This window comes from Pseudophryne corroboree, chromosome 5 (assembly GCF_028390025.1).
Source record: "Pseudophryne corroboree isolate aPseCor3 chromosome 5, aPseCor3.hap2, whole genome shotgun sequence".
NCBI classification, from domain to species: Eukaryota; Metazoa; Chordata; class Amphibia; order Anura; family Myobatrachidae; genus Pseudophryne; species Pseudophryne corroboree.
In genome coordinates this window covers 119239307-119300254 of record NC_086448.1, presented here as the reverse complement: position 1 = coordinate 119300254, position 60948 = coordinate 119239307, and the positions used below count along the sequence as shown (strand labels likewise).

Sequence of the window (60948 nt, the reverse complement as noted above, 5' to 3'; positions counted from 1 at the left end):
AAAGGGGTATTAAATTAATAGACCCCCTAGTCTGGAGATGACCAGTGAGTGGATAATGGCACCTTAGACCGTTCACTTTACGCCCTATAAATAATAATAATAATAATAATAATAATAATAATAATAATAATAATATATTTATATAGCACTTTTCTTCCAATAGGACTCAAAGTGCTTTGCATTTACCTTTACAACACACAATGCAAATAAGCTTAACAAGGGACCGATAAATTATACATAGAAATTGATGGCAGATAAGAAGGGGATTAGGTTAAAACCTGAACGGTCTGCACCACAGAACGCTGGATCGGCGCCTTGCAGCAAACTCTGCCATTCTGGAACTTGTAGTGCTAGTCCCTGTCTGGGGGGTGCCCTGTCGAGGGTGCCTGTGACAGCTGGGTAGCGTCTAGATTCTCTTTGCGCTAAGGACCTTTCCCATAACCCCCTGGGACCATGTCACAATCTATTTGGAATAATAAAGTGTGGCGAGCGAAGCGGAGCGGAGCGAGACACCGAGCCCGATGCGTGGCGAGCGAAGCGAGCCCGCGAGGGTCCAATGCTGCATAGAGAAATACATTTGCCCCAAACGATTCGAGAACGAAGGAGACATTTAGATGCTGTAAGGGCGGAAGTGCTCTCCTGCCCTCTCGTTTTGTCACGTCCAGGTTCTTAGCACGAAGGCAACATAGACACAACCGTGACAGCTGTCACCACGAAGGAAGTGATTGCAGCCTCTCAGTTTGCTCTGTACTGTTATGGTTGCGTCTAGATCAGTGGTTCTCAAACTCGGTCCTCAGGACCCCACACAGTGCATGTTTTGCAGGTCACCCAGCAAGTGCACAGGTGTATTAATTACTCACTGACACATTGTAAAAGGTCCACAGGTGGAGCTAATTATTTCACTTGCGATTCTGTGAGGAGACCTGCAAAACATGCACTGTGTGGGGTCCTGAGGACCGAGTTTGAGAACCTGTGGTCTAGATCACAGGTTCTCAAACTCGGTCCTCAGGACCCCACACAGTGCATGTTTTGCAGGTCTCCTTGCAGAATCACAAGTTAAATAATTAGCTCCACATGTGGACCTTTTAAAATGTGTCAGTGAGTAATTAATACACCTGTGCACCTGCTGGGTTACCTGCAAAACATACACTGTGTGGGGTCCTGAGGACCGAGTTTGAGAACCTATGGTCTAGATCAGTGGTTCTCAAACTCGGTCCTCAGGACCCCACACAGTGCATGTTTTGCAGGTAACCCAGCAGGTGCACAGGTGTATTAATTACTCGCTGACACATTTTAAAAGGTCCACAGGTGGAGCAAATTATTTCACTTGTGATTCTGTGAGGAGACCTGCAAAACATGCACTGTGTGGGGTCCTGAGGACCGAGTTTGAGAACCTGTGGTCTAGATCATACTTGCCTACCTGACCCTCTCCATGAGGGAGAAAATGCTCTGTTCCTGGACTTTCCTGGTAATGTATGATTGCCATCACCTGTGGTGAAACACCTTTCTTATCAATTAACTAGCTCACCACAGGTGATGGCAATCATACATTACCAGGAAGGTCCAGGAACAGAGCATTTTCTCCCTCATGGAGAGGGTCAGGTAGGCAAGTATGGTCTAGATTCTCTTCGCGCTAAGGACCTTTCCCATAACCCCCTGGGTCCATGTCACAATCTATTTGGAATAGTAAAGTGTGGCGAGCGAAGCGACCCCGCGAGGGTCCAATGCTGCATAGAGAAATACATTTGCCCCAAACGATTCGAGAACGAATGAGACATTTAGATGCTGTAAGGGCGGAAGTGCTCTCCTGCCCTCTCGTTTTGTCACGTCCAGGTCCTTAGCACGAAGGCAACATAAACACAACCGTGACTGTACTGTTATGGTTGCGTCTAGATTCTCTTCGCGCTAAGGACCTTTCCCATAACCCCCTGGGTCCATGTCACAATCTATTTGGTATAGAAAAGTGTGACGAGCGAAGCGGAGCGAGACACGGAGCCCGATGCGTGGCGAGCGAAGCGAGCCCGCGAGGGGTCCAATGCTGCATAGAAAAAAAAATACCCTAAACGAACGGAGAACGAAGGAAACATTTAGGAGCTGTAAGGGCGGAAGTTGTCTCCTGCCCACTCGTTTTGTCACGTCCAGGTCCTTTGCACGAAGGCAACATAGACACAACCGTACTGTTATGGCTATTACACACCGGCTCCAGAAGTAGATAAACACGCTATAGGGAGACTACCATAGATATCAATGTTTTTTATTTGTTTTCAAAAACTGACAGTAAATGTATACTGTATGTATCTTCAGGGGACCTGCTGCTAATAATTATATGCTGAGAAGACGGCATAATATAGTGGGGGGACAGGACAGATTGACACATATAAGTACAGCAAGTGTGCTAATTCCATGCTGTAATAAAGCTAATCGATAAAAAAAAAAAAAAAAAAAAAAAAAAGCCAGGTAAACAACGCCGCGCTGAGTGGAGACGGTTGCCGGGTAACGGCAGGGACAACAGTAATGAGAGCAGTGTGCCTATAGGGAGACACTGACTTCCATTCCCGGGTTTCATACATAACGCAGCGAGCGGGGCCGGGACGCACGGGCATTCCTCTGCTTACACAGCTTCCCAACATGAAGGACATTCCTGATGAGAACGTTTATAACCTCATTCCCAAGGAAGAGGTGACAGTGGCCAAGGCGTCCAGGTGAGTGCCCGCAGTAAGGAGGGTTGCAGCATTTACTGTGTTGTATTTCTGATCGTTTCACTAGGGTAGAAATATACATACTTGCCTACCTGACCCTCTCCATGAGGGAGAAAATGCTCTGTTCCTGGACTTTCCTGGTAATGTATGATTGCCATCACCTGTGGTGAAACACCTTTCTTATCAATTAACTAGCTCACCACAGGTGATGGCAATCATACATTACCAGGAAAGTCCAGGAACAGAGCATTTTCTCCCTCATGGAGAGGGTCAGGTAGGCAAGTATGGAAATATATATATATATATATATATATAAATATATATATATATATATATATATATAAAATAAAAGTTCATTAAACATGACTTAAACCTCTCTACCCAACGTGCTTCATTTGCATTTTAATAGTAGATAGTAGTAGGTATATCGACCACCGGGATCCTGTGCATTGGGAAGGTAACTGCTATATTTTTAACAGGGTGCATTTTGATTGACTTTAGAGCCTTATTCAGGTTGGATTGCAAAATTAGAAAATTGCAATCCGTCCGATTATCGAACGACTGCGCATGTGCAGCGTTCGCATTGTGCGTGCGCACCCGCAAATTGCGTATTTTTTCCCCGCAAATGCATTGTGTCTCAACGCAACCGCATTTTGATTGACAGGAAGCCAGCTTTTAGGGGAGGAAACATGGCATTTTGTGGGTGAGTTTGCAAAAACACAGGCGTGGCAAGGCGTTTTTCGGGTGGGTCTCTAACGTCAGTGATGACCACTTCCAGTCTCTTGCGTCTGCAGAATTGTGGACGACCGTGCCTGGCACAGATGGAAGAAAGCTTCCATGTTAAGGTAATTGTGTATGGTTTTGCGATCAGACCGCATAGTGCGATGTATTCGCAATTTCTGCAATGGGCGTTTTTTCTCTATTTCTGTGCGGCGACTATTTGATCGCAGCAGCTGCTTTTTAGCAGAAATTGCAATCCTTACTGAATGAGGGCCTGAGGGCTTTTAGCAGAATCTGCATTCCTTTCAATCGCATGCTGGGGGCCACCCATCGCACTGCCCACCCACTGCGATCACGCTGTAATTGCTATTGTGCCGCAATTATAGCGTGCATGCAGAATCTGTGTATGCCTCCTATTGGAGCAGCCTGACTGCGACTGCAGGAGTCCCACCACCATTTTTTCGATTGGAGCGGCTGCACTTGACGACGGAAGCCGCCCCGAAAACGCTGCCCCAAAAACGCTCAATTGCCACATATCCCCCACCCCCTCGCCTGCCACGCGAACGCCTCTGCCTATCAATTAGGCAGAGGCGTTCGCAGTTAATGGCATCCAGTAGCATAGGTCCATCTCACAAATTGCGGTCGCATTGCGTTTTTGCAATGCGACGTGAATCGGCCCCTTAGTATGCAGTTTTTGCTATATTGCAGGAATCTCCAAAGCCCATGGTGGTTGGCATCAGTCCCTAAAGGTAATTTAGGAATCCCTAACATGTGGGCCAGCAGCTTAATGATAATTTCTTCTTATAATATTATGGAGTCAATTCAGTTAGAAGCAATCTTACATGACATGTTCCGGCACGATGTACGAACGGTAGGCTTGCATCGTACATTTTCCTGTGCACCCCTATGGGGCTGTGGCATAAAATTTATGATGTAGGGGCTATGTAGGGTGCTGTTGCCGGCATTTAGACACCGTCACAATGGCACGTTACCTGTACAGTGCTTTTAATTGCATTGCCCCCTATGGGCATCGGGCAGATGTACTAAGCCGGCTTAGAGAGTGATAAAGTGGAGAGAGATAAAGTACCGACCAATCAGGTACTAACTGACATTTTTCAAAGACAGGGGTAGATGTATGAAAGGTGGGTAAGGGAAGGGGAGGTACTGCTCCCGCAACCCCATGTATTAATGCGGCAGTGTGTGCTCAGTTACAGGGGTGCTATGCTCCCCTCTCATTATTGGCGCTGCTGTCTAAAAGATAGCATGCCAATGTGCACTGCATTGTAAGAACGGTCAATTTCTGTGCCTGGCTGCGGTGGTTGCCGGCTCCGCACTGCACATGAGATCTCACAATAGTACCAATATTTCATGCACGTGCCCTGTAGCCGGCCGGGGGGAGAGAGACAGCGTATCAGCACTAAGCTGATGCGCTGTGCTCTCTAGTGGGGATCGCTGGAGGGGGGAGGTTTCACTGCCCCACTCCGGCAAACAAGATGTTCTTACATCTCGTCAATGTTCCTTCCTGCTTCGTCTCAGTAATGAGGCAAAGCAGGAAGAGCTATAGCGGAACAATATGTGCTGCTATAGTAAATCTACCCCACAACCTGTAACACGGCAGTTAGGAGCTGATTGATTGATTATCTCTCTCTCCACTTTATCACTCTCTAAAGCATAGTACACCTGCGGCTACTGTATGTTTCTTATTTTCAGTAAGGCTCATACAGTAGGTCTCCCTATCCTAGTGGAAACAAGACTGTATGCTACTCTGGCTGCTGCAAGAATTTGGAGTGGTGGGAGGAACCACTCTGCCCAAAATGTAATTAATAGACGGTTTTACCATATGTTTTGGATTTTTTCAAGCCTCCACTCAACAGGTGCAATTTCACACAAACCGCAGTTTGATACATTTTCTCTGACGTCCTAGTGGATGCTGGGAACTCCGTAAGGACCATGGGGAATAGCGGCTCCGCAGGAGTCTGGGCACAACTAAAAGAAAGCTTTTAGACTACCTGGTGTGCACTGGCTCCTCCCACTATGACCCTCCTCCAAGCCTCAGTTAGATTTTTGTGCCCGGCCGAGCTGGATGCACACTAGGGGCTCTCCTGAGCTCTTAGAAAGAAAGTATCTCCTGAGCTCTTAGAAAGAAAGTATATTTTAGGTTTTTTATTTTTCAGTGAGACCTGCTGGCAACAGGCTCACTGCAACGAGGGACTAAGGGGAGAAGAAGCGAACCTACCTGCTTGCAGCTAGCTTGGGCTTCTTAGGCTACTGGACACCATTAGCTCCAGAGGGATCGACCGCATGGAACTGGCCTTGGTGTTCGGTCCCGGAGCCGCGCCGCCGTCCCCCTTACAGAGCCAGAAGCAAGAAGAAGTCCGGAAAATCGGCGGCATGAAGACTTCTGTCTTCACCAAGGTAGCGCACAGCACTGCAGCTGTGCGCCATTGCTCCTCATACACACTTCACACTCCGGTCACTGAGGGTGCAGGGCGCTGGGGGGGGCGCCCTGAGCAGCAATAAAAACACCTTGGCTGGCAAAACAATCACAATATATAGCCCCAGAGGCTATATATGTGATAATTACCCCTGCCAGAATCCTTAAAAAAGCGGGAGAAAAGTCAGCGAAAAAGGGGCGGAGCTATCTCCCTCAGCACACTGGCGCCATTTCTCCCTCACAGCTCCGCTGGAAGGAAGCTCCCTGTCTCTCCCCTGCAGTCTACACTACAGAAAAGGGTAAAAAAGAGAGGGGGGGCACTAAATTTAGGCGCAGTAAATATTATAGCAGCTATAGGGGACATAATTCAGTTAGTCCCTGCATTATATAGCGCTCTGGTGTGTGCTGGCATACTCTCTCTCTGTCTCCCCAAAGGGCTTCTGTGGGGTCCTGTCCTCTGTTAGAGCATTCCCGGTGTGTGTGCGGTGTGTCGGTACGGCTGTGTCGACATGTTTGATGAGGAAAATTATGTGGAGGCGGAGCAGATGCCTATAGAAGTGATGTCACCCCCTGCGGGGCAGACACCTGAGTGGATGGTTTTATGGAAGGAATTACGTGCAAGTGTCGACTCCTTACACAAAAAATTTGACGACATGCCAAATGAGGGACAGCCGGCTTCTCAGCTCGTGCCTGCCCAGGTGTCTCAAAGGCCATCAGGGGCTCTAAAACGCCCGCTACCTCAGATGGCAGACGCAGATGTCGACACGGATACTGATACCAGTGTCGACGACGATGAGTCTAATCTAATGTCCACTAGGGCCATTCATTGCATGATTGAGGCAATGAAAGAGGTGTTACACATTTCGGATATAAACCCAGGTACCACTAAAAAGTGTATTATGTTTGGGGAGAAAAAACTACCCGTAGTTTCTCTGACGTCCTAGTGGATGCTGGGAACTCCGTAAGGACCATGGGGAATAGACGGGCTCCGCAGGAGACTGGGCACTCTAAAAGAAAGATTAGGTACTATCTGGTGTGCACTGGCTCCTCCCACTATGACCCTCCTCCAGACCTCAGTTAGATTTCTGTGCCCGGCCGAGCTGGATGCACACTAGGGGCTCTCCTGAGCTCCTAGAAAGAAAGTTTATTTTAGGTTTTTTATTTTACAGTGAGACCTGCTGGCAACAGGCTCACTGCATCGAGGGACTAAGGGGAGAAGAAGCAAACCTACCTGCTTGCAGCTAGCTTGGGCTTCTTAGGCTACTGGACACCATTAGCTCCAGAGGGATCGACCGCATGGAACTGGCCTTGGTGTTCGTTCCCGGAGCCGCGCCGCCGTCCCCCTTACAGAGCCAGAAGCAAGAAGTGGTCCGGAAAATCGGCGGCAGAAGACTTCGGTCTTCACCAAGGTAGCGCACAGCACTGCAGCTGTGCGCCATTGCTCCTCATGCACACTTCACACTCCGGTCACTGAGGGTGCAGGGCGCTGGGGGGGGCGCCCTGAGGGCAATATATGACACCTTGGCTGGCAAATCTACATCATATATAGTCCTAGAGGCTATATAGATGTAAAATTACCCCTGCCAGTATTACAGAAAAAGCGGGAGAAAGTCAGTTGAAAAAGGGGCGGGGCTTCTCCCTCAGCACACTGGCGCCATTTTCTCTTCACAGTGCAGCTGGAAGACAGCTCCCCAGGCTCTCCCCTGTAGTTTTCAGGCTCAAAGGGTTAAAAAGAGAGGGGGGGGGCACAAAATTTAGGCGCAATATTGTATATACAAGCAGCTATTGGGAAAAATTCACTCAATATAGTGTTAATCCCAAAATTATATAGCGCTCTGGTGTGTGCTGGCATACTCTCTCTCTGTCTCCCCAAAGGGCTGTGTGGGGTCCTGTCCTCAGTCAGAGCATTCCCTGTGTGTGTGTGCGGTGTGTCGGTATGGCTGTGTCGACACGTTTGATGAGGAGGCTTATGTGATGGCAGAGCAGATGCCGATAAATGTGATGTCGCCCCCTGTGGGGCCGACACCAGAGTGGATGGATAGGTGGAAGGTATAAACCGACAGTGTCAACTCCTTACATAAAAGGCTGGATGACGTAACAGCTATGGGACAGCCGGCTTCTCAGCCCGCGCCTGCCCAGGCGTCTCAAAGGCCATCAGGGGCTCAAAAACGCATGCTCCCTCACATGGCAGACACAGATGTCGACACGGAGTCTGACTCCAGTGTCGACGAGGTTGAGACATATACACAATCCACTAGGAACATCCGTTACATGATCCCGGCAATAAAAAATGTGTTACACATTTCTGACATTAACCCAAGTACCACTAAAAAAGGGTTTTATGTTTGGGGAGAAAAAGCAGGCAGTGTTTTGTTCCCCCATCAATTGAGTGAATGAAGTGTGAAAAAGCGTGGGTTCCCCCGATAAGAAACTGGTAATTTCTAAAAAGTTACTGATGGCATACCCTTTTCCGCCAGAGGATAAGTTACGCTGGGAGATATCCCCTAGGGTGGATAAGGCGCTCACACGTATGTCAAAAAAGGTGGCACTGCCGTCTTAGGATACGGCCACTTTGAAGGTACCTGCTGATAAAAAGCAGGAGGCTATCCTGAAGTCTGTATTTACACACTCAGGTACTAGACTGAGACCTGCAGATAGTGCTGCTGCAGCGTGGTCTGTAACCCTGTCAAACAGGGATACTATTTTGCGAACATAAGACGTTGTCTTATATATGAGGGATGCACAGAGGGATATTTTGCCGGCTGGCATCCAGAATTAATGCAATGTCCATTCTGTCAGGAGGGTATTAGAGACCCGACACTGGACAGGTGATGCTGACTTTAAAAGGCACATAGAGCCTTATAAGGGTGAGGAATTGTTTGGGGATGGTCTCTGGGACCTCGTATCCACAGCAACAGCTGGGAAGAAATTTTTTTACCTCAGGTTTCCTCACAGCCTAAGAAAGCACTGTATTATCAGGTACAGTCCTTTCGGCTTCAGAAAAGCAAGCGGGTCAAAGGCGCTTCCTTTCTGCACAGAGACGAGGGAAGAGGGAAAAAGCTGCACCAGTCAGCCAGTTCCCAGAATCAAAATTCTTCCCCCCGCTTCCTCTGAGTCCACCGCATGACGCGGGGGCTCTACAGGCGTAGCCAGGTACGGTGGGGGGCCGCCTCAAAAATTTCAGCGATCAGTGGGCTTGCTCACAGGTGGATCCCTGGATCCTTCAAGTAGTATCTCAGGGGTACAAGCTGGAATTCGGGGCGTCTCCCCCCCGCCGTTTCCTCAAATCTGCCTTGCCGACAACTCCCTCAGGCAGGGAGGCTGTGCTAGAGGCAATTCACAAGCTGTATTCCCAGCAGGTGATAGTCAAGGTGCCCCTACTTCAACAAGGACGGGGTTACTATTCCACACTGTTTGTGGTACCGAAACCGGACGGTTCGGTGAGACCCATTTTAAATTTGAAATCCTTGAACACATACATAAAAAAATTCAAGTTCAAGATGGAATCGCTCAGGGCGGTTATTGCAAGCCTGGAGGAGGGGGATTACATGGTATCCCTGGACATCAAGGATGCTTACCTACATGTCCCCATTTACCATCCTCACCAGGAGTACCTCAGATTTGTGGTACAGGATTGCCATTACCAATTCCAAACACTGCCGTTTGGACTGTCCACGGCACCGAGGGTCTTTACCAAGGTAATGGCAGAAATGATGATACTCCTTCGAAAAAAGGGAGTTTTAATTATCCCGTACTTGGACGATCTCCTTATAAAGGCGAGGTCCAAGGAGCAGTTGTTGGTCGGAGTAGCACTATCTCGGGAAGTGCTACAACAGCACGGATGGATTCTATACATTCCAAAGTCACAGCTGGTTCCTACCACACGCCTACTGTTCCTGGGGATGGTTCTGGACACAGAACAGAAAAAAGTGTTTCTCCCGCAGGAGAAAGCCAAGGAGCCGTCATCTCTAGTCAGAGACCTCCTGAAACCAAAACAGGTATCGGTGCATCACTGCACACGAGTCCTGGGAAAAATGGTAGCTTCTTACGAAGCAAAATTCCATTCGGCAGGTTCCATGCAAGAACCTTTTCAGTGGGACCTCATGGACAAGTGGTCGGGATCGCATCTTCAGATGCATCGGCTGATAACCCTGTCTCCAAGGACCAGGGTATCTCTACTGTGGTGGCTGCAGAGTGCTCATCTTCAAGAGGGCCGCAGATTCGGCATACAGGACTGGGTCCTGGTAACCACGGATGCCAGCCTTCGAGGCTGGGGGGCAGTCACACAGGGAAGAAATTTCCAAGGACTTTGGTCAAGTCAGGAGTCGTCCCTACACATAAATATTCTGGAACTGAGGGCCATTTACAAAGCCCTAAGTCTGGCAAGGCCTCTGCTTCAAAACCAGCCGGTACTGATCCAATCAGACAACATCACGGCAGTCGCCCATGTAAACCGACAGGGCGGCACAAGAAGCAGGATGGCGATGGCAGAAGCCACAAGGATTCTCCGATGGGCGGAAAATCACGTCTTAGCACTGTCAGCAGTGTTCATTCCGGGAGTGGACAACTGGGAAGCAGACTTCCTCAGCAGACACGACCTACACCCGGGAGAGTGGGGACTTCATCCAGAAGTCTTCCAACTGTTGGTAAACCGTTGGGAAAGGCCACAGGTGGACATGATGGCGTCCCGCCTAAACAAAAAACTAGATATTGCGCCAGGTCAAGGGACCCTCAGGCAATAGCTGTGGACGCTCTAGTGACACCGTGGGTGTACCAGTCGGTTTATGTATTCCCTCCTCTGCCTCTCATACCAAAGGTACTGAGAATAATAAGAAAACGAGGAGTAAGAACGATACTCGTGGTTCCGGATGGGCCAAGAAGAGCTTGGTACCCAGAACTTCAAGAAATGATATCAGAGGACCCATGGCCTCTACCGCTCAGACAGGATCTGCTACAGCAGGGGCCCTGTCTGTTCCAAGACTTACCGTGGCTGCGTTTGACGGGATGGCGGTTGAATTCCGGATCCTAAAGGAAAAGGGCATTCCGGAAGAAGTCATTCCTACGCTGATAAAAGCCAGGAAAGAAGTAACCACAAACCATTATCACCATATTTGGCGAAAATATGTTGCGTGGTGTGAGGCCAGGAAGGCCCCAACAGAGGAATTTCAGCGGGGTCGTTTTCTGCACTTCCTACAGTCAGGGGTGACTATGGGCCTAAAATTGGGTTCCATTAAGGTCCAGATTTCGGCTCTGTCGATTTTCTTCCAGAAAGAACTGGCTTCACTGCCTGGAGTTCAGACATTTGTAAAGGGAGTGCTACATATTCAGCCCCCTTTTGTGCCTCCTGTGGCACCTTGGGATCTCAACGTGGTGTTGAGTTTCTTAAAATCACATTGGTTTGAGCCACTTAAAACTGTGGATTTGAAATATCTCACGTGGAAAGTGGTCATGTTATTGGCCTTGGCTTCGGCCAGGCGTGTGTCAGAATTGGCGGCTTTGTCATGTAAAAGCCCTTATCTGATTTTCCATATGGATAGGGCAGAATTGAGGACTCGTCCCCAGTTTCTCCCTAAGGTGGTATCAGCTTTTCACTTGAACCAACCTATTGTAGTGCCTGCGGCTACTAGGGACTTGGAAGATTCCAAGTTACTGGACGTAGTCAGGGCCTTAAAAATTTATATTTCCAGGACGGCTGGAGTCAGGAAAACGGACTCTCTTTTTATCCTGTAGGCACCCAACAAAATAGGTGCTCCTGCTTCTAGGCAGACTATTGCACGCTGAATTTGTAGCACAATTCAGCTGGAGCATTCTGCGGCTGGATTGCCGCATCCTAAATCAGTAAAAGCCCATTCCACGAGGAAAGTGGGCTCATCTTGGGCGGCTGCCCGAGGGGTCTCGGCTTTACAATTTTGCCGAGCTGCAACTTGGTCAGGGGCAAACACGTTTGCTAAATTCTACAAAATTGATACCCTGGCTGAGGAGGACCTTGAGTTCTCTCATTCGGTGCTGCAGAGTCATCCGCACTCTCCCGCCCGTTTGGGAGCTTTGGTATAATCCCCATGGTCCTTACGGAGTTCCCAGCATCCACTAGGACGTCAGAGAAAATAAGATTTTACTCACCGGTAAATCTATTTCTCGTAGTCCGTAGTGGATGCTGGGCGCCCATCCCAAGTGCGGATTGTCTGCAATACTTGTATGTAGTTATTGCCTAACTAAGGGTTATTGTTGAGCCATCTGTTGAGAGGCTCAGTTATATTTCATACTGTTAACTGGGTGTAGTATCACGAGTTATACGGTGTGATTGGTGTGGCTGGTATGAGTCTTACCCGGGATTCAAAATCCTTCCTTATTGTGTCAGCTCTTCCGGGCACAGTATCCTAACTGAGGTCTGGAGGAGGGTCATAGTGGGAGTAGCCAGTGCACACCAGATAGTACCTAATCTTTCTTTTAGAGTGCCCAGTCTCCTGCGGAGCCCGTCTATTCCCCATGGTCCTTACGGAGTTCCCAGCATCCACTACGGACTACGAGAAATAGATTTACCGGTGAGTAAAATCTTATTTTTTCCCCCATCTGAAGAATTAAATGAAGTGTGTGAAGAAGCGTGGGCTTTCCCCGATAAAAGATTGGTAATCTCTAAAAAATTACTAATGGCGTTCCCTTTCCCGCCAGAGGATAGGGCACGTTGGGAAACACCTTCTAGGGTGGATAAAGCGCTCACACGTTTGTCTAAAAAGGTGGCACTTCCGTCTCCGGATACGGCCGCCCTGAAGGAGCCTGCGGATAGAAAGCAGGAGGCGATCCTGAAGTCTGTATATACACACTCAGGCATTATACTTAGACCAGCTATTGCGTCAGCATGGATGTGCAGTGCTGCCGCTGCATGGTCAGATTCCCTGTCAGAAAATATTGACACCCTAGACAGGGACACTATTCTGCTAACCATAGAGCATATAAAAGACTCAGTCTTATACATGAGAGATGCACAGAGGGAGATCTGCCGGCTGGCATCTAAAATAAGTGCATTGTCCATTTCTGCTAAGAGAGGCTTATGGACTCGGCAGTGGACAGGGGATGCAGATTCCAAAAGGCACATGGAAGTTTTGCCTTATAAGGGTGAGGAGCTATTCGGGGATGGTCTCTCGGACCTAGTTTCCACAGCGACAGCTGGGAAGTCAGCATTTTTACCCCATGTTCCCTCACAGCCTAAAAAAGCGCCGTTTTATCAGGTACAGTCCTTTCAGACCCAGAAAAACAGGCGAGGAAAAGGCGGGTCCTTTCTGTCCAGAGGCAGAGGTAGGGGAAAAAGGCTGCAACAAACAGCAGGTTCCCAGGAGCAAAAGTCCTCCCCCGCTTCTTCCAAGTCCACCGCATGACAGTGGGGCTCCACAGGCGGAGCCAGGTACGGTGGGGGGCCGCCTCAAAAATTTCAGCGATCAGTGGGCTCGCTCACAGGTGGATCCCTGGATCTTGCAAGTAGTATCTCAGGGGTACAAGCTGGAATTCGAGGCGTCTCCCCCCCCCCCCCCCCCCCCCGCCGTTTCCTCAAATCTGCCTTGCCAACAACTCCCTCAGGCAGGGAGGCTGTGCTAGAGGCAATTCACAAGCTGTATTCCCAGCAGGTGATAGTCAAGGTGCCCCTACTTCAACAAGGACGGGGTTACTATTCCACACTGTTTGTGGTACCGAAACCGGACGGTTCGGTGAGACCCATTTTAAATTTGAAATCCTTGAACACATACATAAAAAAATTCAAGTTCAAGATGGAATCGCTCAGGGCGGTTATTGCAAGCCTGGACGAGGGGGATTACATGGTATCCCTGGACATCAAGGATGCTTACCTGCATGTCCCCATTTATCATCCTCACCAGGAGTACCTCAGATTTGCGGTACAAAATTGCCATTACCAATTCCAGACGCTGCCGTTTGGACTGTCCACGGCACCGAGGGTGTTTACCAAGGTAATGGCGGAAATGATGATACTCCTTCGAAAAAAGGGAGTTTTAATTATCCCGTACTTGGACGATCTCCTAATAAAGGCGAGATCCAGGGAACAGTTGTTGGTAGGAGTAGCACTATCTCAGGAGGTGCTACACCAGCACGGTTGGATTCTGAATATTCCAAAGTCTACTGTTCCTGGGAATGATTCTGGACACAGTCCAGGAAAAAGTGTTTCTCCCGGAGGAGAAAGCCAAGGAGCTGTCATCTCTAGTCAGAGACCTCCTGAAACCAAAACAGGTGTCTGTGCATCACTGCACGCGAGTCCTGGGAAAGATGGTGGCTTCTTACGAAGCAATTCCTTTCGGCAGGTTCCATGCCAGAATCTTTCAATGGGACCTGTTGGACCAATGGTCCGGATCGCATCTTCAGATGCATCGGCTAATAACCCTGTCTCCAAGAACCAGGGTGTCTCTGCTGTGGTGGCTGCAGAGTGCTCATCTCCTAGAGGGCCGCAGATTCGGCATACAGGACTGGGTCCTGGTGACCACGGATGCCAGCCTTCGAGGCTGGGGGGCAGTCACACAGGGAAGAAACTTCCAAGGGCTATGGTCGAGTCAGGAGACTTCCCTACACATAAATATTCTAGAACTAAGGGCCATTTACAATGCCCTAAGTCAGGCAACACCCCTGCTTCTACACCAGCCGGTACTGATCCAGTCAGACAACATCACGGCGGTCGCCCATGTAAACTGACAGGGCGGCACAAGAAGCAGGACGGCAATGGCAGAAGCCACAAGGATTCTCCGATGGGCGGAAAATCACTTGCTAGCACTGTCAGCAGTGTTCATTCCGGGAGTGGACAACTGGGAAGCAGACTTCCTCAGCAGGCACGACCTCCACCCGGGAGAGTGGGGACTTCATCCAGAAGTCTTCACACTGATTGTAAATCGTTGGGAACGGCCACAGGTGGACATGATGGCGTCCCGCCTAAACAAAAAACTAGAGAGATATTGCGCCAGGTCAAGGGACCCTCAGGCGATAGCGGTGGACGCTCTAGTGACACCGTGGGTGTACCAGTCAGTTTGTGTTCCCTCCTCTGCCTCTCATACCAAAGGTACTGAGAATAATAAGAAAACGAGGAGTAAGGACAATACTCGTGGTTCCGGATTGGCCAAGAAGAGCTTGGTACCCAGAACTTCAAGAGATGATCTCAGAGGACCCATGGCCTCTGCCGCTCAGACAGGACCTGCTGCAGCAGGGGCCCTGTCTGTTCCAAGACTTACCGCGGCTGCGTTTGACGGAATGGCGGTTGAACGCCGGATCCTAAAGGAAAAGGGCATTCCGGAGGATGTCATTCCTACGCTGATTAAAGCCAGGAAAGATGTAACTGTAAAACATTATCACCGCATATGGCGGAAATATGTTGCTTGGTGTGAGGCCAATAAGGCCCCAACAGAGGAATTTCAGCTGGGTCGATTTCTGCACTTCCTACAGGCAGGAGTGACTATGGGCCTAAAATTAGGCTCCATTAAGGTACAGATATCGGCTCTGTCGATTTTCTTCCAAAAAGAACTAGCTTCACTACCTGAAGTTCAGACATTTGTAAAAGGAGTGCTGCATATTCAGCCCCCTTTTGTGCCTCCAGTGGCACCCTGGGATCTCAACGTGGTGTTGAATTTCCTAAAATCACATTGGTTTGAGCCACTAAAGACCGTGGATCTAAAATATCTCACGTGGAAAGTGGTCATGTTATTGGCCTTGGCTTCGGCCAGGCGTGTATCAGAATTGGCGGCTTTGTCATTTAAAAGCCCTTATCTGATTTTCCATATGGATAGGGCAGAATTGAGGACTCGTCCCCAGTTTCTCCCTAAGGTGGTATCTGCTTTTCATTTGAACCAACCTATTGTAGTGCCTACGGCTACTAGCGACTTGGAGGATTCCAAGTTACTGGACGTAGTCAGGGCCTTGAAAATTTATGTTTCCAGGACGGCTGGAGTCAGGAAAACTGACTCGCTATTTATCCTGTATGCACCCAACAAACTGGGTGCTCCTGCTTCTAAGCAGACTATTGCTCGCTGGATTTGTAGCACAATTCAGCAGGTGCATTCTGCGGCTGGACTGCCGCATCCTAAATCAGTTAAAGCCCATTCTACAAGGAAGGTGGGCTCATCTTGGGCGGCAGCCCGAGGGGTCTCGGCTTTACAACTTTGCCGAGCTGCTACTTGGTCAGGGGCAAACACGTTTGCAAAATTCTACAAATTTGATACCCTGGCTGAGGAGGACCTTGAGTTCTCTCATTCGGTGCTGCAGAGTCATCCGCACTCTCCCGCCCGTTTGGGAGCTTTGGTATAATCCCCATGGTCCTTACGGAGTTCCCAGCATCCACTAGGACGTCAGAGAAAATAAGAATTTACTCACCGGTAATTCTATTTCTCGTAGTCCGTAGTGGATGCTGGGCGCCCGTCCCAAGTGCGGATTGTCTGCAATACTTGTACATAGTTATTGTTCACTAAAGGGTTATTGTTATGAGCCATCTGTTGAGAGGCTCAGTTATGTTCATACTGTTAACTGGATATGGTATCACGAGTTATACGGTGTGATTGGTGTGGCTGGTATGAGTCTTACCCGGGATTCAAAATCCTTCCTTATTGTGTCAGCTCTTCCGGGCACAGTATCCTAACTGAGGCTTGGAGGAGGGTCATAGTGGGAGGAGCCAGTGCACACCAGGTAGTCTAAAAGCTTTCTTTTAGTTGTGCCCAGACTCCTGCGGAGCCGCTATTCCCCATGGTCCTTACGGAGTTCCCAGCATCCACTACGGACTACGAGAAATAGAATTACCGGTGAGTAAATTCTTATTTTCTAATTTTTATTTCATCCAATGTACAGTATGGCAGTTTTAAAGACATGTTTTGCTCTATTTCACAGTATGGGCTGGACCGGTCTTACTTTTCTTATTGCATAGTTATATGGGTACTGCAGGTATTCATCAATACTCACCTTCTCAGTGATCATCGGTGGTATTTTCCTGCGCTATGATGTCAGCAGACTTAGGGGGACATTTACTAAGCAGTGATAAGAGTAGAGAAGTGAGCCAGTGGAGAAGTTGCCCATGGCAACCAATCAGCACTGAAGTAACATCTATAATTTGCATACTATAGAATGATAGAGCTGCTGATTGGTTGATGGGGCCACTTCTCCACTGGCTCACTTCTCCACTCTTATCACTGCTTAGTAAATGTCCCCCTAACTCTGCTGGGCGAGTGGCTAAAGTTAAATATGCATGCATGGCAGACAACCAGCCGCACATGCGCATTGTGGTGTAACCCAGCAGGGATCCAGCAAGCCTCATCCCCATTGCCCAGTATAGGAAGTGCCAGGTAGTCACTATTTCAAGTGATTTAAAGGCAGGGAAGCAATGCAACAAAGCAATGAGAAAAGCAAGTCAGATGTATAGGTAGAAGAAATCAGTAGCAGGAAAAAAGAAAGTAATGCCACTGTGTAGGTCATTGGTACAGCCTCATCTAGAATACTGTGTTCAGTTCAGTTCTGGAGACCATAGCTCCAGAATTATATAAATACATCCGAGAGCATACAAAGAAGGGCAACTAAAATAGTGCATGGCCTACACACAAAACTTACCCAGAAAGACTATAAGATTTTAACATGTATAGTTTGGAGCAGAGAAGGGAAAGGGGGGCATGATAGAAACTTACAAATATACAAAGGGTTTTACCTAAGGTAGGTTCAGGATGGAGACATTCTTCAAAGGAAGAGAGGTATTAGAACATGAGGACATACACTGAGACTGGAGGGAGCACGGTTCAGGGGAAATGTAAAGAAAAATTACTTCGCAGAGAGGGTAGTGAATAAGTGGAACAGCTTCCTGTCAGAGGTGGTAGAGGCTAAGACAGAAGAACAATTTTAACATGCTTGGGATAGGCATATTAATAGCCTTACAAAGAACTAAGGATCAAATAGCGTTGAAATTATCTAAAGGATAAAAAAAATGGGCAGACTAGATGGGCCAAGTGGTTCTTATCTGCCGTCAAATTCTATATTTCTATCTCAAATGGCATTACCTAGCCTTGGTAAAATGCCTAATACCCCACATCTGTGATGAGCCCATAATAAGCTGCATTTTGATTAAACCCTATCTCTTTGATTGAAACATACTGTATATAAGCTGCTAGGAAATCAGCTTACAATAATAAATGGCCAGCGGTTTGTGCTGGCCTGAAGTATCACTTTGGATTACCACAGACTGCTATGTCATCACTGGCCCTATAAAAACCATCAGCACTGAGCTGCATTGGCTGTAATGACTGAAGCTTACATTTATTTGTCCTAAGTTTTATGGTATTGCCTGTATTTTATTCTTTTCAGATATATGTCACAATTCAGGGAGTCTGTGAAAATTGAGGAGCACAAGAATAAAGCTGCCCACAAAACCATGGGCACAGCCAAAGCAGAGGTGCCCTCACCAAAGGAATACCTTCAGAAACACACCAAGGAAGCAATGCTGGCACAAAGTAAGTCTTCATGCCTCAATCAGGACACCTGTAGCGATCTATCGGGGACGGGTGACAAAATGGCATATTATTCTCCTGTAGCTAAAGGCCTGATTCAGAGGCACAGTGATTGAATAGCGATAGCACAGAGGATTTATTTGCAAACTGAGCGTTAAGTAGTCAGCATTTGGGGTAGGTAATGGGGGTAGCTAGAAAACGCAGGTGTGTCGGGACCATACTTGCCTGCTCTCCGGCAAGTTGCGAGAGACTCTCATGTTTTTTCAGGCAGTCCCCCGCACCCACGGAAGAATGGCCGAATCTCCCGCATCCTGTCCTCTTCCTAGTGATGTGGACAGGATCCACCTCCTCCCCAAGGACCCGCGAATCGTGGCATCTTGCCATGACAGGGGCGGGGCTTAGTGAGGAGACAGCCCGGCCCCGCTCCCTAAAGTGTCCTGCAGTATCTCCTCTCCAGTCTTCTACCAGAGAGGAGACCATGAAAGTAGGTAAGTGTCGTTTTCTGGACGTGCTGGTCAGCCACTGCTGCCAAATAGTATGTAGCTGGAGAGGGCCTGGAGTCTTAGGAGAGACGCTCAGTCTGAGACAGCTAAGTGTTGCTCAAAGGTCTGATGGTGTGTCCGATGTTCCTGATGCTTTCACTTATGCATGTGAGCAGTGAATGTGAGATGCAGACTGTGAGCGTCTCTGTGCACAAGACTGTGTCTGAGCCATCAACATACTTTCTGCAGCGGGGTACACTGGTATTCCACAGGGAATAACATCGGGGTGTAGAGTTGGATCTTGATCAAATCTAACTCTCTCTGCACATGTTATATCTGCCTCCCCTGCAGTGCACATGGTTTTGCCCAACTGCTAACAAAATTCCTAATGCGATCAACTCAGAATTACCCCCTTTGTTAGCAGATGGGCAAAACCATGTGCACCGCATGGGGGGTGGGGCAGATATAACATTTGCAGAGAGAGTTAGATTTGGGTGGGGTGTGTTCAAACTGAAATCTAAATTGCAGTGTAAAGATGAAGCAGACAGTATTTACCATGCACAGAACAATATAACCCACCCAAATCAAACCCTCTGCACATGTTATATCTGCCGCACCTGCAGTGCACATGGGCCCTCATTCCGAGTTGATTGCTCGCTAGCTACTTTTTGCAGCCCAAGGGGGAGTGTATTTTCGCTTTGCAAGTATGCGATCGCATGTGCAGGCGAGCGGTACAAAAACATTTTGTGCAAAACAAGACCAGCCCTGTAGTTACAGTACACATGGTTTTGCCCATCTGCTAACAAAGTTGCTGCTACGATCAGGTCTTAATTAGGCCCCTAGTGTAAATACTAATGTAAAATAAACATATAATGTTACTTACCACTCATTGCCTGTTTAACTTTCTTGTAAACAACAAGAAAGTGCATTTTTTGACTCCACAGGGAGACCCCACAGGTGCTTGGCGGAAGATAAGAAACGCCCCCCAGTACCACTCCGAACAGAGCAGCCAATCATGGGAGTGCAGACTAACAAAAGCTTCATCACAACCAATGTGGCTGAGGCTGTTATGGCTGTGCCTAAGAAGCCACAGCCCATCTATGTGGACAACAAAAAGGGAGACAAACATCTGCTGGAAACATCTGGACTTGTTCCTAAGTACATCAAGAGGAAGGTAATATTGCTGGGGAGCCTTAGAGGTTATGACAGCAGGAAACAGCTCGTCATTTATATAATGTTAGGAACAATCTGAAGATGACATGCATGTGTATGCTTACTGCAGCTGTAACAGATACTACGGAAGCCCCACATTGCATGATCTTCTGTTACTGTTAAATATCAATCACATGTCATGTATCAGTTCTGTTGCTAGTATGCTTTGTACAGGAACTGTGCCCCGGCTGCTTTATTAGCTTTAAACTCAATATAAAGCACACACACATGGTATACAATTAGCCCCGTAAGCAGAGTTGGACAGGTCCATAGGGGTACAGGGAAAACCACCACTGCCCAAGGGCCCACCTTCTCCTCTAGGGTCAGGTTCTAGACTGTGCACTTGAATTATACATAATACATATGTTACCTTATACTGCACAGGACTATGGTGTATTATCTACAGTGCATTGCTGTTATTAATCTGGTACATTATCAGGCATGCACTAGGAGTATTCTCTCTCTCTCTCTCTATCTATATATATATATATATATATATATATATATATATATATATATATTTCTCTGACGTCCTAGTGGATGCTGGGGACTCCGTAAGGACCATGGGGAATAGCGGCTCCGCAGGAGACTGGGCACAAAAGTAAAGCTTTAGAACTACCTGGTGTGCACTGGCTCCTCCCCCTATGACCCTCCTCCAAGCCTCAGTTAGATTTTTGTGCCCGAACGAGAAGGGTGCACACTAGGTGGCTCTCCTGAGCTGCTTAGTGAAAAGTTTAGTTTTAGGTTTTTTATGTTCAGTGAGACCTGCTGGCAACAGGCTCACTGCATCGAGGGACTAAGGGGAGAAGAAGCGAACTCACCTGCGTGCAGAGTGGATTGGGCTTCTTAGGCTACTGGACATTAGCTCCAGAGGGACCGATCACAGGCCCAGCCATGGATAGGTCTCAGAGCCGCGCCGCCGGCCCCCTTACAGAGCCAGAAGACAGAAGAGGTCCGGAAAATCGGCGGCAGAAGACGTCCTGTCTTCAACAAGGTAGCGCACAGCACTGCAGCTGTGCGCCATTGCTCTCAGCACACTTCACACTCCGGTCACTGAGGGTGCAGGGCGCTGGGGGGGGGGGGCGCCCTGAGACGCAATAAAAACACCTTGGATGGCAAAAAATGCATCACATATAGCTCCTGGGCTATATGGATGAATTTAACCCCTGCCAGAATACACAGAAAAACGGGAGATAAGGCCGCCGAGAAGGGGGCGGAGCCTATCTCCTCAGCACACTGGCGCCATTTTCCCTCACAGCTCCGTTGGAGGGAAGCTCCCTGGCTCTCCCCTGCAGTCACTACACTACAGAAAGGGTTAAAAAAGAGAGGGGGGCACTAATTACGCGCAGTATTAAAAATACAGCAGCTATAAGGGGAAAAACACTTATATAAGGTTATCCCTGTATATATATAGCGCTCTGGTGTGTGCTGGCAAACTCTCCCTCTGTCTCCCCAAAGGGCTAGTGGGGTCCTGTCCTCTATCAGAGCATTCCCTGTGTGTGTGCTGTTTGTCGGTACGTTTGTGTCGACATGTATGAGGAGAAAAATGATGTGGAGACGGAGCAGATTGCCTGTAATAGTGATGTCACCCCCTAGGGGGTCGACATCTGAGTGGATGAACTGTTGGAAGGAATTACGTGACAGTGTCAGCTCTGTATAAAAGACAGTGGTTGACATGAGACAGCCGGCTACTCAGCTTGTGCCTGTCCAGACGTCTTATAGGCCGTCAGGGGCTCTAAAGCGCCCGTTACCTCAGATGGCAGATATAGACGCCGACACGGATACTGACTCCAGTGTCGACGGTGAAGAGACAAATGTGACTTCCAGTAGGGCCACACGTTACATGATTGAGGCAATGAAAAATGTTTTACACATTTCTGATAATACGAGTACCACCAAAAACGGGTATTATGTTCAGTGAGGAAAAACTACCTGTAGTTTTCCTGAATCTGAGAAATTAAATGAGGTGTGTGATGATGCGTGGTATTCCCCCGATAACAACTGATAATTTCTAAAATGTTATTGGCATTATATCCTTTCCCGCCAGAGGTTAGGGTGCGTTGGGAAACACCCCCTAGGGTGGATAAAGCGCTCACACGCTTGTAAGAACAAGGGCTCTACCCTCTCCTGAGATGGCTGCCCTTAAGGATCCTGCTGATAGAAAGCAGGAGGGTATCCTAAAATGTATTTACACACATACTGGTGTTATACTGCGACCAGCAATCGCCTCAGCCTGGATGTGCAGTGCTGGGTTGGCGTGGTCGGATTCCCTGACTGAAAATATTGATACCCTAGATAGGGACAGTATATTATTGCCTATAGAGCATTTAAAAGATGCATTTCTATATATGCGTGATGCACAGCGGAATATTTGCCGACTGGCATCAAGTCTAAGTGCTTTGTCCATTTCTGCCAGTAGAGGGTTATAGACACGACAGTGGTCAGGTGATGCGGATTCCAAACGGCATTTGGAAGTATTGCCTTATTAAGGGGAGGAGTTATTTGGGGTCGGTCTTTCAGACCTGGTAGCCACGGCAACAGCTGGGAAATCCACGTTTGTACCCCAGGTCGCCTCTCAACATAAGAAGACGCCGTATTATCAGGCGCAGTCCTTTCGTGGGCAAGCGGGCAAAAGGTTCCTCATTTCTGCCCCGTGACAGAGGGAGAGGAAAAAGGCTGCAGAAATCAGCCAGTTCCCAGGAACAGAAGCCCTCTCCCGCCTCTGCCAAGCCCTCAGTATGACGCTGGGGCTTTACAAGCAGAATCAGGCACGGTGGGGGCCCGTCTCAATGAATTTCAGCGCGCAGTGGGCTCACTCGCAATTAGACCCCTGGATCCTTCAGGTGATATCTCAGGGGTACAAATTGGAATTCGAGACGTCTCCCCCTCACCGTTTCCTAAAGTCGGCTTTACCGATGTCTCCCTCTGACAGGGAGGCAGTTTTGGAAGCCATTCACAAGCTGTATTCCCAGCAGGTGATAATCAAGGTACCCCTCCTGCAACAGGGAACGGGGTATTATTCCACACTGTTGTGGTACCGAAGCCGGACAGCTCGGTGAGACCGATTCTAAATCTAAAATCTTGAACACTTACATACGGAGGTTCAAATTCAAGATTGAGTCACTCAGAGCAGTGATTGCGAACCTGGAAGAAGGGGACTACATGATGTCTCGGGACATCAAGGATGCTTACCTTCATGTCCCAATTTACCCTTCTCACCAAGGGTACCTCAGGTTTGTGGTACAGAACTGTCACTATCAGTTTCAGACGCTGCCGTATGGATGGTCCACGGCACCCCGGGTCTTTACCAAGGTAATGGCCGAAATGATGATACTCTTTCGAAGGAAGGGAATTTTAGTTATCCCTTACTTGGACGATTCCCTGATAAGGGTAAGATCCAGGGAACAGTTGGAGGTCGGTGTAGCACTATCTCAGGTAGTGTTGCGGCAGCACGATTGGATTCTCAATATTCCAAAATCGCAGCTGATTCCGACGACTCGTCTTCTGTTCCTAGGGATGATCCTGGACACAGTCCAGAAAAAGGTGTTTCTCTCGGAGGAGAAAGTCAGGGAGTTATCCGAGCTAGTCGGGAACCTCCTATAACCGAGCCAAGTCTCAGTACATCAATGAAAGGGTTCTGGGAAAAATGGTGGCTTCCTACGAAGCAATCCCATTCGGCAGATTCCACGCAAGAACTTTCCAGTGGGACCTGCTGGACAAATGGTCCGGGTCGCATCTTCAGATGCATCAGCGGATAACCCTGTCACCAAGCACAAGGGTGTCTCTCCTGTGGTGGTTGCAGAGTGCTCATCTTCTAGAGGGCCGCAGATTCGACATTCAGGACTGGGTCCTGGTGACCACGGATGCCAGCCTGCGAGGCTGGGGAGCAGTCACACAGGGAAGGAATTTCCAGAGCTTATAGTCAAGCCTGGAGACATCACTTCACATAAATATCCTGAAGCTAAGGGCCATTTACAATGCTCTAAGCTCAGCAAGACCTCTGCTTCAAGGTCACCCGGAGTTGATCCATTCGGACAACATCACGGCAGTCACCCACGTAAACAGACAGGGTGACACAAGAAGCAGGAGGGCAAGGCAGAAGCTGCAAGGATTCTTCGCTGGGCGGAAAATCATGTGATAGCACTGTCAGCAGTATTCATTCCGGGAGTGGACAACTGGGAAGCAGACTTCCTCAGCAGACACGACCCCCACCCGGGAGAGTGGGGACTTCACCCAGAAGTCTTCCACATGTTTATAAAACTCGACAAGTATTGCGCCAGATCAAGGGACCCTCAGGCAATAGCTGTAGACGCTCTGGTAACACAGTGGGTGTACCAGTCAGTGTATGTGTTCCCTCCTCTGCCTCTCATACCCAAGGTACTGAGAATTATAAGATGGAGAGGAGTAAGCACTATATTCGTGGCTCCGGATTGGCCAAGAAGGACTTGGTAACCGGAACTTCAAGAGATGCTCACGGAGGATCCGTGGCCTCTACCTCTAAGAAGGGACCTGCTCCAGCAAGGACCCTGTCTGTTCCAAGACTTACCGCGGCTGCGTTTGACGGCATGGCGGTTGAACGCCGGATCCTGAAGGAGAAAGGCATTCCGGATGAAGTCATTCCTATCCTGATCAAAGCCAGGAAAGATATAACCGCAAAACATTATCACCGCATTTGGCGAAAATATGTTGCGTGGTGCGAGGCCAGTAAGGCCCCGACGGAGGAATTTTCAACTAGGTCGATTCCTACATTTCCTGCAAACAGGAGTGTCTATGGGCCTGAAATGGGGGTCCATTAAGGTTCAAATTTCGGCCCTGTCAATTTTCTTCCAAAAAGAACTAGCTTCAGTCCCTGAAGTTCAGACGTTTGTGAAAGGGGTACTGTATATACAGCCTCCTTTTGTGCCTCCAGTGGCACCTTGGGATCTAAATGTAGTTTTTGGGTTCCAAAAGTCACATTGGTTTGAACCACTTAAATATGTGGAGTTAAAATATCTCACATGGAAAGTGGTCATGCTGTTGGCCCTGGCCTGGGCCAGGTGCGTGTCAGAATTGGCGGCTTTATCCTGTAAAAGCCCTCATCTGATTTTCCATTCGGACAGGGCGGAATTGAAGACTTGTCCTCAGTTTCTCCCTAAGGTGGTTTTCAGCGTTTCACCTGAATCAACCTATTGTGGTGCCTGCGGCTACTAGGGACTTGGAGGACTCCAAGTTGCTAGACGTTGTCAGGGCCCTGGAAATATAGGTTTCCAGGACGGCTGGAGTCAGAAAATCTGACTCGTTGTTTATTCTGTATGCACCCAACAAGCTGGGTGCTCCTGCTTCTAAGCAGACTATTGCTCGTTGGATTTGTAGTACAATTCAGCTTGCACATTCTGTGGCAGGCCTGCCACAGCCAAAATCTGTAAAAGCCCATTCCACAAGGAAGGTGGGCTCATCTTGGGCGGCTGCCCGAGGGGTCTCGGCTTTACAACTTTGCCGAGCAGCTACTTGGTCAGGAGCAAATACGTTTGTAAAATTCTACAAATTTGATACCCTGGCTGAGGAGGACCTGGAGTTCTCTCAATTGGTGCTGCAGAGTCATCCGCACTCTCCCGCCCGTTTGGGAGCTTTGGTATAATCCCCATGGTCCTTACGGAGTCCCCAGCATCCACTAGGACGTCAGAGAAAATAAGAATTTACTTACCGATAATTCTATTTCTCGTAGTCCGTAGTGGATGCTGGGCGCCCATCCCAAGTGCGGATTGTCTGCAATACTTGTACATAGTTATTGTTACCAAAAAATCGGGTTATTGCTGTAGTGAGCCATCTTTTCTAGAGGCTCCTCTGTTATCATGCTGTTAACTGGGTTTAGATTACAAGTTATATGGTGTGATTGGTGTGGCTGGTATGAGTCTTACCCGGGATTCAAAATCCTTCCTTATTGTGTACGCTCGTCCGGGCACAGTATCCTAACTGAGGCTTGGAGGAGGGTCATAGGGGGAGGAGCCAGTACACACCAGGTAGTTCTAAAGCTTTACTTTTGTGCCCAGTCTCCTGCGGAGCCGCTATTCCCCATGGTCCTTACGGAGTCCCCAGCATCCACTACGGACTACGAGAAATAGAATTATCGGTAAGTAAATTCTTATTTTTTATATATATATATATATATATATATATATATATATATATTATCAAGGGGCCCAGACCATGCAATGGTTAGGTAAGTCAATATGCTGTCTGGCCACACCCCCTCTGGAGACTGGCCACTCCCCTAAGCATGGTCCTCTAACACAGCATTCCCCTGGTGGGCCCTTCATGCCCCAGTCTGACACTGCCCGTAAGCCAGCAGTTATCGGGGATTTTTTTTTAATCTGCCCGTTTTTTTGCACAAAATTTTTTCGTTGCCAATTGGATAACCCCCACAGAGTAGTAATCGTACAAAAACATCTGCTGCGTATAATCAGGGCCATAAAGAGCCATGCAGGGCCCCTGTACTGGCATGGAGGCGTGGCTCCTAAAAATCAATTACATAAAAAAATGATAAAAGTTTGCCGCCTCGCACGGTCCACAGGAGGCACCATTCAAATCCAGGGGGATTGCTTGGACATCGGTATGTATGGCATAATTGAATTAATCAGATTATGATTACTAATTATTGTATCATTGACTCTTAAGGATTATGGTTCCACTCCAGAGTACCTAGTAAAGAGAAATGAAGAAGTAAGGAAAGCGCAAGAGGAATATGATGCTTACATAAAACAACGTCTTAAGATGGGCGCCATGAAGCAGCTTTCTGAGGAGGAGAGGCAGAGTATGCTGGAGGTAATGATAACGTTATCCACAGAGAAGACTGAGGCCAGTATCCGCACTATAGATATCACACTGATGTTAAGTGCTATGATAGCAATACAGATTTCGCTTACGTCCTAGAGGATGCTGGGGACTCCGTAAGGACCATGGGGATAGACGGGCTCCGCAGGAGACATGGGTACTTTAAGAAAGACTTTAGGTATGGGTGTGCACTGGCTTCTCCCTCTATGCCCCTCCTCCAGACCTCAGTTTACTACTGTGCCCAGAGGAGACTGGGTGCATTACAGGGAGCTCTCCAGAGTTTCCTGTCAGAAAGTATTTTGTTAGGTCTTTTATTTTCTGGGAGCCTGCTGGCAACAGACTCCCTGCATCGAGGGACTGAGAGGAGAGAAGCAGTCCTACTTCTGTGAGTTTCAAGGCTCTGCTTGTTAGGCTACTGGACACCATTAGCTCCAGACGGATCGGTACGCAGGTCTCACCCTCGCCGTCCGTCCCAGAGCCGCGCCGCCGTCCTCCTCACAGAGCCGGAAGATAGAAGCCGGGTGAGTATGAGAAGAAAAGAAGACTTCAAAGGCGGCAGAAGACTTCATGATCTTCACTGAGGTAACGCACAGCGGTGAAGCTGTGCGCCATTGGTCCCATACACCTCACACACGGCAGTCACTGTAAGGGCGCAGGGGGGGCGCCCTGGGCAGCATATAAACCTCTTTCTGGCAAAAATAGACATATATACAGTTGGGCACTGTATATATAATGAGCCCCAGCCAGTTTCAGTATATTTGAGCGGGACAGAAGCCCGCTGCCGAGGGGGCGGGGCTTCTCCCTCAGCACTCACCAGCGCCATTTTCTCCACAGCACAGCGCTGAGAGGAAGCTCCCCGGACTCTCCCCTGCTTAACCACGGTGAAAGAGGGTTTTGAAGAAGGGGGGGCACATAATTTGGCGCATTTCTACATGTACAAACAGCGCTACTGGGTAAACATATATTTATATAGTGTTTTTTCCTGGGTCATATAGCGCTGGGTGTGTGCTGGTATACTCTCTCTCTGTCTCTCCAAAGGGCCTTGTGGGGGAACTGTCTTCAGATAAGAGGATTCCCTGAGTGTGTGGTGTGTCGGTACGCGTGTGTCGACATGTCTGAGGTAAAAGGCTTTCAGGGGGAGGAGGAGGAGAGAATGAGTGTGGTATCTCCGTCGACAACGCCGACACCTGACTGGATGGATATGCGGAAGGTTTTAAGTGCTAATGTAAATTTATTGCACAAAAGATTAGACAAAGCTGAAGCTAGGGAACAGCCAGGGAGTCAACCCATGTCTGTCCCTATGTCGCAGGTACCTTCGGGGTCTCAAAAGCGCCCACTATCCCAAATTTTAGACACAGATACCGACACGGATTCTGACTCCAGTGTCGACTACGATGATGCAAAATTACAGCCAAAAGTGGCTAAATGTATTCGATATATGATCATTGCAATAAAAGATGTTTTGCATATCACAGAGGAACCCCCTGTCCCTGACATGAGGGTACACATGTATAAGGGGAAGAAACCTGAGGTAACCTTTCTCCCCTCACATGAGTTGAATGAATTATGTGAAATAGCTTGGGAATCTCCAGACAAAAAACTGCAGATTCCCAAAAGGATTCTTATGGCGTATCTTTTCCCGCCAACGGACAGGATACGGTGGGAATCCTCCCCTAAGGTGGATAAGGCATTAACACGCTTATCCAAAAAGGTAGCGCTGCCATCCCAAGATACGGCTACCCTCAGGGACCCTGCTGACCGCAAGCAGGAGGTTATCTTGAAGTCCATTTACACACATTCTGGTACCTTACTCAGACCGGCGATTGCGTCGGCCTGGGTTTGTAGCGCGGTAGCAGCATGGACAGATACCTTATCAGCGGATATTGAGACCCTAGATAAGGATACCATTTTATTGACCCTGGGGCATATAAAAGATGCGGTCTTATACATGAGAGATGCTCAAAGAGACATTAGTCTACTGGGTTCTAGAATCAACGCGATGTCCATTTCTGCTAGACGAGTCCTATGGACCCGGCAATGGACAGGTGATGCCGACTCAAAGAGGCATATGGAGGTTTTACCTTACAAGGGTGAGGAATTGTTTGGGGAAGGTCTCTCGGACCTGGTCTCCACAGCTACAGCTGGTAAATCAAATTTTCTACCTTATATTCCCTCACAGCCTAAGAAAGCGCCACATTATCAAATGCAGTCCTTTCGATCACAAAGAAACAAGAAAGTACGAGGTGCGTTCTTTTTTGCCAGAGGTAAGTGCAGAGGAAAAAGGCTGCACAACACAGCTAGTTCCCAGGAACAGAAGTCCTCCCCGGCCTCTACAAAATCCACCGCATGACGCTGGGGCTCCGCTACAGGAGTCCGCCCCAGTGGGGGCACGTCTTCGAGTTTTCAGCCACATCAGGGTTCACTCACAAGTGGATCCCTGGGCAATAGAAATTGTTTCCCAGGGTTACAAGCTGGAATTCGAAGAGGTGCCTCCTCGCCGGTTTTTCAAATCGGCTCTACCGACTTCTCCCCCGGAAAGGGAGATAGCGTTAAATGCAATTCACAAATTGTATCTTCAACAGGTGGTGGTCAAGGTTCCCCTGCTTCAACAAGGGAGGGGATATTACTCAACCCTATTTGTGGTCCCGAAACCGGACGGTTCGGTCAGACCCATTTTAAATTTAAAATCCCTGAACCTATACTTGAAGAGGTTCAAGTTCAAGATGGAATCGCTCAGAGCGGTCATCGCCAGCCTGGAAGGGGGGGATTTTATGGTATCTCTGGACATAAAGGATGCATACTTTCATGTTCCCATTTATCCACCTCGTCAGGCGTTCCTGAGATTTGCGGTACAGGATTGTCATTACCAATTTCAGACGTTGCCGTTTGGGCTTTCCACGGCCCCGAGAATTTTCACTAAGTTAATGGCGGAAATGATGGTGCTCCTGCGCAAGCAAGGTGTCACAATTATCCCGTACTTGGACGATCTCCTCATAAAAGCGAGATCAAGAGAGCAGTTACTGAACAGTTTGTCACTTTCACTGAAGGTGTTACAGCAACACGGCTGGATTCTCAATATCCTGATGTCGCAGTTGGTTCCTACGACTCGTCTGACTTTCTTGGGCTTGATTCTGGATACAGACCAGAAAAAGGTTTATCCTCCGATAGAAAAAGCTCAGGAACTCATGACTCTAGTCAAAAACTTATTGAAGCCAAAACAGGTGTCGGTGCACCACTGCACTCGAGTCCTGGGAAAGATGGTGGCATCATACGAAGCCATTCCCTTCGGCTGGTTCCATGCGAGGACTTTCCAATGGGACCTATTGGACAAGTGGTCCGGGTCACATCTACAAATGCATCGGTTGATCACCCTGTCCCCCAGAGCCAGGGTATCTCTCCTGTGGTGGCTACAGAGTGCTCACCTTCTAGAGGGACGCAGGTTCGGCATTCAGGACTGGATCCTGGTGACCACGGACGCGAGCCTCCGAGGTTGGGGAGCAGTCACGCAGGGAAGAAACTTCCAAGGTCTTTGGTCAAGTCAAGAGACTTGTCTTCACATCAACATCCTGGAACTGAGGGCCATATACAACGCCCTACATCAAGCGGAGACCTTACTGCGCGACCGAGCAGTTCTGATCCAGTCAGACAACATCACCGCAGTGGCTCATGTAAACCGCCAGGGCGGCACAAGGAGCAGAGTGGCAATGGCGGAAGCCGCCAGGATTCTTCGCTGGGCGGAAAATCATGTAAGCGCACTGTCAGCAGTGTTCATTCCGGGAGTGGACAACTGGGAAGCAGACTTCCTCAGCAGACACGACCTGCATTCAGGAGAGTGGGGACTTCATCAGGAAGTCTTCGCACAGATTGCAAGTCAGTGGGGACTGCCCCAGATAGACATGATGGCATCCCACCTCAACAAAAAGCTGCAGAGGTATTGCGCCAGATCAAAAGACCCTCAGGCTGTAGCTGTAGACGCCCTAGTGACACCGTGGGTGTTCCAGTCGGTCTATGTGTTTCCTCCTCTTCCTCTTATCCCAAAGGTGTTGAGAATAATAAGGAAAAGAGGAGTACAGACAATTCTCATTGTTCCAGATTGGCCACGAAGGACCTGGTATCCGGATCTACTGGAAATGCTCACATAAGATTCATGGCCTCTTCCTCTACGACAGGACCTGTTGCAACAGGGGCCCTGTCTGTTCCAAGACTTACCGCGACTGCGTTTGACGGCATGGCGGTTGAACGCCGGATCGTAGCGGAAAAGGGCATTCCGGATGAGGTAATTCCTACTCTGATAAAGGCTAGGAAGGACGTGACAGCTAAACATTATCACTGTATATGGCGAAAATATGTTGCTTGGTGTGAAGAATTCCATCTGGGCCGTTTCCTTCACTTCCTACAAACTGGAGTGAATTTGGGCCTAAAATTAGGCTCCATTAAGGTTCAGATTTCGGCCTTATCCATTTTCTTTCAAAAGGAATTGGCTTCTCTCCCAGAAGTACAGACTTTTGTAAAGGGAGTGCTGCATATTCAGCCTCCTTTTGTACCTCCGGTGGCACCTTGGGACCTTTAACGTGGTGTTGAGTTTCCTTAAGTCACACTGGTTTGAACCACTTAAAACGGTGGAGTTGAAATATCTCACTTAGAAAGTGGTCATGTTGTTAGCCTTGGCTTCGGCTAGGCGAGTATCGGAATTGGCGGCTTTGTCTCATAAAAGCCCCCATCTAGTTTTCCATATGGATAGAGCGGAATTGCGGACCCGCCCTCAATTCTTGCCTAAGGTGGTGTCATCTTTTCATATGAACCAACCTATTGTGGTGCCTGTGGCTACGCGCAACTTGGAGGATTCCGAGTCCCTTGATGTAGTCAGGGCTTTGAAAATTTACGTGGCCAGAACGGCTAGAGTCAGGAAAACAGAAGCACTGTTTGTCCTATATGCGGCCAACAAGGTTGGCGCCCCTGCTTCAAAGCAGACTATTGCTCGCTGGATCTGTAACACGATTCAGCAGGCTCATTCCACGGCTGGATTGCCGTTACCAAAATCGGTCAAGGCCCATTCCACAAGGAAAGTGGGCTCTTCTTGGGCGGCTGCCCGAGGGGTCTCGGCACTACAGCTGTGCCGAGCTGCTACTTGGTCGGGTTCAAACACCTTTGCAAAGTTCTACAAGTTTGATACCCTGGCTGAGGTGGACCTCCTGTTTGCTCAATCGGTGCTGCAGAGTCATCCACACTCTCCCGCCCGTTTGGGAGCTTTGGTATAATCCCCATGGTCCTTACGGAGTCCCCAGCATCCTCTAGGACGTAAGAGACAATAAGATTTTAAACCTACCAGTATATCTTATTCTCGTAGTCCGTAGAGGATGCTGGGCGCCCGTACCAAGTGCGGACTACTTCTGCAAGACTTGTATATAGTTGTTGCTTACATAAGGGTTATGTTAAAGTTAAGATCAGTCGTTGGCTGATACTGTTTTGTTCATACTGTTAACTGGTTGCGTATATTCCAGGTTATACGGTGTGGATGGTGTGGGCTGGTATGAATCTTGCCCTTAGATTAACAAAATCCTTTCCTCGTACTGTCCGTCTCCTCTGGACACAGTTTCTCTAACTGAGGTCTAGAGGAGGGGCATAGAGGGAGGAGCCAGTGCACACCCATACCTAAAGTCTTTCTTAAACTGCCCATGTCTCCTGCGGAGCCGGTCTATCCCCATGGTACTTACGGAGTCCCCAGCATCCTCTACGGACTACGAGAAAAAGATTTACCTGGTAGGTTTAAAATCTTATTTTTGAACCACAACAGACTTGTTTAGTGACTTTAGTTCAATGCATGAGTAGGTGTTGCTGATACCAAGGGGTCTATGTACTAAGGGGCACAGAGCACTAGCGTCAGGCTTAGAGAGCAGAGCTGTTACATAAAACAGAGCAGAGATGACAGAGGATATTGCTGCAGGGGGATGGGGGGATGGATGGTTGCGGGGCCGTCCAGCACACTGCAGGATATGTGCTCCTCACGCCACCTCAACTCTTCCTCCGGCCAGCCCATCAGGAGGCACATGTAGTGGAAAGAGTCTGCATGCGCCCGTCAATCCCCCATATTTGCCTTTATAGTGGTAAATGTATCAAGCTTGGCCCTAATAGAATGTACTTAGTTAGAAGCTGATATTGCTATGGGCAACTTTCCCCATATACACTAAAACTTGTAATAGCTGATAAAGCAGACAACCAAACATGCCCCTATATTCCCATGTTTCCTGTGGTTTCTTTATAAATCGGCATGCATGACTTTCCAGCATCTCAGACTGTCCCGAGGTTCACGCTGACGCTCATATGACCAGCAGGCTCCAGGATGACTGATCACGATGCAGCACAATATTCAGAAGGATCTGCTCTCATTACAGTCCGTTTGGAATGCAATGTGGGCAGCTTCTCTAAGAATACTTTCCTGAACGCCCGTCTTACAGGCCTGGGAACCCTGCATTTATAGACCCATTTTTTGCATGCTTTGTGAAAACCATGTTCCAGATGTACAAGCACTGATAGACTCTTACAGATGTTGAGGGCAGCTTTTATTGAGCTTATCCATGTGCCAGGAAGGACACTTGTATACGCTAGCAATGCCGGGTGTATGTTCCAGGCTGCAGGGGCTGAGATATGCAGCACTCAAAGCACCCATGTGTCACTGGTCTAAGGCACCCATGTGTCACTGGTCTAAGGCACCCATGTGTCACTGGTCTAAGGCTGATAGGGGGTAATTCAGACCTGATCGCTGCTGTGCGTATTCAGACCGATCAGGTCCGCACTGTGAATGAGTATGCACCGCAATGCGCAGGCACGTTGCATGGGTACAAAGTGGATCGCCGCTCCGCTTTGGGGTTGTGCAACAGATCTGTTCGCATGGGCGATCGCAAGGAGATTGACAGGAAGAAGGCGTTTGTGGGTGTGGAAAAACACTCCTGTTAGCAGGGAGGGTTCCTGACGTCAGTTCCGGTCCCGGACAAGCTGATGTGATCGCAGCGGCTGAGTAAGTACTGGGCTGCACAGAGACTGCACAAAATCTGCTTGTACCGCTCTGCTACACATGCGTTTGCACACTTGCACAGCTAAAATACACTCCCCCTGTAGGCGGCGACTATCTGATCGCAGCAATGCAAAAATCGCTTGCTAGCGATCAGGTCTGAATTAACCCCATAGGGCCTAATTCAGATCTGATTGCAGCAGCAAATTTGCTAGCAAATGGGCAAAACCATGGGGGTAATTCCAAGTTGATCGCAGCAGGAATTTTTTTAGCAGTTGGGCAAAACCATGTGCACTGCAGGGGAGGCAGATATAACATGTGCAGAGAGAGTTAGATTTGGGTGTGGTGAGTTCAATGTGCAATCTAATTTGCAGTGTAAAAATAAAGCAGCCAGTATTTACCCTGCACAGAAACAAAATAACCCACCCAAATCTAACTCTCTCTGCAAATGTTATATCTCCACCCCCCCACCCCTGTTTTACACATGGTTTTGCCCATTTGCTAACAAATTTGCTGCTGTGATCAGATCTGAATTAGGGGTGTGGATTATTGCATCAACAGTTTCTAGGGCGACAATGTTTGAGTCGACCACTATAAGTCGACAGGGTTGGAAAGTTGACAGGGGTTCTAGGTCGACATAGTCTAGGTCGACAGTTCAAAATGTCGGCATCAGTTTTTCATGTTTTTTTGGTGTCGTTTTCTCCGTACAGTGACCGGGAAGTCCAATTAGTGCACCGTGTCCCCTCCCATGGCTCGCTTCGCTCGCCATGCTTAGGGCAAGATTACCGTTCCAATCGTAATCCACGTGGATCGTTAAGTATGAAAAAAGTAAAAAAAAAGAAAACAAAAGTGAAAAAGTCATGTCAACCTTTTGACCTGTCGACCTAGAAACCATGTAGACCTAGTGACTGTCGACCAATAGTGGTCGACCTAAACATTGTCGATCTTCAGACCGGATCCCCTGAATTAGGCCCATAATGTCAGGCTGCAGATAACTCCCTATCACGCAGTAATAGTCTTTCTCTATCGTCCTAGTGGATGCTGGGGTTCCTGAAAGGACCATGGGGGAATAGCGGCTCCGCAGGAGACAGGGCACAAAAAGTAAAGCTTTACGATCAGGTGGTGTGTACTGGCTCCTCCCCCTATGACCCTCCTCCAAGCCTCAGTTAGATTTTTGTGCCCGGCCGAGAAGGGTGCAATCTAGGTGGCTCTCCTAAAGAGCTGCTTAGAAAAGTTTAGCTTAGGTTTTTTATTTTACAGTGAGTCCTGCTGGCAACAGGATCACTGCAACGAGGGACTTAGGGGAGAAGAAGTGAACTCACCTGCGTGCAGGATGGATTGGCTTCTTGGCTACTGGACATCAGCTCCAGAGGGACGATCACAGGTACAGCCTGGATGGTCACCGGAGCCTTGCCGCCGGCCCCCTTGCAGATGCTGAAGTAAGAAGAGGTCCAGAATCGGCGGCAGAAGACTCCTCAGTCTTCTAAAGGTAGCGCACAGCACTGCAGCTGTGCGCCATTTTCCTCTCAGCACACTTCACACGGCAGTCACTGAGGGTGCAGGGCGCTGGGAGGGGGGCGCCCTGGGAGGCAAATGAAAACCTATTTTGGCTAAAAATACCTCACATATAGCCTCCGGAGGCTATATGGAGATATTTAACCCCTGCCAGAATCCGTTAAGAGCGGGAGACGAGGCCGCCGAAAAAGGGGCGGGGCCTATCTCCTCAGCACACAGCGCCATTTTCCCTCACAGAAAGGCTGGAGGGAAGGCTCCCAGGCTCTCCCCTGCACTGCACTACAGAAACAGGGTTAAAACAGAGAGGGGGGGCACTAATTTGGCGTTAGAAATATATAAAAAAGATGCTATAAGGGAAAACACTTATATAAGGTTGTCCCTATATAATTATAGCGTTTTTGGTGTGTGCTGGCAAACTCTCCCTCTGTCTCTCCAAAGGGCTAGTGGGTCCTGTCCTCTATCAGAGCATTCCCTGTGTGTGTGCTGTGTGTCGGTACGTGTGTGTCGACATGTATGAGGACGATGTTGGTGAGGAGGCGGAGCAATTGCCTGTAATGGTGATGTCACTCTCTAGGGAGTCGACACCGGAATGGATGGCTTATTTAGGGAATTACGTGATAATGTCAACACGCTGCAAGGTCGGTTGACGACATGAGACGGCCGACAAACAATTAGTACCGGTCCAGACGTCTCAAAAACACCGTCAGGGGTTTTAAAACGCCCGTTTACTTTAGTCGGTCGACACAGACACAGACAGGGACACTGAATCCAGTGTCGACGGTGAATAAACAAACGTATTCCTTATTAGGGCCACACGTTAAAGGCAATGAAGGAGGTGTTACATATTTCTGATACTACAAGTACCACAAAAGAGGGTATTATGTGGGATGTGAAAAAACTACCGTAGTTTTTCCTGAATCAGATAAATTAAATAAAGTGTGTGATGATGCGTGGGTTCCCCCCGATAGAAAATTATGGGCGGTATACCCTTTCCCGCCAGAAGTTAGGGCGCGTTGGGAAACACCCCTTAGGGTGGATAAGGCGCTCACACGCTTATCAAAACAAGTGGCGGTACCGTCTATAGATAGGGCCGTCCTCAAGGACCAGCTGACAGGAGGCTGGAAAATATCATAAAAAGTATATACACACATACTGGTGTTATACTGCGACCAGCGATCGCCTCAGCCTGGATGTGCAGAGCTGGGGTGGCTTGGTCGGATTCCCTGACTAAAAATATTGATACCCTTGACAGGGACAGTATTTTATTGACTATAGAGCATTTAAAGGATGCATTTCTATATATGCGAGATGCACAGAGGGATATTTGCACTCTGGCATCAAGAGTAAATGCGATGTCCATATCTGCCAGAAGATGTTATGGACACGACAGTGGTCAGGTGATGCAGATTCCAAACGGCACAAAGGTGTATTGCCGTATAAAGGAAGAGGAGTTATTTGGGGTCGGTCCATCGGACCTGGTGGCCACGGCAACTGCTGGAAAATCCACCGTTTTTACCCTAAGTCACATCTCTGCAGAAAAAGACACCGTCTTTTCAGCCTCAGTCCTTTCGTCCCTATAAGATCATATCTGCCCAGGGATAGAGGAAAGGGAAGAAGACTGCAGCAGGCAGCCCATTCCCAGGAACAGAAGCGTTCCACCGCTTCTGACAAGTTCTCAGCATGGCGCTGAGACTGTACAGGACCCCTGGATCCTACAAGTAGTATCCCAGGGGTACAGATTGGAATGTCGAGACGTTTCCCCTTCGCAGGCTCCTGAAGTCTGCTTTACCAAGGTCTCCCTCCGACAAGGAGGCAGTATGGGAAAAAATTCACAAGCTGTATTCCCAGCAGGTGATAATTAAATTACCCCTCCTACTACAAGAAAAGGGGTATTATTCCACACTATATTGTGGTACTGAAGCCAGAAGGCTAGGTGAGACTTATTCTAAAAAAAAATAAAAAAAAAATCAAATCAAGATGGAGTCACTCAGAGCAGTGATAACGAACCAGGAAGAAGGGGACTATATAGTGTCCCGGGACATCAGGGATGCTTACCTCTATGTCCCAAATTTGCCCTTCTCACTAAGGGTACCTCAGGTTCGTGGTGCAGAACTGTCACTATCAGTTTCAGACGCTGCCGTTTGGATTGTCCACGGCACCCCGGGTCTTTACCAAGGTAATGGCCGAAATGATGATTCTTCTTCGAAGAAAAGGCGTCTTAATTATCCCTTACTTGGACGATCTCCTGATAAGGGCATAGTCCAGGGAACAGTTGGAGGTCGGAGTAGCACTATCTCGGATACTGCTACAACAGCACGGGTGGATTCTAAATATTCCAAAATCGCAGCTGATCCCGACGACACGTCTGCTGTGCCTAGGGATGATTCTGGACACAGTCCAGAAAAAGGTGTTTCTCCCGGAAGAGAAAGCCAGGGAGTTATCCGAGCTAGTCAGGAACCTCCTAAAAACAGTGCATCATTGCACAAGGGTCCTGGTAAAAATGGTGGCTTCCTACGAAGCAATTCCATTCGGCAGATTTCACGCAAGAACTTTTCAGTGGGATCTGCTGGACAAATGGTCCGGATCGCATCTTCAGATGCATCAGCGGATAACCCTATATCCAAGGACAAGGGTGTCTCTCCTGTGGTGGTTATAGAGTGCTCATCTTCTAGAGGGCCGCAGATTCGGCATTCAGGATTGGATGCTGGTGACCACGGAGCCCAGCCCGAGAGGCTGGGGAGCAGTCACACAAGGAAAAAATTTCCAGGGAGTGTGATCAAGTCTGGAGACTTTTCTCCACATAAATATACTGGAGCTAAGGGTAAATTTATAATGCTCTAAGCTTAGCAAGACCTCTGCTTCAAGGTCAGCCGGTATTGATCCAGTGGGAAAAACATCACGGCAGTCGCCCACGTAAACAGACAGGGCGACACAAGAAGCAGGAGGGCAATGGCAAAAACTGCAAGGACTTTTCGCTGGGCGGAAAGTCATGTGATAGCACTGTCAGCAGTGTTTCATCCCGGGAATGGAAACTGGGAAGTAGACTTCCTCAGCAGGCACGACCTCCACCCGGGAGAGTGGAAACTTCATCGGGAAGTTTTTTCCACATGATTGTAAACCGTTGGGAAATACCAAAGGTGGACATGATGGCGTCCCGTCTGAACAAAAAACGGGACAGGTATTGCGCCAGGTCAAGAGACCCTCAGGCAATAGCTGTGGACGTTCTGGTAACACCGTGGGTGTACCAGTCGGTGTATGTGTTCCCTCCTCTGCTTCTCATACCTAAGGTGCTGAGAATTATAAGACGTAGAGGAGTAAGAACTATACTCATGGCTCCGGATTGGCCAAGAAGGACTTGGTACCCGGAACTTCAAGAGATGCTTACAGAGGTCTTATGGCCTCTGCCGCTAAGAAGGGACTTGCTTCAGCAAGTACCATGTCTGTTCCAAGACTTACCGCAGCTGCGTTTGTCGGCATGGCGGTGGAACGCCGGATCCTAAGGGAAAAAGGCATTCCGGAAGAGGTCATTCCTACCCTGGTCAAAGCCAGAAAGGAGGTGACCGCACAACATTATCACCACATGTGGCGAAAATATGTTGCGTGGTGTGAGGCCAGGAAGGCCCCACAAAGAAATTTCAACTCGGTCGTTTCCTGCATTTCCTGCAAACAGGAGTGTCTATGGGCCTCAAATTGGGGTCCATTAAGGTTCAAATTTCGGCCCTGTCGATTTTCTTCCAGAAAGAATTGGCTTCAGTTCCTGAAGTCCAGAAGTTTGTCAAGGGAGTATTGCATATACAACCCCCTTTTGTGCCTCCAGTGGCACTGTGGGATCTCAACGTAGTTCTGGGATTCCTCAAATCACATTGGTTTAAAACCAGTCAAATCTGTGGATTTGAAGCATCTCACATGAAAAGTGACCATGCTCTTGGCCCTGGCCTGGACCAGGCGAGTGTCAAATTGGTGTTTTTTTCTCAAAAAAGCCCATATCTGTTTGTCCATTCGGACAGGGCAGAGCTGCGGACTCGTCCCCAGTTCTCTCCCTAAGGTGGTGTCAGTGTTTCACCTGAACCAGCTTATTGTGGTGCCTTGCACCTACTAGGGACTTGGAGGACTCCAAGTTGCTAGATGTTGTCAGGGCCCTGAAAATATGTTCCAGGACGGCTGGAGTCAGGAAAACTGACTTGCTGTTATCCTGTATGCACCCAACAAACTGGGTGCTCTTGCTTCTAAGCAGACTATTGCTAGTTGGATGTGTAATACAATTCAGCTTGCACATTCTGTGGCAGGCCTGCCACAGCCAAAATATGTAAATGCCCATTCCACAAGGAAGGTGGGCTCATCTTGGGCGGCTGCCCGAGGGGTCTCGGCTTTACAACTTTGCCGAGCGGTTATTTAGTCAGGGGCAAACACGTTTGTAAAATCCTACAAATTTGATACCCTGGCTAAGGAGGACCTGGAGTTCTCTCATTCGGTGCTGCAGAGTCATCCGCACTCTCCCGCCCGTTTGGGAGCTTTGGTATTATCCCCATGGTCCTTTCAGGAACCCCAGCATCCACTAGGACGATAGAGAAAATAAGAATTTACTTACCGATAATTCTATTTCTCGGAGTCCGTAGTGGATGCTGGGCGCCCATCCCAAGTGCGGATTGTCTGCAATACTTGTACATAGTTACAAAAATCGGGTTATTATTGTTGTGAGCCATCTTTTCAGAGGCTCCGCTGTTATCATACTGTTAACTGGGTTCAGATCACAGGTTGTACAGTGTGATTGGTGTGGCTGGTATGAGTCTTACCCGGGATTCAAAATCCTTCCTTATTGTGTACGCTCGTCCGGGCACAGTACCTAACTGAGGCTTGGAGGAGGGTCATAGGGGGAGGAGCCAGTACACACCACCTGATCGTAAAGCTTTACTTTTTGTGCCCTGTCTCCTGCGGAGCCGCTATTCCCCCATGGTCCTTTCAGGAACCCCAGCATCCACTACGGACTCCGAGAAATAGAATTATCGGTAAGTAAATTCTTATTTTCTCTAACGTCCTAAGTGGATGCTGGGGACTCCGTCAGGACCATGGGGAATAGCGGCTCCGCAGGAGACAGGGCACAAAAATAAAGCTTTAGGATTAGGTGGTGTGTACTGGCTCCTCCCCCTATGACCCTCCTCCAAGCCTCAGTTAGGTTTTTGTGCCCGTCCGAGCAGGGTGCAATCTAGGTGGCTCTCCTAAAGAGCTGCTTAGAAAAAGTTTTTAGGTTTTTTATTTTCAGTGAGTCCTGCTGGCAACAGGCTCACTGCATCGAGGGACTTAGGGGAGAGAATTTCAACTCACTTGCGTGCAGGATGGATTGGATTCTTAGGCTACTGGACACCATTAGCTCCAGAGGGAGTCGGAACACAGGTCTCACCCTGGGGTTCGTCCCGGAGCCGCGCCGCCGACCCCCCTTACAGATGCTGAAGATTGAAGGTCCGGAAACAGGCGGCAGAAGGCTCTTCAGTCTTCATGAAGGTAGCGCACAGCACTGCAGCTGTGCGCCATTGTTGTCACACACTTCACACCAAGCGGTCACGGAGGGTGCAGGGCGCTGCTGGGGGCGCCCTGGGCAGCAATATTTAATACCTTTATGGCAAAAGAATACATCACATATAGCCATTGAGGCTATATGTATGTATTTAACCCATGCCAGATATCTAAAACTCCGGGAGGAAAGCCCGCCGAAATAGGGGGCGGGGCTTATTCTCCTCAGCACACAGCGCCATTTTCCTGCTCAGCTCCGCTGTGAGGAAGGCTCCCAGGACTCTCCCCTGCACTGCACTACAGAAACAGGGTAAAACAGAGAGGGGGGGCATTTTTTGGCGATATTTTGATATATTTAAGCTGCTATAAGGAACAACACTTATATAAGGTTGTTCCCATATATATTATAGCGCTTGGGTGTGTGCTGGCAAACTCTCCCTCTGTCTCCCCAAAGGGCTAGTGGGGTCCTGTCTTCGATAAGAGCATTCCCCCCAGGGAGTCGACACCGGAATGGATGGCTTTGTTTATGGAATTACGTGATAATGTCAGCACATTACAAAAATCAGTTGACGACATGAGACGGCCGGCAAACCAGTTAGTACCTGCCCAGGCGTCTCAGACACCGTCAGGGGCTGTAAAGCGCCCTTTACCTCAGTCGGTCGACACAGACCCAGACACAGACACTGAATCTAGTGTCGACGGTGATGAAACAAACGTATTTTCAAGTAGGGCCACACGTTATATGATCACGGCAATGAAGGAGGCTTTGCATATCTCTGATACTGCAAGTACCACAAAAAGGGGTATTATGTGGGGGGTGAAAAAACTACCTGTAGTTTTTCCTGAATCAGAGGAATTAAATGATGTATGTGATGAAGCGTGGGTTAACCCAGATAGAAAAGTGCTAATTTCAAAAAAGTTATTAGCATTATACCCTTTCCCGCCAGAGGTTAGGGCGCGCTGGGAAACACCCCCTAGGGTGGATAAGGCGCTCACACGCTTATCAAAACAAGTGGCGTTACCGTCTCCTGATACGGCCGCCCTCAGGGATCCAGCTGATAGGAGACTGGAAACTACCCTAAAAAGTATATACACACATACTGGTGTTATACTGCGACCAGCCATCGCCTCAGCCTGGATGTGCAGTGCTGGGGTCGTCTGGTTGGATTCCCTGACTGAAAATATTGATACCCTGGATAGGGACAGTATTTTATTGACTATAGAGCAATTAAAGGATGCTTTCCTTTATATGCGAGATGCTCAGAGAGATATTTGCACTCTGGCATCGAGAGTAAATGCGATGTCCATATCTGCCAGAAGGAGTTTATGGACGCGACAGTGGTCAGGTGATGCGGATTCCAAACGACATATGGAAGTATTGCCGTATAAAGGGGAGGAATTATTTGGCGTCGGTCTATCGGATCTGGTGGTCACGGCAACTGCCGGAAAATCCACCTTTTTACCTCAGACCCCCTCCCAACAGAAAAAGACACCGTCTTTTCAGCCGCAGTCCTTTCAGTCCTATAAAAACAAGCGGACAAAAGGACAGTCATATCTGCCTCGGGGCAGAGGAAGAGGTAAGAGAGGGCAGCAAGCAGCCCCTGCCCAGGAACAGAAGCCCTCTCAGGGTTCTGCAAAGCCCTCAGCATGACGCTGGGGCCTTACAAGCGGACTCAGGAGCGGTGGGGGGTCGACTCAAGAATTTCAGCGCACAGTGGGCTTGCTCACAGGTGGACCCCTGGATCCTGCAGGTAGTATCTCAGGGTTACAGGTTGGAATTCGAGAAGTCTCCCCCTCGCAGGTTCCTAAAGTCTGCTTTGCCAACGTCTCCCTCAGACAGGGCGACGGTATTGGAAGCCATTCACAAGCTGTTTTCTCAGCAGGTGATAGTCAAGGTACCCCTCCTACAACAGGGAAAGGGGTATTACTCCACGCTATTTGTGGTACCGAAGCCGGACGGCTCGGTAAGACCTATTCTAAATCTGAAATCTTTGAACCTGTACATACAAAAATTCAAGTTCAAGATGGAGTCACTCAGAGCAGTGATAGCGAATCTGGAAGAAGGGGACTTTATGGTGTCCCTGGACATAAAGGATGCTTACCTGCATGTCCCAATTTGCCCTTCACATCAAGGGTACCTCAGGTTCGTGGTGCAAAACTGTCATTATCAGTTTCAGACGCTGCCGTTTGGATTGTCCACGGCACCTCGGGTCTTTACCAAGGTAATGGCCGAAATGATGATTCTTCTGCGAAGAAGAGGCGTATTAATTATCCCTTACTTGGACGATCTCCTGATAAGGGCAAGGTCCAGAGAACAGCTGGAGGACGGAGTAGCACTAACCCGACTAGTGCTGCAACAACACGGGTGGATTCTGAATTTTCCAAAATCTCAGTTGACCCCGACGACACGTCTGCTGTTCCTGGGAATGATTCTGGACACGGTTCAGAAAAAGGTGTTTCTTCCGGAGGAGAAAGCCAGGGAGTTATCCGAACTTGTCAGGAACCTCCTAAAACCAGGGAAAGTGTCTGTGCATCAATGCACAAGAGTCCTGGGAAAGATGGTGGCTTCTTACGAAGCGATTCCATTCGGCAGATTCCACGCACAAACTTTTCAGTGGGATCTGCTGGACAAATGGTCCGGATCACATCTGCAGATGCATCAGCGGATAACCTTATCGCCACGGACAAGGGTGTCTCTTCTGTGGTGGTTGCAGAGTGCTCATCTGTTAGAGGGCCGCAGATTCGGCATACAGGACTGGGTCCTGGTGACCACGGATGCCAGTCTGAGAGGCTGGGGAGCGGTCACACAGGGAAGAAACTTCCAGGGAGTATGGTCAAGCCTGGAGATGTCTCTTCACATAAATATACTGGAGCTAAGAGCGATTTACAATGCTCTAAGTCTGGCAAAACCCCTGCTTCAGGGTCAGCCGGTGTTGATCCAGTCGGACAACATCACGGCAGTCGCCCACGTAAACAGACAGGGCGGCACAAGAAGCAGGACAGCAATGGCAGAAGCTGCAAGGATTCTTCGCTGGGCGGAAGATCATGTGATAGCACTGTCAGCAGTATTCATTCCGGGAGTGGACAACTGGGAAGCAGACTTCCTCAGCAGACACGATCTACACCCGGGAGAGTGGGGACTTCATCCAGAAGTCTTCCACATGATTGTGAACCGTTGGGAAAAACCAATGGTGGATATGATGGCGTCCCGCCTCAACAAAAAACTGGACAGGTATTGCGCCAGGTCAAGAGACCCTCAGGCAATAGCTGTGGACGCTCTGGTAACACCGTGGGTGTTCCAGTCAGTGTATGTGTTTCCTCCTCTGCCTCTCATACCAAAAGTACTGAGAATTATACGGCAAAAGGGAGTAAGAACGATACTAGTGGCTCCGGATTGGCCAAGAAGAACTTGGTACCCGGAACTTCAAGAGATGCTCACGGAGGATCCGTGGCCTCTACCTCTAAGACGGGACCTGCTTCAGCAGGGACCGTGTCTATTCCAAGACTTACCGCGGCTGCGTTTGACGGCATGGCGGTTGAACGCCGAATTCTAAGGGAAAAAGGCATTCCGGAAGAGGTCATTCCTACACTGGTAAAAGCCAGGAAGGAGGTGACTGCACAACATTATCACCGCATTTGGAGGAAATATGTTGCGTGGTGTGAGGCCAGGAAGGCCCCCACGGAGGAATTTCAACTGGGTCGATTCCTACATTTCCTGCAAACAGGATTGTCTATGGGCCTCAAATTGGGGTCCATTAAGGTTCAAATTTCGGCCCTGTCGATTTTCTTCCAGAAAGAATTGGCTTCAGTTCCTGAAGTCCAGACTTTTGTAAAAGGAGTACTACATATACAGCCCCCGGTTGTGCCCCCAGTGGCACCGTGGGATCTTAATGTAGTCTTGGATTTTCTCAAATCCCATTGGTTTGAGCCGCTCAAATCGGTGGAGTTGAAGTATCTTACATGGAAAGTAACCATGCTACTGGCCCTGGCTTCAGCCAGGAGAGTATCAGAATTGGCGGCTTTATCATATAAGAGCCCATATCTGATTTTCCATACGGACAGGGCAGAACTGCGGACGCGTCCTCATTTTCTGCCTAAGGTGGTGTCAGCGTTTCACCTGAACCAGCCTATTGTGGTGCCTGCGGCTACTAACGATTTGGAGGATTCCAAGTTGTTGGACGTGGTCCGGGCATTGAAAATATATATTTCAAGAACGGCGGGAGTCAGAAAGTCTGACTCACTGTTTATATTGTATGCACCCAACAAGATGGGTGCTCCTGCTTCTAAGCAGACGATTGCTCGTTGGATTTGTAGCACAATTCAACTTGCACATTCTGTGGCAGGCTTGCCACAACCTAAATCTGTCAAGGTCCATTCCACAAGGAAAGTGGGCTCATCCTGGGCGGCTGCCCGGGGGGTCTCGGCATTACAACTCTGCCGAGTTGCTACTTGGTCAGGGGCAAACACGTTTGCAAAATTCTACAAATTTGATACCCTGGCTGAGGAGGACCTTGAGTTCTCTCATTCGGTGCTGCAGAGTCATCCGCACTCTCCCGCCCGTTTGGGAGCTTTGGTATAATCCCCATGGTCCTGACGGAGTCCCCAGCATCCACTTAGGACGTTAGAGAAAATAAGAATTTACTTACCGATAATTCTATTTCTCGTAGTCCGTAGTGGATGCTGGGCGCCCATCCCAAGTGCGGATTGTCTGCAATACTTGTACATAGTTATTGTTACAAACAAATTCGGGTTGTTATTGTTGTGAGCCGTCTGTTCAGAGGCTCCTACGTTTCTCATACTGTTAACTGGGTTCAGATCACAAGTTATACGGTGTGATTGGTGTGGCTGGTATGAGTCTTACCCGGGATTCAATATCCTTCCTTATTGTGTACGCTCGTCCGGGCACAGTATCCTAACTGAGGCTTGGAGGAGGGTCATAGGGGGAGGAGCCAGTACACACCACCTAATCCTAAAGCTTTATTTTTGTGCCCTGTCTCCTGCGGAGCCGCTATTCCCCATGGTCCTGACTGAGTCCCCAGCATCCACTACGGACTACGAGAAATAGAATTATCGGTAAGTAAATTCTTATTTTTCCCATCACACAAGAATCAATGCAGTGACTTCAGGAATGGCCTTGTGTGGTAGGAGAAGAGTAACTAGTGCAGAGAATCCCAGCTTCCCTGGGCTCAGCCTTTCTGGTGTAACTCCATCCTAAGGGTCCTCACATGCTGTGACGTGGTGCAGACTCAGCTGCGCAGAACTTATATGTTCAGATGTATTCATTGTCAGATTTACTGTGGCCTAGAGGCTCCTTGAACATTTTTTTTCTTGCAGGGGCTGAAGAAAAACTGGGACGAGCTACACCATGAATATCAACGCTTGTCGGTTGTGATTGATACGCCTCCAAAGAAGGCACACAAAGAGAGACTGGAGGCAGAGATGAGACAACTGGAGAGGGATATTGATGTTTTTGAAAGACACAAGATCGTCTATATTGCAAATAACTAGGCAGCACTTTGATTCACTGTGTGCTTACACCAGAAGGAGAGGACCAGTTTCCATAGCAGAAAATAGTAAATTATAGATCACTTGTAAAGATATCGGGTGTATTTTCATTCTTTGATTGTTTTCTTTATGCACTTTGAAAAGCAGATATTTTAAACTAAAAGGGCATTTATATCCGTCAGTAATACAAACAGCCTTTAAGTTCTTGCACATTATTTCTCTAACGTCCTAAGTGGATGCTGGGAACTCCGTAAGGACCATGGGGAATAGCGGCTCCGCAGGAGACTGGGCACAACTAAAGAAAGCTTTAGGACTACCTGGTGTGCACTGGCTCCTCCCTCTATGACCCGCCTCCAGACCTCAGTTAGAATTTTGTCCCCGGCCGAGCTGGATGCACACTAGGGGCTCTCCTGAGCTCTTAGAAAGAAAGTAATATTTAGGTTTTTTATTTTCAGTGAGATCTGCTGGCAACAGACTCACTGCTACGAGGGACCTAGGGGAGAGAAGCGAACCTACCTGCTTGCAGCTAGCTTGGGCTTCTAGGCTACTGGACACCATTAGCTCCAGAGGGATCGAACACAGGCCCAGCCTCGGTCGTCCGGTCCCGGAGCCGCGCCGCCGTCCCCCTAGCAGAGCCAGAAGCAAGAAGACGTTCCTGGAAATCGGCGGCAGAAGACTTCGGTCTTCATTAAGGTAGCGCACAGCACTGCAGCTGTGCGCCATTGTTCTCCAGGCACACCACATACTCCGGTCACTGATGGGTGCAGGGCGCTGGGGGGGGGCGCCCTGGGCTGCAATATAAGTACCTTACTTGGCAAATTAACACATAATATAGCCTTTAAGACTATATATGTGTAAAATCCCCTGCCATAACTGTATAAAAAAAGCGGGAGAAGCCCGCCGGAAAAGGGGCGGGGCTATCTCCCTCAGCACACTGGCGCCATTTTCCCTCACAGCTCCGCTGGAAGGATCGCTCCCCAGGCTCTCCCCTGCAGTTCCAGACTACATAGGGTAAAAAAGAGAGGGGGGGCACTAAATTTAGGCGCAATCTGTGATATATAAGCAGCTATAAGGGGTAAAATTACTGTGTAGTGTGTATCCCTGTTTTATATAGCGCTCTGGTGTGTGCTGGCATACTCTCTCTCTGTCTCTCCAAAGGGCTTTGTGGGGTCCTGTCCTCAGTCAGAGCATTCCCTGTGTGTGTACGGTGTGTCGGTACGGCTGTGTCGACATGTTTGATGAGGAGGCTTATGTGGAGGCGGAGCAGGTGCCGATAAATGTGATGTCACCCCCTGCGGGGTCGACACCTGAGTGGATGGATATGTGGAAGGAATTACGCGACAGTGTCAACTCCTTACATAAAAGGTTTGACGACATATCAGATGTGGGACAGCCGGCTTCTCAGCCCGTGCCTGCCCAGACGTCTCAAAAGCCATCAGGGGCTCTAAAACGCCCGCTACCTCAGATGGCAGACACAGATGTCGACACAGATACTGACTCCAGTGTCGACGATGATGAGACTAGTGTACATTCCCATAGAGCCACACGTTACATGATTACGGCAATGAAAAATGTGTTGCACATTTCTGATATTACCCCAGGTACCACAAAAAAGGGTATTATGTTTGGGGAGAAAAAACTACCAGTGGTTTTTCCCCCTTCTGATGAATTAAATGAAGTGTGTGAAGAAGCGTGGGCTTCCCCCGATAAGAAACTAGTAATTTCTAAAAAGTTACTAATGGCGTATCCTTTCCCGCCAGAGGATAGGTCACGTTGGAAGACATCCCCTAGGGTAGATAAAGCGCTCACACGCCTGTCAAAGAAGGTGGCACTACCATCTCCGGACACGGCCGCCCTAAAGGAGCCTGCTGATAGGAAGCAGGAGGCTATCCTGAAGTCTGTTTATACACACTCAGGTATTATACTGAGACCAGCTATTGCGTCAGCATGGATGTGCAGTGCTGCAGCTGCGTGGTCAGATTCCCTGTCAGAAAATATTGATACCTTAGACAGGGACACTATATTGCTAACCGTAGAGCATATTAAAGACGCAGTCTTATACATGAGAGATGCACAAAGGGATATTTGCCGGCTGGCATCTAAAATTAGTGCAATGTCCATTTCTGCCAGGAGGGGTTTATGGACTCGGCAGTGGACAGGGGATGCAGATTCTAAAAGGCACATGGAAGTTTTGCCTTACAAGGGTGAGGAGTTGTTTGGGGATGGTCTCTCGAACCTCGTTTCCACAGCGACAGCTGGGAAGTCAGCATTTTTACCCCATGTTCCCTCACAGCCAAAGAAAGCACCGTATTATCAGGTACAGTCCTTTCGGCCCCAGAAAGGCAAGCGGGTTAAAGGCGCGTCCTTTCTGCCCAGAGGCAGAGGTAGAGGAAAAAAGCTGCAGCATACGGCCAGTTCCCAGGAACAAAAGCCCTCCCCCACTTCCTCTAAGTCCACCGCATGACGCTGGGGCTCCACAGGCGGAGCCAGGTACGGTGGGGGCCCGTCTCAAGAACTTCAGCGACCAGTGGGCTCGCTCACGGGTGGATCCCTGGATTCTACAAGTAGTATCTCAGGGGTACAAGCTGGAATTCGAGACGTCTCCCCCTCGCCGTTTCCTCAAATCTGCCTTGCCAACAGCTCCCCCGGACAGGGAGGCAGTGCTGGAGGCAATTCACAAGCTGTATTCGCAGCAGGTGATAGTCAAGGAAGGGGTTACTATTCCACAATGTTTGTGGTACCGAAACCGGACGGTTCGGTGAGACCCATTTTAAATTTGAAATCCTTGAACACCTATATAAAAAGGTTCAAGTTCAAGATGGAATCGCTCAGGGCGGTTATTTCAAGCCTGGAGGAAGGGGATTACATGGTTTCACTGGATATCAAGGATGCTTACCTACATGTCCCCATTTACCTTCCTCACCAAGAGTACCTCAGATTTGTGGTACAGGACTGTCATTACCAATTCCAGACGTTGCCGTTTGATCTGTCCACGGCACAGAGGGTATTTACCAAGGTAATGGCCGAAATGATGATACTCCTTCGAAAAAAGGGAGTTTTAATTCGAGGTCCAGGGAGCAGTTGTTGGTCGGGGTAGCACTATCTCGGGAGGTGCTACAACAGCACAGTTGGATTCTGAATATTCCAAAGTCATAGCTGGTTCCTACGACACGTCTACTGTTTCTGGGGATGGTTCTGGACACAGACCAGAAAAGGATGTTTCTCCCGGAGGAGAAAGCCAAGGAGTTGTCGTCTCTAGTCAGAGATCTCCTGAAACCAAAACAGGTCTCGGTGCATCACTGCACGCGAGTCCTGGGAAAAATGGTAGCTTCCTACGAAGCAATTCCATTCGGCAGGTTCCATGCAAGAATCTTTCAGTGGGATCTGTTGGACAAGTGGTCCGGATCCCATCTTCAGATGCATCGGCTGATAACCCTGTCTCCAAGGACCAGGGTGTCTCTGCTGTGGTGGCTGCAGAGTGCTCATCTTCTGGAGGGTCGCAGATTCGGCATACAGGACTGGGTCCTGGTGACCACGGATGCCAGCCTTCGAGGCTGGGGGGCAGTCACACAGGGAAGAAACTTCCAAGGGCTATGGTCAAGCCAGGAGATTTCCCTACACATAAATATTCTGGAACTAAGGGCCATCTACAATGCCCTAAGTCAGGCAAGACCCCTGCTTCAAAACCAGCCGGTACTGATCCAGTCAGACAACATCATGGCGGTCGCCCATGTAAACCGACAGGGCGGCACGAGAAGCAGGACGGCGATGGCAGAAGCCACAAGGATTCTCCGATGGGCGGAAAATCACGTGTTAGCACTGTCAGCAGTATTCATTCCGGGAGTGGACAACTGGGAAGCAGACTTCCTCAGCAGGCACGACCTCCACCCGGGAGAGTGGGGACTTCATCCAGAAGTCTTTCAGCTGATTGTAAATCGCTGGGAACGGCCACAGGTGGACATGATGGCGTCCCGCCTCAACAAAAAGCTAGAAAGATATTGCGCCAGGTCGAGAGACCCTCAGGCAATAGCTGTGGACGCTCTAGTGACACCGTGGGTGTACCAGTCGGTTTATGTGTTCCCTCCTCTTCCTCTCATACCCAAGGTACTGAGGATAATAAGACGAAGAGGAGTAAGAACTATACTCATTGTTCCGGATTGGCCAAGAAGAGCTTGGTACCCAGAACTTCAAGAAATGATCTCAGAGGACCCATGGCCTCTGCCGCTCAGACAGGACCTGCTGCAGCAGGGGCCCTGTCTGTTCCAAGACTTACCGCGGCTGCGTTTGACGGCATGGCGGTTGAACGCCGGATCCTGAAGGAAAAGGGCATTCCGGAGGAAGTCATCCCTACGCTGATTCAAGCTAGGAAAGAAGTGACCGCAAACCATTATCACCGCATATGGCGAAAATATGTTGCGTGGTGTGAGGCCAGGAAGGCCCCAACGGAGGAATTTCAGCTGGGCCGTTTTCTGCACTTCCTACAGTCAGGGGTGACTATGGGCCTAAAATTGGGTTCCATTAAGGTCCAGATTTCGTCTCTATCGATTTTCTTCCAGAAAGAACTGGCTTCACTACCTGAAGTTCAGACATTTGTTAAGGGAGTGCTGCATATTCAGCCCCCTTTTGTGCCCCCAGTGGCACCTTGGGATCTCAACGTGGTGTTGAATTTCCTAAAGTCACATTGGTTTGAACCACTTAAAACCGTGGATTTAAAGTATCTCACGTGGAAAGTGGTCATGCTGTTGGCCTTGGCTTCGGCCAGGCGTGTGTCAGAATTGGCGGCTTTATCATGTAAAAGCCCTTATCTGATTTTCCATATGGATAGGGCGGAATTGAGGACTCGTCCCCAATTTCTCCCAAAGGTGGTTTCAGCTTTTCATTTGAACCAGCCTATTGTGGTGCCTGCGGCTACTCGTGACTTGGAGGATTCCAAGTTGCTGGACGTAGTCCGGGCCCTAAAAATCTATGTTTCCAGGACAGCTGGAGTCAGAAAGACTGACTCGCTATTTATCCTGCATGCACCCAACAAGTTGGGTGCGCCTGCTTCAAAGCAGACTATTGCTCGCTGGATCTGTAGCACGATTCAACATGCACATTCTGCGGCTGGACTGCCGCATCCTAAATCGGTAAAAGCCCATTCCACGAGGAAGGTGGGCTCTTCTTGGGCGGCTGCCCGAGGGGTCTCGGCTTTACAACTTTGCAGAGCAGCTACTTGGTCGGGGTCAAACACATTTGCTAAATTCTACAAGTTTGATACCCTGGCTGAGGAGGACCTTGAGTTCGCTCATTCGGTGCTGCAGAGTCATCCGCACTCTCCCGCCCGTTTGGGAGCTTTGGTATAATCCCCATGGTCCTTACGGAGTTCCCAGCATCCACTTAGGACGTTAGAGAAAATAAGATTTTACTCACCGGTAAATCTATTTCTCGTAGTCCGTAGTGGTTGCTGGGCGCCCGTCCCAAGTGCGGATTGTCTGCAATACTTGTATATAGTTATTGGTTAACTAAAGGGTTATTGTTGAGCCATCTGTTGAGAGGCTCAGTTATATTTCATACTGTTAACTGGGTATAGTATCACGAGTTATACGGTGTGGCTGGTAAGAGTCTTACCCGGGATTCCAAATCCTTTCCTTATTGTGTCAGCTCTTCCGGGCACAGTATCCTAACTGAGGTCTGGAGGAGGGTCATAGAGGGAGGAGCCAGTGCACACCAGGTAGTCCTAAAGCTTTCTTTAGTTGTGCCCAGTCTCCTGCAGAGCCGCTATTTCCCATGGTCCTTACGGAGTTCCCAGCATCCACTACGGACTACGAGAAATAGATTTACCGGTGAGTAAAATCTTATTTTATATTCAGATCTTTATATACTTCTGTCAGCACCACGATATATTGTTCATATCAATCAGTGTAGGGACACCGAGGATGAACGATGTGCGTCCCTGCAGTCATCGACATAGATGTTTGCAATGTCAAATCGCTCATGCAAATCATTCAGTGTGTACGCAAAAAATCGTTACTGAAAAATCGTTCATTGTTCATATCGTTTATCGTTGAAATCGGCCAGTGTGTAGGGCGCTTAACACTGGGGATAATGAAACAAGTTCAGCAGGCATTCTGGTAGATTAACCCCTGCACTGCAGAAACGTTCAGCACACCCGTGCACAGCGTACTTTGAGCTGATCCCAATCAAACTTCTCTTCGGAAGACTTTACATTTTAGAAATAACATTGGATTTATTATCCTTGAACATCTACACAAAATAGCGCAGACAGTTTTGCTTTATAAATGAAAATGCCAGAAAGTGACCTGCAATAAAATACATTGATGTGTTTCATTTTTCTAAACTCAAAACAACACTTTGAACCTGATGCTTGGTTATACACACTTGTGTCCAAGTCCTCAGGTGCTGGGTGGCATTGTGAACACTGGGTGGTAATTGGTGGAGTCAGGTAACACCCCCCACCACCACCACCAATCACCAGCGCATTGTGGGGGTTGCATCCGCAATAACCCCGTCAGCTGTGCCACTGCACACGCGCATGTACTATCCTGCACATGCGTGGCTGCCAAATGCGATCGGTATGCCATGAGTACGAAAGCCTCTGCATGATTGACAGGCAGAGACATTCGTGTGGATTGCGGAGACGTAGCGTGGAGGGGGCGGCTCGGGGAAATGGGGGAGGGTCACTCCGCTTTTAGGGCGGCTGTGTGACGTCACATGCACCCGCTCCAATATAAAAAATGGCTGCAGCCCTCCTGCATACGCAGCCTAGCTGTGGCTGCAGAGGTCTTCCACAGTTGCTGGGCAGGCCATTCTGCATGTTGGGCGGCCTTGCCCTACGATGGGTGGTCCCCAGCATGCGAAAGAACGGATTGCAGATTCTGCTTTTTAGCACAATTTGCAATCCGCACTGAATAACCCCCTGTGTACACATGTAAGGATGTCCCTGCATGTGAATATTGTTATATGCATGCCATCCTTAATTTCTTATTGCCACAATATGCAGCAATAAGAAATTATAATTTTCTCTAACGTCCTAGTGGATGCTGGGGACTCCGTAAGGACCATGGGGAATAGACGGGCTCCGCAGGAGACTGGGCACTCTAAGAAAGATTTAGTACTACTGGTGTGCACTGGCTCCTCCCTCTATGCCCCTCCTCCAGACCTCAGTTAGAATCTGTGCCCGGACAGAGCTGGGTGCATTTTAGTGAGCTCTCCTGAGCTTGCTAATAAGAAAGTATTTTAGTTAGGTTTTTTTATTTTTAGAGAGTTTCTGCTGGCAACAGACTCTCTGCTACGTGGGACTGAGGGGAGAGAAGCAAACCTACTAACTGCGGCTAGGTTGCGCTTCTTAGGCTACTGGACACCATTAGCTCCAGAGGGATCGAACACAGAAACCTAACCTTGGTCGTCCGTTCCCGGAGCCGCGCCGCCATCCCCCTTGCAGAGCCAGAAGACAGAAGCCGGCGGGTTGAAGCAAGAAGACGTCAAAATCGGCGGCAGAAGACTCCTGTCTTCATATGAGGTAGCGCACAGCACTGCAGCTGTGCGCCATTGCGCCCACACTACCCACACACTCCGGTCACTGTAGGGCGCAGGGGGGGGGGCGCCCTGGGCAGCAATTAAGTACCTCCTGGCAAAAGCAGCATATATACAGTTGGACACTGTTATATGCATGAGCCCCCACCATTAATTTCACACAAAATCGCGGGACAGAAGCCCGCCGCTGAGAGGGTGGGGCCTTCTTCCTCAGCACTCACCAGCGCCATTTTCTCTCCACAGCTCCGCTGAGAGGAAGCTCCCCAGGCTCTCCCCTGCAGACTCACGGTAGAAAGGGTAAAAAGAGAGGGGGGGGGGGGCACATAAATTTAGCGCATTAATCATATATACAGCAGCTACTGGGTAAACACTAAGTTACTGTGTGATTCCTGGGTCATATAGCGCTGAGGTGTGTGCTGGCATACTCTCTCTCTGTCTCTCCAAAAGGCCTTGTGGGGGTCCTGTCCTCATATAGAGCATCCCCTGTGTGTGTGGTGTGTCGGTACGCGTGTGTCGACATGTTTGACGAAGAGGGCTATGTGGAGGCAGAGCAAGTGCAGATGAATGACGTGTCTCCGCCGACGGCGCCGACACCTGATTGGATGGATATGTGGAAGGTGTTAAATGATAATGTAAACTCCTTGCATAAAAGGTTGGATAAAGCTGATGCCTTGGGACAGTCGGGGTCTCAGCCCATGCCTGATCCTGCAGCGCAGAGGCCGTCAGGGTCTCAGAAGCGCCCACTATCCCAAATTGTTGACATAGGTATCGACACGGATTCTGACTCCAGTGTCGATGAGGATGATGCAAAATTGCAGCCTAAAATGGCTAAAGCCATCCGCTACATGATTATAGCAATGAAGGATGTTTTGCACATATCAGAGGTAAACCCTGTCCCTGACAAGAGGGTTTATATGTATGGGGAGAAAAAGCAAGAGGTGACTTTTCCCCCTTCACATGAGTTAAATGAATTATGTGAAAAAGCGTGGGATTCCCCCGATAGGAAAGTGCTGATTTCCAAAAGGTTACTTATGGCGTACCCTTTCCCGCCAACGGACAGGATGCGCTGGGAATCCTCCCCTAGGGTAGATAAAGCTCTGACACGCTTATCTAAGAAGGTGGCCCTGCCGTCACAGGATACGGCCGTCCTAAAGGATCCTGCAGATAGGAAGCAGGAAAGTATCCTGAAGTCTGTTTATACACATTCAGGTACTCTACTGAGGCCGGCAATTGCGTCGGCCTGGATGTGTAGTGCTGTAGCAGCATGGACAGATAATCTGTCTGAGGAAATGGATACCTTAGACAAGGATACCATTTTACTGACCCTGGGGCATATAAAAGACGCTGTCCTATATATGAGGGATGCCCAGAGGGACATTTGCCTACTGGGCTCTAGAATAAATGCAATGTCAATTTCTGCCAGAAGGGTCCTGTGGACTCGGCAATGGACAGGTGATGCCGACTCCAAAAAGCACATGGAGGTGTTACCTTACAAGGGTGAGGAATTGTTTGGGGACGTCTCATTTTTTGCCATATATTCCCTCACAGCCTAAGAAAGCACCGTATTACCAAATGCAGTCCTTTCGATCACAAAGAAACAAGAAGGTCAGAGGTGCGTCCTTTCTTGCCAGAGGCAGGGGTAGAGGAAAGAAGCTGCACCATACAGCTAGTTCCCAGGAACAGAAGTCCTCCCCGGCTTCCACTAAATCCACCGCATGACGCTGGGGCTCCACAGGAGCCAGGAGCGTTGGGGGCGCGTCTCCGAAATTTCAGCCACCAGTGGGTTCGCTGACAGGTGGATCCCTGGGCTATACAGATTGTGTCTCAGGGATACAAGCTGGAATTCGAAGTGATGCCCCCTCACCGTTACCTCAAATCGGCCCTGCCAGCTTCTCCCATGGAACGGGAAGTAGTGTTAGCGGCAATTCACAAGTTATATCTCCAGCAGGTGGTGGTAAAGGTTCCCCTCCTTCAACAAGGAAGAGGATACTATTCCACAATGTTTGTGGTACCGAAACCGGACGGTTCGGTCAGACCCATATTGAATTTAAAGTCCCTGAACATTTATCTGAAAAGATTCAAGTTCAACATGGAATCGTTCAGAGCGGTCATTGCAAGCCTGGAAGAGGGGGATTTTATGGTGTCTCTGGACATCAAGGATGCTTACTTGCATGTCCCCATTTATCCACCTCATCAGGAGTATCTCAGATTTGTGGTACAGGACTGTCATTACCAATTCCAGACGTTGCTGTTTGGGCTCTCCACGGCACCGAGAATATTTACCAAGGTAATGGCAGAAATGATGGTGCTCCTTCGAAAGCAAGGAGTCACAATTATCCCATACTTGGACGATCTCCTCATAAAGACGAGGTCCAGAGAGCAGTTGCTGATCAGCGTAGCACACTCTCAGGAAGTGTTACAACAGCACGGCTGTCCCAAAGTCGCAGCTGATTCCTACAACGCGTCTGCCTTTTCTGGGCATGATTCTGGACACGGACCAGAAGAAGGTGTTTCTCCCGGCGGAGAAGGCTCAAGAGCTCGTGACTCTAGTCAGAGACCTCTTAAAACCGAAACAGGTGTCGGTGCATCGCTGCACGCGAGTCCTGGGAAAGATGGTGGCATCATATGAAGCCATTCCCTTCGGCAGGTTCCATGCGAGGATCTTTCAGTGGGATCTGTTGGACAAGTGGTCCGGATCGCATCTTCAGATGCATCGGCTGATCACCCTGTCCCAGAGGGCCAGGGTGTCTCTTCTGTGGTGGCTACAGAGTGCTCACCTTCTCGAGGGCCGCAGGTTCGGCATACAGGACTGGGTCCTGGTGACCACGGATGCGAGCCTCCGAGGGTGGGGGGCAGTCACTCAGGGAAGAAATTTCCAAGGGTTGTGGTCAAGTCAGGAGGCTTGTCTGCACATAAATATCCTGGAACTAAGGGCCATATACCATGCCCTGAGTCAAGCGGAGCCTCTGCTTCGCAACCAACCGGTGCTGATTCAGTCAGACAACATCACCGCAGTGGCTCATGTAAACCGCCAGGGCGGCACAAGAAGCAGAGTGGCGATGGCGGAAGCCACCAGGATTCTTCATTGGGCGGAGAGTCACGTGCAAGCACTGTCAGCAGTGTTCATTCCGGGAGTGGACAACTGGGAAGCAGACTTCCTCAGCAGGCACGACCTCCACCCGGGAGAGTGGGGACTTCATCATGAAGTCTTCACTCAGATTACAAATCGATGGGAACTGCCACAGGTAGACATGATGGCGTCCCGTCTCAACAAAAAGCTACAAAGGTATTGCACCAGGTCAAGAGACCCTCAGGCGATAGCTGTGGACGCACTGGTAACACCGTGGGTGTTCCAGTCGGTCTATGTGTTTCCTCCTCTTCCTCTCATACCCAAGGTGCTGAGAATCATAAGAAAAAGAGGAGTGAGAACAATACTCACTGTTCCGGATTGGCCAAGAAGGACTTGGTACCCGGGACTGCAAGAAATGCTCACAGAGGACCCATGGCCTCTGCCTCTCAGACAGGACCTGTTGCAACAGGGGCCCTGTCTGTTCCAAGACTTACCGCGGCTGCGTTTGACGGCATGGCGGTTGAACGCAGGATCCTAGCGGAAAAAGGCATTCTGGAGGAAGTTATTCCTACGCTGATAAAGGCTAGGAAGGACGTGACAGCAAGACACTATCACCGTATATGGCGAAAATATGTTGCCTGGTGTGAGGCCAGGAAGGCCCCTACAGAGGAATTCCAGCTGGGCCGGTTCCTGCACTTCCTACAGTCTGGAGTGACTATGGGCCTGAAGTTGGGGTCCATAAAGGTCCAGATTTCGGCCCTATCCATTTTCTTTCAAAAGGAACTGGCTTCTCTTCCTGAAGTTCAGACGTTTGTTAAGGGAGTGCTGCATATTCAGCCCCCTTTTGTGCCACCAGTTGCACCTTGGGATCTCAACGTGGTGTTGGGTATCCTGAAATCCCACTGGTTTGAGCCACTTAAGACCGTGGAGCTAAAGTATCTCACGTGGAAGGTGGTCATGCTATTGGCCTTAGCTTCGGCTAGGCGTGTGTCAGAATTGGCGGCTTTGTCATGTAAAAGCCCCTATCTGGTTTTTAATATGGACAGGGCAGAATTACGGACTCGTCCGCAATTTCTGCCGAAGGTGGTGTCATCTTTTCATTTGAACCAACCTATTGTGGTGCCTGCGGCTACTCGTGACTTGGAGGATTCCAAGTTGCTTGATGTAGTCAGGGCTTTGAAGATCTATGTAGCCAGGACGGCTGGAGTGAGGAAGACTGACTCGCTGTTTATCCTGTATGCATCCAACAAGCTGGGTGCTCCTGCTTCAATGCAAACCATTGCTCGCTGGATCTGTAGCACTATTCAGCAGGCTCATTCTGCGGCTGGTTTGCTGCATCCAAAATCAGTGAAAGCCCATTCCACAAGGAAAGTGGGCTCTTCTTGGGCGGCTGCCCGAGGGGTCTCGGCATTACAGCTTTGCCGAGCAGCTACTTGGTCGGGTACAAACACATTTGCTAAGTTCTACAAGTTTGATACCCTGGCTGAGGAGGACCTTGTGTTTGCCCATTCGGTGCTGCAGAGTCATCCGCACTCTCCCGCCCGTTTGGGAGCTTTGGTATAATCCCCATGGTCCTTACGGAGTCCCCAGCATCCACTAGGACGTTAGAGAAAATAAGATTTTACTCACCGGTAAATCTATTTCTCGTAGTCCGTAGTGGATGCTGGGCGCCCGTCCCAAGTGCGGACTTTCTGCTATACGTGTACATAGTTATTGCTTAATAAAGGGTTATGTTATGTGGGCATCCATTGTTGATGCTCTGTTGTGGTTCATACTGTTGACTGGGTAAGTTTATCACAAGTTATACGGTGTGATTGGTGTGGCTGGTATGAGTCTTACCCTGGATTACAAAATCCTTTCCTTATAATTTCAGCTCATCCGGGCACAGTTTCCTTAACTGAGGTCTGGAGGAGGGGCATAGAGGGAGGAGACAGTGCACACCAGTAGTACTAAATCTTTCTTAGAGTGCCCAGTCTCCTGCGGAGCCCGTCTATTCCCCATGGTCCTTACGGAGTCCCCAGCATCCACTACGGACTACGAGAAATAGATTTACCGGTGAGTAAAATCTTATTATTGGGACCAAGTACCTAGAATTGATAAATATTACCCTGTATGAGTAGTTGCTTACCTGTGTAGACCAATACTGAAATGCACAATAGCTTCCAGCAGGTGGCGCAAGAGCTAAACTACTGTATATATTTATCAATAGCGTTACAAAAGAAAAGTCTGCGGTCCCTCATTTATATAGCTAGACATAGTCTAGGTGTGCCATATAATAAAGAGAGCATGTACTTTTATAGAAATAGACAAGCAACTGTAGCAAATGAGGCCATCCCTGAATTCCTGGGTGGCTGACTGGGACAATATTGGCTTTTATAGTATACCCCTTCCACATATTACTGTGTATATTATATTTTAATGCCAGGGAAACTCCATACTGTACAATAAATACTAAGGAGCAGTGGCTTATCTACAATGGGTGCAGGGTGTATAGTGCACACGGGCCAAGAAGCCAAGGGGGCCCTATGACCTCTCGGAGTGGTAATGGGACTTAACCCAATCATTCCCTCTGAGTGGTCTGAGTCTCCCTGACCACATCTTAAAAGTGCGCTGGAACATTTCCCCCGCTGCCGGTGTACAAGACAGCAAAGACTCGCTCACACTGCCTTTTCTATTTTCTGCACTGGGGCCAGCAACATTCTGGTCGCGGGGAGTCCCAAAAAGCTTGAACATAGGTGGTCATTCCGAGTTGATCGCTAGCTGCATTCGTTTGCTGTGCAGCGATGAGGCAAAAAAATGGAACTTCTGCGCATGTATATGCGGCGCAATGCGCACGCGCGAAGTACTATTACAATGAACGATGTAGTTTCACACGGGTCTGGGACTGAGGGTCGACAGCACAAAGGTCGACACACCTTAGGTCGACGCCAATTGGTCGACACACCTTAGGTCGACATGGACAAAAGCTCGACATGGAAAAAGGTCGACATGAGTTTTTTATGTGTGTTTTTTTGTGTCGTTTTCTTCGTAGAGTGACCGGGAACCCCAATTAGTGCACCGCGTCCCCTCGCATGGCTCGCTTCGCTCGCCATGCTTCAGGCATGGTGCCTTCGCTCCGCTACCGCTTCGCTCGGCACACTTTACCGTTCCAATCGTAGTCCACGTGGATCGTTAAGTATGAAAAGGTTCAAAAAAAGAAAAAATCGTGAAAAACTCATGTCGACCTTTTTCCATGTCGACCTTGTTCCTGTCGACCTTTTGTTCATGTCGACCTAAGGTGTGTCGACCAATTGGCGTTGACATAAGGTGTGTCGACCTTTGTGCTGTCGGCCTGGAGTCCGGATACCGTTTCACACAAGGTCTAGCGAAGCTATTCAGTCGCACTGCTGGCCGCAGAGTGATTGATATGAAGTGGGCGTTTCTGGGTGTCAACTGACCGTTTTCAGGGAGTGTTCGAAAAAACGCAGGCGTGCCAGGAAAAACGCAGACGTGGCTGGGCGAACGCAGGGCGTGTTTGTGACGTCAAAACAGGAACTGAACAGTCTGAAGTCATCGCAAGCGCTGAGTAGGTATTGAGCTACTCTAAAACTGCACAAAAATTTTTTACCGCTGCTCTGGGATCCTTTCGTTCGCACTTCTGCTAAGCCAAAATACACTCCCAGTGGGAGGCGGCATAGCGTTTGCACGGCTGCTAAAAACTGCTAGCGAGCGAACAACTCGGAATGACCACCATAGTTCCATAGATTCTTAAAACCTCTATGCTGACAGGGACATTCTCTCTTTCAGAACATAGTACTGCAAACTTGTAGAAACAAGGGCAGTGGTGATTGGAGCTCCTTTATTGATCCTTCCATTCCCCTTCATATACAGTACTTTGCTATTTTTTTATTATTAACAGTTTCTTATATAGTGCAGCAAGTTCTGTTGCGCTTTACAATTGGACACAATGATAAAACAAAACTGGGTAGTAACAAACAGTCCTAGAGG

General features: G+C 48.9%; 1 protein-coding gene across 1 annotated transcript; it reads left to right on the top strand.

The window, feature by feature from the left end:
• The first annotated feature begins 2445 nt into the window (after nt 1-2445).
• ENKUR (enkurin, TRPC channel interacting protein) lies at nt 2446-46453 on the top strand. The gene is made up of 5 exons (XM_063921631.1): nt 2446-2702; nt 18175-18320; nt 19720-19973; nt 26666-26812; nt 46188-46453. The coding sequence occupies exons 1-5, from the start codon at nt 2629-2631 to the stop codon at nt 46359-46361; spliced, it is 795 nt and encodes a 264-aa protein (XP_063777701.1). The 5' UTR covers nt 2446-2628; the 3' UTR covers nt 46362-46453.
• The last annotated feature ends 14495 nt before the right edge of the window (nt 46454-60948 follow it).

Coding starts and splice junctions, on each gene's coding strand:
- ENKUR (XM_063921631.1), top strand. CDS start 2,629: ATGAAGGACATTCCTGATGAGAACGTTTATAACCTCATTCCCAAGGAA. Junction 19,974..26,665: donor CTAAGTACATCAAGAGGAAG/GTAATATTGCTG, acceptor TTGACTCTTAAG/GATTATGGTTCCACTCCAGA. Junction 26,813..46,187: donor AGAGGCAGAGTATGCTGGAG/GTAATGATAACG, acceptor TTTTTCTTGCAG/GGGCTGAAGAAAAACTGGGA.